The following is a 51,916-nucleotide window of genomic DNA, read 5'->3' as shown; positions in this document are numbered from 1 at the left end:
GGAACAATCTAAGTGTATTTAGACAATCTAGGTGAAATGTACAAATTCCTAGAAACACAGTACAACCTACACTGACTCAAACAGAAATAGAAAACTACAAGTCATCAAAACCTCCAAAGAGGGAAGCGGACTTGACCCAGTGGTTAGGGTGTCTGTCTACCACATGGGAGGTCTGCGGTTCAAACCCTGGGCTTCCTTGACCGGTGTGGAGCTGGCCCAAGCGCAGTGCTGATGCGCGCAGGGAATGCCCTGCCACGCAGGGATGTCCCCCACGTAGGGGAGCCCCATGCACAAGAAGTGAGCTCCGTAAGAGCCACCCATCGCGAAAGAAAGTGCAGCCTGCCCAAGAATGGCGCTGCACACACGGAGACCTGACACCACAAGATAATGCAACAAAAAGAAACACAGATTCCCATGCCACTGACAACAGAAGCGGACAAAGAAAAATACGCAGCAAATAGACACAGAGAACAGACAATTGGGCGGGGGGGGGGCGGTGATAAATAAATAAATACATCTTTAAAAAAAAAAACCCTCCAAAGAAAAAAAAGCTCAGGAGCAGATGGCTTCACAGATGAATTCTACCAATTATTCCAAGAAGAATCAATACCAACCCTGTCCAAACTCATCCAAAAAAATTAAAGGGGAGAGAACACTACCTACTCAATTCTATGAGACTAACATCACCTTAATATCAATACCAGATCAAGGTACTACAAATTGAAAATTACAGACAAATTTCTGTTATGAATATAGAGGCAAAAGTCCTCAGCAAAACGCTGGCAAATCGAGTCCAACAGTACACTAAAAGAATTATATACAGGGAAGTGGATCTGGCTCAATGGATAGAGCATCCACCTACCACATGGGAGGTCCAGGGTTCAAACCGAGGGCCTCTTGACCCATGTGGTGAGCTGGCCCACGGGCAGTGCTGGCGTACACAAGGAGTGCCGTGCCACACAAGGGAGCCCCACACGCAAGGAGTGCTCCCGGTAAGGAGAACCACCCAGCACGAAAAAAGTGCAGCCTGCCCAGGAGTGATGCCACAGACACAGAGAGCTGACGCAGCAAGATGACACAACAAAAAGAGACCCAGATTCTGTGTGCCGCTGACAAGAATACAAGTGGACACAGAAGAACACACAGCGAATGTATACAGAAAGCAGACAGCTGGGGGTGGGGGGATAAAAATAAATAAAAAATAAATCTTAAAAAAAAGGAATTATATACATAATCAGGTGGATTATATCTTAAGTAGGCAAAGGTAGTTCAACATAAGAAAATAAATTAATGCAATATACCATATTAATATTAGGTTGGTGCAAAAGGAATTGCAGTTTCAGACCGTGGATTTTAAATCATTGTAACTAGGCTCAAACATATCTCTATGAATCAAAATAGGAACCATTACATTTTTGCCAATGAGAAATAAGTTTGTTGATTCCTGTACCATAAAAATCCATGCCTCAGGATTTGATGAACTCTTGGAAAGCATTTTCCTCATCCTGTTGGTTGTGGAAATATTTTCCATGCACAAAGTTGTAGAGATGCTTGAAGAGGTGGTAGTCAGTTGGCAATAGGTCAGGCATATATGGCAGACGAGGCAAAATTCTGTAGCCCAATTTGTTCAACTTTTGAAGTGTTGGTTGGGAGACATGGAGTCAGGTATTGTTGTGGAGAAGAATTGGGCCCTTTCTGTTGACCAATGCCGGTTGCAGGCATTGCAGTTTTTGGTGCATCTCATTGATTTGCTGAGCATTCTCCTCAAATGTAATGGTTTCATTGGGATTCGGAAAGCTGTAGTGGATCAGACCAGCAGCAGACCACCAAACAGTGACCGTGACCTTTCTTGGGTGCAAGTTTGGCTTTGGGAAGTACTTTGGAGCTTCTTCTTGGTCCAACCACAGAGTTGGTCATCACCAGTTGTCATTTAAAGTCCACTTTTCATTGCACATCACAATCCAATCAAGGCTCATTGCTGTTGCATAGAATAAGAGGATGACACTTCAAAATGACAAATTTCAAAATTTTTGGTCAGCTCATGAGGCATCCACTTATCAAGCTTTTTCGCCTTTCCAATTTGCTTCAAATGCCGAATGACTGAAAACGGTCGACATTGAGTTCTTCGACTTCTCATGTGTTTAAGAGGATCAGCTTCAATGATAGCTCTCAACTGGTTACTGTCAACTTCCAATGGCCGACCACTGTGCTCCTCATTGTCAAGGTTCTTGTCTCCTTTGCAAAACATCTTGAACCACCACTGCACTGTACGTTCATTAGCAGTTCCTGGGACAAATGCTTTGTGGATGTTGTGAGTTGTCTCCACTGCTTTATGATCCACTTTGAACTCAAATAAGAAAGTCACTTGAATTTGTTTTTGTCTAACATCATTCTCATAGTCTAAAATAAATATAAAATAATCAGCAAGTAATGTCATTAGCAAAAAAAAAAACATAAAACAAGAAATGCACATTAAATGATGTATAACATAATCACATTTATTTAAGATGTATGCCAGTAACAAATGAGAAATTTCAGCAATGCAAAACTGCAATTACTTTTGCACCAACCTAAATAAAACAAAGGGGAAAAATCCATGATTATCTTGATTATTGCAGAAAAGGAATTTGAGAAAATCCAGCATCTTTTCTTGATTAAAAAAAAACACTTAGGAAGACAGGAACAGAAGGAAACTTTCTCAACGGGATAAAGTGCATGTATGAAAACCCACAGCTAACATTGTACTCAATGGTGAAAAACTGTAAGCTTTCCCTCTAAGACCTGGAACAAGACATCAATGCCCACTGTCACCACTGTTATCCAATACTGTACTTGAATGTTGTTAGTTAGGCACTAAACCCTAGCAATTAGGCTAGATAAAGAAGCAAAAGGAATCCAAATTGGAAAGGAAGAAGTAAAATTTCCCTGTTTGCAGACAGTATGGCCCTATATATATGGAAAGTTCTGAAAAATCTATAACAAAGCTACTAAAGCTAATAAACAAATTCAGCAAAGTGTCAGGATACAAGCCCAACCCACAAAAATCAGTAGGGTTTCTATACAGTAGTAATGAGCAATCTGCGGTTGAAATCAAGAAAAAATTACATTTACAATAGTAACAAAAGAATCAAATATCTAGGAATAATTTAACCAAGGATATAAAGGACTTATACACAGAAAACTACAAAACATTGCTGAAAGAAATAAAGAAGACCTAAATACATGGAAGGACATTCTGTGTTCATGGATTGGCAGACTAAATATTATTAAGATGTCACTTCTATCCAAAATGATTTACATATTCAATACAATTCCAATCAAAATTCCACCAGCCTACTTTGCAGAAATGGGAAAGCCAATGATCAGATTTACTCAAAAGGGTAAGAAGCCCCAAATAGCCAAACATATCTTGAAAAAGATGAACAAAGATGGAGGCCTCACACTTCCTAACTTTAAACCATATTACAAAGTATCAGTGGTCAAAATAGCATGGTACTGGCACAAGGATAGATATATTGACCAATGGAATAGAATTGAGAGTTCAGAAATAGACCCTCACAGTCTATTTAAAAATCAGGCCAACTGATTTTTAACAAGGCTGCCAAGTCCACTCAACTGGGAAAGAACAGGCTCTTCAACAAATGCTAGGAGAATTGGATATCCATAAGCAAAAGAATGAAAGAGCACCCCTATCTTACACCATATACAAAAATCAACTCGAAAATGGATCAAAGGCCTAAGAACCAGGACTATAAAACTCCTAGAAGAAATGTAGGGAAACATCTTCAGGGTTTTGTCTTAGGCAATGGTTTTCACCATAAGCACAAGCAATGAAAGAAAAATAGATAAATGAGACCCCCTCAAAATTAATAGCTTTTGTGCATCGAAGTACTTTGTCATGAAAGTGAAAAGACAACCTACTCAATAGGAGAAAATATTTGGAAACCACATATCTGATAAGGCTTTAGAATATATAAAGAAATCCTACAACTCAACAATAAAAAGACTGTAAACAAACTAATTTAAAAATGGGCAAAAGACTTGAATAGACATTTTCCTAAAAAGGATATACAACTGGCTAAAAAGCATGTGAAAAGATGCTCAACATCACTAGCTATTAGGGAAATGCAAATCAAAACCACAATGAGATATCATTTAACACCTACTAGAATAGATACTATTAAAAAAAAAAACAGAAAACTACAGATGTTGGAGAGTATTTGGATAAATATATATAGGAACACTCATTCATTGCTGGTGGGGATGTAAAATGGTGCAGCCACTGTGGAAGGCAGTTTAGTAGTTCCTCATTCAGCTAAGTAGTGAACTACCATACGACCCAGCAATCCTGCTATTAGATATAGTCGCAGAAGAATTGAAAGCAGGACTTGAACAGATATTTGCACACCGATGTTCATAGTGGAATTATTCACAATTGACAAAAGATGGAAGCAACCCAAATGTCCATCAACCAATGAATGTATAAACAAAATGTGGTATATATACAATGGAATATTATTCAGCCATGAAAAGGAATGAAATCCTAATGCACATGACAACATACATGTATCTTGAGGAAATTATGCTGAGTGAAATAAGCCAGACATAAAAGGACAAGTATTGTATGATTTCACTGATATGAACTAATTATAATAAGCAAACTCATAGAAGCAGAATATAGAATATAGGTTACTAGGGGAATGGATTGGGATCAAAGAATGGAGAGTTGGTGCTTAATTTGTATGGAATTTCTATTTATGCCGATGGTAATGGTTTGAAAATGGATGGTTGTGATGGTAGCACATTATCTTAAGTATGATTAACAGCACTGAATTATATAGGTTAATTTGGTTAAAAGGGGAAATAGGCTGTATGTTACTAGAATAAAAATTAAAAGATAAAACATAGGCCTATATAACACAGTGAACACTGTTGTAGAAAATGCACTGTAGTTAATAGTATAAGAATGTTCTTTCATGAATTACAATATATGTAAAATACTAATACAAAGTGTTAATAATAGGATAGCATATGGAGAAAAAATATACTTAATGTGAACTGCAGAACTTGGTTAATAGTACTATTTTAATAATCTTTCATCAATTGTAACGAAGGTAACTACTATTTTTTTTTAAAAAGCACAATTATTTCCCCCCAATGAAATGACTCCCTTGTCTGTTTGCTCATTGTCTGTCTTGTCTGTTTTGTTTTCTCTTTACAAGGCACCAGGAACTGAACCTAGGACTTACCATTGAGAGATGGGAACCCAACTGCTTGAGTCACATCTGCTCCCTGCTCATTTTTGGGTGTTTTTGCTTATTGTCTGCTCGTTGTTTTTGCTCTATGTCTGCTCATTGTTTGTCTTCTTTAGAAGGCACCAGTAACCGAACCTGGGACCTCCCATGTGAGAGGTGGGAGCTCAATTGCTTGAGTCACACCCACTCCCAATACAATTATTTTTTAAAAAGTGCTTTCATCAATTGTGATTGTAATGCATGTTCCATACCAGTGGAAGGTGTTGGTGGGGGAGTAGTGCATGGGAATCCTGTATTTTTTGCACGATTGTTCTGTAAACCCATAATTTCTCTAATAAAAAAAAATTTAAGTACATATGTGTTATAAAAAAATGCCAATATAGTAAGCAGTTTAAAGAGAAAAAGAGAATCATTTGCATTCCTATTTGTTTTCTACTAATTAACCCCTACTCTTACAGGTTTATAAAGAGCCTAGTTAATGTAAAGTCAATCGAAGTTATACAACCTTATGAAATTGATCATTCGTGAAGGTCTGTGAGACTATGTCCAGTAGTCCAATAACCTCCATTTGCCTAGTTTCAAGTTTTGAACAATTTTTCTTAACACACAACCAGTTCCACTTCTTCAGGAATACATCTTCCTCACTGTACTTCATAGAGAGACATGTACATAGTGTTTGTATACTTAATAATAGATTAAAAAGTGAAAGAAAATTTAGTTTAGTCCTGTGTAAACATGGGCATAAAACAGAACATATGTTATAGGAAATAATCACAAGCAATTGTTCATCTCAATGACTTATTTCAGATTTAGAATTTTTAGGACTTTAGAAGAGTATTAGGCTCCTTATACAATAGGTTTCCTATCTCTCCAGGAAACGTATGAATATTCATACCAAGTGAGATGGAGACAATAACTATCCTCACAAAGTTCAGGTCTAAGTGAGAAGAAAACTTTGGTTTCAGAGCCTTGAACTTTAAAGACAATGCCTTCTATTCCAGTATTTCATGGAGAACTAGGATACTAGATTAAGTGAAGAAGTAAGTTGTACTTAGAATGGTTTGATCCCTTTACTGGAATGTGCAGATAATAATTACTGGCAGAGATCAGGGGGAGTGAGGGTAGAGGTAGAAATACAAAATTATCAAGGCCTGCACTGAGGGAAAAGAGTTGTGGGAAGTTTTACAAAGGGCAACTGTAATGTGTGTGAGATTTTGAGAGAACTAGGAAAAGATGATGATTTTGGGAAGTTCTGTGATATATTATTAATATGAATGGCTACCCTTTGGTCTTTTCCAAGAGAATTCAGAAAAGGTTTAATTTTATTTTCAAAAAAAATTTTAATATTGACCTAATGTTTCTTGAATGCCTCACCAAGAAAACTTGGGCCAGAAGAGTAGCCTTTATGTGTATAACATGAGAACAAAATTAAAATAAAATTTTTGAAGGGCAAAGTTTTCATGAAACATTGCAGAATAAATGCTGATTATGAGCCAAGACACATAGGCACAATGGCAACGACAGAGTTGATAAATGAAAAATACTTGTCCCTTAAATCATGGCAGCATCAGTTATAAATACTACTACTACTACTACTACTACTACTACTACAACAAATACTAGTGTTGTTATAGTTCTTAAAACTTGCTACAAAGTTACCTCTGAGTCAGGTTGCTATTTGATCCCCAATATCCATATCATTCTTCTTCTTTGGTGGTTCAATCCCATTTAAAGTTGGCAAATAAAAACTGGAATTGAAAATCAAGAACCAAAACATTCCTAACCTGCCTTGCAGTTATATGTGGCCATTTGGCTTAGATGGGGTCAATGAAGTGTAAGCCTAAGTGTCATGTGCAACCTTTAGGAAATATCCTTAAAGGAAGTTGGTGTAGATTTCTGACCCTCCTCCTTCCTGTGGCTGGAATGCAGACAGGATTCCTGTCTTGAGTGGTGACATTGTACTAGGAGGTAGAACTCATCATGCTTTGAGGATGATGAGTTTATGTGAGAGAATCCCTGATGACTGTAGAGTCCCACAGACCGTTCCTAGACTGCTTCCCTCTAAACTTCCGTCGTGTACAAGCTGCTATGATTTTGGTTTGCTGACATCTCCAGATGAACCCAGCTCTATTTCAAAACACCAATAAATGCAAGAAAATCCGGGCCAAACAGAGTTCAAATGAAATGACCCAGTTGTTTAAATTCAGAAAAGAATGTTTAATAGACATGAAGGAGACATGACTGGAAAAGAAAAAAGAAAAAAGCTGTTCTCTGAAAGTAGGCTGCACACTTAATGAAAGGTATTAAACTTTGAGGAAAAGCCCCATTTGGAATGCTACTTCTCAAGGGTGTCTATGCCTCTGAAATTATTTCATTTAATTGCAAAGAGCGCCTCGCCTATAATATCTCACCTGATTTCTGCTGGTTAGGTGTTGCATGCAACCAAAAAGGGTATTTAAGTACATTTGGGAATTCACAAAGGAGATCCTGTTCTGCCTATAAAATGGTTGAAATAGTGCAGCTGACATTGACTTGAGAATAAAAGAAAAAAAAATTTTAATGTGCCTTCAAGTCAAGTTGTTGTTATTGTTTGTATTTTGTGTGCTTTTTTTTTACCAATATTAAAATTTATTGCAAAGCCACAGTAATCAAAAGAGCATGGTACTCGGGAAGTGGCTGTGGCTCAATCAGTTGGGCTCCCGTCTACCATATGGGAGGCCCTGGGTTCTTTTTCCGGGGCCTTCTTGTGAAGGCAGGCTCGCCCACGCAGTGCTGAAAGCCGCCTGGCCCGTAAGCACCACAGAGCGCTGCCCAGCCCACAGGCACCACGGAGCACTGCAGAGAGCTGACTAAGCAAGGTGACACAGCAAAAAAAGGAGACAAGCAAAAAACACACACACACACAGAAAAAGCACCAGCACATGGACAAAGAGAGCAGACGGCAAGCAAGCCACAAGGTGGGAGGAGAAATAAAAATAAATAATTTTAAAAAAAAAAAGAAGAGTATGGTACTGGCACAGGACAGATATATAGAAAAAATATGGAACAGAAAAAGAAGGTAATACTCTACATGGATATAGTACTATCATCTCATTAAAATCCATTCAAATTTTAAACATTTCACAGCACATAGTGAAAAAAAATCGAGCACTTTAGTATCTTATACAGTCTCCTCCTCTGCTTAAAGAAGTTAGTATCAGTGAGATGATACAATTTTTTTTCTTTTACATGTCACAGCAGGGGAGTGGAGAGAGGGTGGGTGGAGATGATTATCCAGCTTCTGGGTCAGGTCATGATCCCTCCAAAACTGTATGCAAAATGTATGTGTAGGTAACTTTTTCTGGGGAGAGAGTGTTTAGCATTTGCCAAATTCTCAAATGAGCTCAAGACAATGAATAGAGGTTGGCTAATGCAGACCAGTTGCAGAGGCCATAAAGCCTGGTTGACAGACTATTATCAGCTGCCACAAGAAGTACCAGTGGAGTTGTCACCAACAAAGGTCAGCTAGTGAGCATGAAGACTGACCCTCCTTACAGAGGGTCCCTAGTGAAGACCTCAAGAGGTTTAGACATAATATATAATTAAAGCTATAGAAGAAAAGCAAACAATGACTATTATCTAACACTGGAGCACTGGGGGTCTATCTCATTTTCTAATCCTGAAATCTTTGTTATGTTGTCAGAGGCATTTAAAAATAGTATGGTCCTCCCAGTTACAAATCTTACCATTTACTTTGCTCCGAAGTACTGGATTTGAAAATAACTGTCAGTATTGAGGTGTGTCATTTAGAATACTCAAGAAGGGTCTTATATCTGTTAAGCAGAGAGAATGATCCCAGACACGCCCAGCTTTCTACAAATGACGGCTTGAGGGCTGAATAACACTTGCAAAAGTGCTTTGAGATCTTCATTATTATTACGCTAGCTATATTGTTAAAGCTCAGTACACTTACCAGTACTTACACCACTCTCACTGAATTTCAGAGTTGGGAAATACATAAATCTGACCTTCATCCTATCAGAGACTTTGAACTTACAGAATCTGGAAATGTTCTATTGATGTTAACATTTCATTTTGTCCCAATTGCTATTGACCCTAAAGAGAATGCTCCAAATTTCTTTGTCATACACATTTATCTAATACTTATTTAATCCTGGCTTTGGTCAAGGTCATTCATGATGTAGAAGGCATCCACTGTAGGGAGGGAGGGGTGACAGACCTACTGTTAGTCTACTCCTTTCCAGTAATAAACTCTAGGAAGAGGGCAAGGATTCTGTTTTATTCATTGCCTGGCAACCAACAGGTGCTCGTAAATAATTGTTAAATAAATTAATAAAAACTCTAGAATGTGGTCAATGCATGGCAATAATGCTCCCAGTGATACTTCGAAATGCTAACCAAAACACCACTTATTGGAAATATATACACAATCTAATAATTTGAGCATCATTTTAAAGAAGCTAGTTTAAAATATGTTTTGGACAATGTTTTTTTAATATTTTATGTATGTAAAATGTACAAAATGTTATCTTCTTTCATGTGTGACTTTAAAAGTTAATTCCAATTTAATTTAAAAAATAACTTTTATTGCATTTTATTACAAAAGCAATACATATTATTTGCATTTTTGAGCACAATTTTATTATATCCAGGAGATAAACTTTTCTCCAGAGAAATGCATCTCTTATTTTATACTTATAATAAAAAATAAGGGAAAAAAGTATTCAAAAGAAATCCACTGTGCCTTGACATAGTTATTATCCTTTTATAGAAGACAGATATCTACATTCTAGAAATTTTTTTTTAGATTTCTTTTTTTTTTTTTTTTTTTATTTAATTCCCCTCCCCTCCACCGGTTGTCTGTTTTCTGTGTCTTTTTGCTGCGTCTTGTTTCTTTGTCCACTTCTGTTGTCATCAGCGGCACGGGAAGTGTGGGCGGCGCCATTCCTCGGCAGGCTGCTCCCTCCTTCGCGGCTGGGCGGCTCTCTCCATGGGTGCACTCCTTGCGCGTGGGGCTCCCCTACGCGGGGGACACCCCTGTGTGGCAGGGCACTCCTTGCGCGCATCAGCACTGCGCGTGGGCCAGCTCCACGCGGGTCAAGGAGGCCCGGGGCTTGAACTGCGGGCCTCCCATGTGGTAGACAGACGCCCTAACCACTGGGCCAAAGTCCGTTTCCCCATTCTAGAAATTTAAGTTAAGGTAATCCTATGGTGAACTTAAATGCTCAAAATGTCTAAATTTCCACCCCCAAATGACAACACAAATCACATTACATTGTAATTAAATACATACAAACATTAATATGGAACATTTAAAAAATGCTTTTCATGGGTGGAATAAATAGCTAAATAGAAATATTAACTGATAATCAAAAGACAGGGAGCGGATGTGGCTCAAGCCGTTGAGTGCCTGCTTCCCATATGGGAGGTCCCAGGTTCTGTCCCCAGTGCCTGCCAAAAAAACAAAAACAAACAACAAGCAAACAAGCTGAAAAACCAACCCAGGGGAACTGATATGGCTCAGAGGTTGAGTGCCAGTTTCCCACGTACAAGGTCCCAGATTTAATCCCCAGACCCTGGTACCTCAAAAAAAAAAAAAAAAAAAAATGAGTATATAGATGCAGAAAGAAACCTGCATCATGAGAAAAACAAAATCATTACAGTATAGCATGGTATAAGCCAGAGGAAAATCACCTGCTCCAGAGCAGAGTAAGGAGCCTTTCTGAAGGCTGCTTTTTATGTATAAAATAAGCCCCTAGTTACGGGTTGCTGAACTGCCTGCAGCCCAGTGCATCACATCTAAGGTTGACAGAGCCCTGTATCACCGATTCACTCTTGTGCCCAGTAAGTGGGCCTCTAAATGAAAAGGAAAATATTATTTTTAAGCCAAAAACTTACTATTCTTAAACAGATTTTTCTTATAAGATATCCTTCGGGGCTTGCACACCCTCCTTCAGAAGTGGTGACCTTAAAATCACATTAACAGAGACATACTTAAACATTTGACAGTCACTGATTTAGGGGATAGTTATCTGGCTTTGCTTTAGGAGAAACCAAATGACTAATACATTGAGGGTAACTGAGAGGCAGACATCAGAACGGCTGCTCTTGAAGTCACAGCCACTGCTTTCTTAGAGACTACATCACAGTGACAGAACTTACAGCTGTCCTGAAGCCAAAAGAAATCTCTTGCAGAGCTGATGCCCAAGGAACCTTCTTTACTTCTTCATGTGAACTAAATGGCACCCTACCTTTCTCTCTACCCCTCATTCCCAATCACCCAGGAAAACTACATTAGCATGCTGCAGTTGTGAGTGGCACACACCACCAGGTAGAAAACATAATAGCTGCAAAAGAGAACTCAGAAGATGGCTACCCATTTTGGGAATTCTTACAGTCACATCCTGCCCTCTAGGAGCCTGGAATAAGAAAACTCTAAATGAAAAGGTTGCTACTGCTACTGCTCTGCCATTGCCACTGAAGATATCCACCATTCACCGGGTGAATCCGTCTCTGGTTTCCAAAGTGGCAATACACATGTGTATTGGACTCTAGCCTGCTTGCCTAGAATGAATGCAGAATAGAGACCAGCTCTTACCCACTCAGAAAAGGCTTTCTGGGGTTTGGCCCTTTTACTTGGAAACCCATAAATGAGGTGTATTTAAACTCGAGGCAAAGAATAGTCATCTAGGGTAGTCTATCACAAGTGGCATAGTAAATGCCCAGACATAAAGTTGACCAGCAAAGAGATCATAAAAACTAATTGGTTCAGGCTGTTAAAGGTCTTGAGGCACAGGGAAGTTAAGTTTATTGGTGTCACTGATATTCCCATTAGGCATTTGGGGAAGAAATATGGTAACTTTTTCCAGGCCTCATTTTGGTAGCCGCAAAAGTCCAATCCCCCGCTTAGCTTCCTGTTCTAGCCCCTGCGGCGCTGATGTCCCAACTTTTCAGTAGGTCCCAGTCCCCCGGAGAGGTCTGGCCTCAGCCTCCACATCATCAGCAGCGCGGTGGGAGGGGCGCTGAGGCCGAGTGCCTCTGCATGGCCAGCCCAGCCTCTGCCTAGGAGCCAGAGAGGGAGAGAAAACAAAGCCATCACCACCGGCAAACGACGAACAGAGAAAAGTAGAGCAGAGTCCCCTCCCCGCAGCCTGCCACCCTACCCCAGGGCCCCATGCATGGACACACTTGTGTGCTTGTGCACACACATTTGCTGAGGACAGTTGACAAGCTCCCATGGCACAGCCATGGGCCGCTTTCCCTGAGAAGCCGACCTGGTGGCCCATGCTGGACCAGGTGCTTCTTTCAGACCTGGACCGCAGGCTATGTACCCAGGATAGGAAGCAGAAGCTGGAGGGATCTCTGTGGTAAGAGAAGAGAATGTAGGCTCTATCACCCAAAGGCCATGCCAAGAAAAGGCATTGCCGCCAGGTGCTCCTTGGCTTCTGAGGAAGGTCCCTATCATTAGTTATCCCAGCCCCTTCTGAAATCAGTCATCACAGCAGAAATCAACTTCTTCCTATAAACTGGGATTTAATGCTTTATCTTGCTAGAAATTCTTCCCCCTAGGACAGTGTTTCTCAAATGTTAAATGTGCATATGATTCACCCAGTGATTTGGTTAAAATAAGATTCTGTGTCAGTAAGTCAGGGATAGGGCCTGAGATTCTGCATTTTTAACATGCTCCTGGTGTTCTCATAAGTAAGGAGAATGATGAAATTCACCGGTAATTCCTGTCCCACAAGAAACAAAATGCCATTTTTTACCATGGTTATAATCTCTTTAGAAACAGGCAGATCATTTTGTTAGAAGAACATCCCACTAAATTCTAAGAGGTCTGCAAAGTTTTTCTTTGCAATAGATAATTTGAGTTACATGCTGATACCGGAAGTTGTGGCACGCTGTGGTCAAGTGCAGTTTTTCAGTTCACAAAATCCCCTACTGAAGTTGGCATGCCTTCCATCATGTCCTTCCCATCTTTCCCAGAAGGTGGTGGAAGAGAGCCATGCCTATACCAAGGACTTCAATCACTCTGGGACACTTGCTTTGGCTGTTCTGAGGATCAACCACTGTGTAGCATGAGACAACTTTTTTTTTTTGGTGGGGGGTTAGGGAGAGTAGGTGGGAAACAGTACAACCCAAAAAATACAAAACAAAAAACCCAGAAGCCTTCTCATAGGTTCAAATCACTCAACAATTTTATTTACCCATTCTACACACATAAAAAAAACATATTTCAAGTACATTTATACACACTTTATGTGGATCTGAATGGCATATCATGTGAATGTTACCAGTTTAAATCAGAATGCCGTTAATGAATTAACTTACATTCCTTCTTTCAACAGAGCTGTGCCTAGGAAATCTGCATTAGAATTTTTTTTCTTGGCTTCCTAACCCAGCTCATTCTCATTCAACCCCGTGGTTCTCAGCCCCACTCCTGCTCCCCTCCAAAGGGCACAGCTTGTGATGAGTCCTTTGCTTCTGCCACAGCAAAACCATCACTATATCAGAATAAGTTTATCTTGTTACTTTGACACAATAAAAAAGTACACAAGCAATTCAGATACAAAAACATTGAAGAGGTAAATATTGGTCACAGATCTCCAGTGAAAGGCGTACCAGAAAGAAAACTTTTTGTCCATTCTTAAAATCAAATTTTAATGCAAAATTTCCTTTGCATTTTTATTTATGAGATAGGTATAAAAGCCAAATGCATGGCAAACTAAAAACAGCAGTATTAGTTAATGGAACATGATCTGTAACAGAGAAAGCTGAGCACATAGAAGGTTTGGAAACAGATAGTGAACATAAAGCCCTGCCTAGAAACAGGGAGTTGCATGAGAGAATCTCAAGTAGAGGTAAGAATCTTGGGCTTTGAACCGGCATTTCCCCAGCTGAGCTCACAAACTACCATATAAGTGATGCACAATTTTCTTCTTTTTAAAAAATGATGAGAAGTTGGCCATTACTCTGAAAGAAATATCTATTAAAAATCTTAGTGTACATTATTTCCCCCTTTAAAAAAAAAAGTGGAGTGTTTGGTTCCTGTTTTTGTAGGACACATGCTATAGACAGAGTTACAATAACATGCACACCCTACCAATCAGTACAGCCACACTGTCAGCATATAGACGCCACCGGAGGCTTCTAGGCAGTCAGCATGCAGACCGTGCTAGAGTCTGTCACTCATTCAGTACGCAGATACTAGCAGAGACAGTCTTAGGAACACTATGAGTCTAAATGAAATTCCTAGACATATTTCTGATGTCTGCGTCACCCCTTGGGGAAATTAAAGCTCTACCTTGCCAATGTCGCAACCTGGCTCAATTGTTGTGTATTTTTAAAATGCAAGCAAGTCAAATTGCATCCTGGAGAATTCCATCCATCAGCCATGTGGGATCTAAACCCCTCTTGATTTAGAGGTGGAGTGGACATCACCATCCCAGGGTCCCTGGGATGGAGGAATAAAATATGGATTAAAGTGGACTTAACTGGTATTCTACTAAAGAATTATTGTGACTCTAGTAATGGAAGGAATTATATCATTGATGTGCAGACAGTGGCCATGGGAGTTGCTGAAGGTAGGGAGAGGGAAAAAGAGGTGTGATATAGGGGCATTTTTGGGACTTGGAGTTGCCCTCAATGATATTGCAGGGACAGATGCAGGACATTATATATCCTGCCATAACCCACTGAATGGACTGGGAGAGAGTACAAATTACAACATAAATTATAATCCATGCTGTGTACCAGTGCTCCAAAATGTACTCATCAAACACAATGAATGTACCCCACTAATGTCAATGTGGGAGGAGTAGGGGGTGTGGGCAGTGGTGTATATGGGAAACTCTTATATATATATATGTATTTTTTTTTACATAAACAATAAATGTGTAATAGTTGTGAACTTACAAAACAAACATATATAACATCAAACATATATAACACCTCACCCTACCACCAATAACTTGCATTGTTTTTAAACCTTTTTAACTGATTAAAGAGAATTGTCAAAATATTTTATATTTTTTTAATATAACATCTTGTGTGGTTTATGTATCTTTAAAAAAAAGATAAAAAAAAGAAAAAAATGCATCCTGGAAAAGTTGGGTAAATGTATCAAATTTCTCACATCACACAACACACCTTCTGAGCTTGGCAAAGCCAATGGAATGTGTATAAGACTTTATAACCCAGATATAATTGGAAATTTTTTCCTTGTCCTTTGGCTACCCCAAGCTCTAGTATGCTTCTCTAGAACTCAGATCTCCTGTTCACAGAAAAAAAAATGACAGATTTATTTCTAAACAGCTGTTTCATGTGAATCTTCAAAATGCCAGTGCTTCTGAAGATCAGGGTCTCAAAGAGAGATATCCAGAACTTCCCATGAAAAACTCATTTGGACAAGGAGTACAACTATATCGTATCCCTAACTCTAATTTCTTGCAAAAACAACAACTACAAAAAACAGAGACAATGACATAGTGCAGATCCTTTGCAGAAGGCAAGTCCTTAAAAGATTGTCTTATACTGCTTTCCAACTTATTGTAAAAACAAAACAAAACAAAAGACAGTAGAGTGACAAGTAGGAGTAAAATTACAATTTGAGGATTAAGAGATAGGAATAAAAGTAAGATCTCTAAATCTGCTTTCAAGTCTTTCACAGAATTCCTCACTCAGCTTTGAAGCGAAGAAAAGAAAAATAATAAAAAGTGACTTTTCTTTCTCTATTTTATACCAGTGAATTAAATGTCAGTCTTCATCTATTTTTCCCAAAACAAAACTTAAAGCTTCAGCAAAGGGTATTCTGTAGTCCATCCTTTCTTTGTATGGTTTGTGATTTAGACACAATCAAAGGAATATGTATATACTAGCAACTAGCTCAAGTAAGAGGAAAAGGACGCGAGGACAGGAAAGAAAAAATGGGAAATAGAACTTGTCTGGAACTTCAGGTAAGAGCTCTATTCCATTCTATATTCTCCTGTTTCTTCCTGCTGAATCTTCTCTCAAGGGATCTCACCCAAAAAACGGAAGGATATTGAAACTCTTGTGGCAAAAAAAAAAAAAAAAAGATGTGTCAAGTCCTATCTGAGGGTAATAAGATTACCTCAGGCTCTTCTTCTGGAGACTAAACACTGGAGGAGAGTGGAGAGTGAAGAAATAATCAGGCTGAGAGACAGAACTGATATCCCAGTAGACTTTCTCTAAGACAGGGGTTTATAACAGGACAGAACAATGTTATTACATCTGAGAATTCCCCTCTTGCTAAAAGAAGGTATAGACCTCATCCAAAATCCTTGGATCAACATGGTCCCTCTTCTCTTCAATGAGTTCTGAATTCCCCTCACCTCGCATCAAGAGACAAAACTAAATGCTCATTTTTGCTAAAGATGCCACCAGCCAGGCGAAACAACATGAAGCAACCTTAAATGAAACTGCCATACATATTTCCTATGCTACCTCTCATTCTCACCTGGGAGGGGGCCATTCCCATCTCCCAGCTCTTTTGGTCTCAAAGCCACAGGACTAGAGAAAAATCAGGAGAATCAATCTATACTCTTCCCCAAGTCAACACTGATAGACTCAGGTGTTATTCTTTTGCAAATGTTCATTTGTTTTCAATTATAAGCCTGTCTCCAAAATAGCCTTCAAGTCAAGGATCTTTTCCTTGATTCCTTTCTATCCTTCACCACTACAACTCCCACCCAGCCCAAAGCTCAGTGTAAAACAAAGACACCAAGCACACATTATATAATGGCTAAGGAATATCCTGTTTCTTTAAGTCTTGGACCCAATTTGGAGCCGAATCTACCCAATCAGTCTTTGGAAATGATCTGTGGTATCCTACCAAGAATAATGGACTCACGTCTAGGGACAAGTTGCCTATGTTGACAACATTTATCATCCTACAGGTTTTACCCCAGTAATTCTTTCCAGGGTGTTTAAATTCCCAACTATTATCCAAGGACATTTATTGAATTTAATACATCATTCTGCAACATAAAGGATTAAAGATGGGACTAGAACCTAGAAAGACTCTCTAAAACACAGGACACTGCCTTCTAAGAAGTTATTTCATTCAATAGTGTGATTTGCTCAAAGATCTAACTCCAGAGAATTGTCCTTTCAGACCCATGAGGAATTCAGAATTCCTAGTGACAGTTCTGCCAAAGTAACTACTATTCCAGTATTTTCAACATGGCTTCACATAAAGTGGAGTTCTTAACCTGGGATATGAATCATAATCATCAGGGAACCTAATGAAATGTCCACCTCTGACTTGCAGGGATTCTGAGTCAGTAAGCCTAAGGTGGACCCAGGCATGTGTATGTTTCAAAAATTCTATAGGGGATCCTAATGAATGTTCCTACATGAGAACCACAACAAACCATGTTCTATTACCAAAATAAACAAAAACACACTGGAGAAGAGCTGACTTGTTCTTACTGGTTACTTCTAAAATACTGGCTAGCTCATAACTTTAAAAGGGGGGAATCATCTATCTCTTAAAATTTCATGAGAACTCTAGACTTCAGAAAAATGTACATTTTGCATACAAAATGGGGGTGGGCGTGGTAGGCTGAGGCATCGTAATCACCCAGGGATTAAGAATTCCTGCTCTGAACATTTCCTATTTAATCCCACCAAAAAAAGAAAGAAATAAAGTGAAATGACAGAGGTGAATAGATAAGGACTAAAAAAGAAGGGATAAATACAGTCAAGGGCCAGACCCTGTAAGATCCCAAGGACAACATCATGGACTGCTTTGGACTGCTCTGAGTTATTTCTCCTTATGAACAAAAAAGGAATCAAATTCATGACCACGCTTTTCCATAGCTGGGGGGAAAAATTGTACCTGCAAATTTATTTTATTTTATTTTTCCTGAAGTAGAGTGTGCTGAAAATTACTAGAAAATAACAAGCAGCATTACTGAACTCTTCTTTGCTTTTGCCTGGAGCAATTCAAACGTCAGTGGTGACTCCTGAATCTAGCTCTGTCCTTTTCAACAGCACAGAGGTCACTGGATTTGGCAGGAAAATGGCTGTGGTTGGCAAAGAGCCTGGGAGCCACTGGAGAAAAGATCTCACTGCCCTACAAGCACCTTGCAAGAGCTATAGAATATCCTACCCTTCTAAACCTCATTCCACTGCAGCCAAAAGACCTTATACCAGGCTCTTCAAGTTAAAAAAAAAATAACCCAAGGTATTTCCCACATAGTCAGAGTCAGTTTCCCCCAGAACAAGGAAGACTTAGGATTGTTTCTCCAGTAGAAGGAAAGAACTCTCATGCTATGCCCACTTGCATGCCCAGTGCCTTTTGTGGCTCTTCTGTAGCCTGGGCTGACTCTTGTAGGACCTAGCTTGAGAGGAGGAGAAAGAAAAATGGAAGGCTATGCTGCCAGTCCAGACCCATTAATGCCCACTAGAGAGCAATAACAAAGTCTACATTTCTTTCTTACAATTTCTCCTTCCTTCTCAGACAGACACCACAATGCCATGCATTTCACTATAGAATTTAAAGGGGAGATGAAAGAAGAAGAAAGCAGGCTGGTAAGGACTGTTGGTAAAACACACATTAAAGAGAAAAAGGTGAAGGGCCTTGTGTGTGCCCCCTCTACCCCACCTCCCATTTCACCAACACAAGGACACTAGGGATTAGATACCAGGGAATAGAAAGAAGAACCAAGTATAAGTGTATGGGGCATGCACAGCCTCAGCTCCAGCTACACCAATCACCCCAAGGGAGTATTTCCCTTTTCCTCCTCCAAACCACCTCTAATCTGAAGACCTGTCCTAAAAGACCCAAGTTGCCCCTGGGTGGGGAAATGTTTCAAATGGAGAATAGCTAAAGTTGGTCTGGAAACACATGGCCCCACGTACTGCATGGTGGTGGTGGGGTGAGGGAGGTAGGTTAGAAGTGAAACGATTCTTTGGTGATTAGTGACAAGGGCAGGAGGCCAGGGTTGGAAGGAAACACACGGTCACACCACCGGAATGCTGACTTGGGTCTTCGGCTGGTCAGCCCCTTCTTGAATATCCAGGGCACGGAGAGGGCTGAGGGGCTTGAGGGGCCGGCTCCCAACACTGTAATTTCTTGGACGCCTTACTGTATCCGAACTGGACAGAGGCGTAAAGCTGTTCCTTCTCATCCTTACAGGGGTTTGGTTCTTGGGGAAGTTGTTCTGATTGGAAATGGAGGGACACCACACAATTGAAAGCCAAGCCAAAAGCTTACTCATAAAGGTCACATAATGCTCAGTTAACAAAAAGTGCTTCCCTCACTCATGTTCCTCTGCAGGCACGCTCTTTCATAAGACACGGGGCATGGCCTGATCTCTCAGTCCCAGGAAGCTAAAGGGATTGCAGAGGGAGCAGCTCACTAACATCAGCTCCAAAGCAGCAAACAAGCCCAGAGAAAGGAAGGAGCTTATTTAAGGTTATACAGATTACAAGGGACAGACCTAGGAATAACTGTAAACCTCTTGACTCCATCTTATATGCTTTCTAATGGGAGAGCTTCTATGTGGGGGTGGGAGGTGGCAATTGCATTTCACTTGTGTCAAACACTTTTGATATTTAATTGGAATTCCAGGAGCCAACTTTCAAGGTTAAGACTCATGAAAGAGGTACTAACTAAAAAAATAGTAATTCCAATAGCTCTTCCTTTTGAAAGTAAACAGACAACATAGGACATTAATTCTGGATCTGTTTTCCTTTTGTACATAAAGGAAGCCTCCGACTCTTGATGCCAAAGGTTCAGACTCAAGGTGACTGGGAACATGGCATGCTCATCTGTGGAAAATACTTACAGTTGGCTTGTCCCGATGAGTGTTCACAGCCTCCACATTGAGTTTAATTGTTTCTACTTTGCATCCTGAGAAAACAGAGGGAAGAGAAGAGGGCTTTAGGAAAAATTTCTTAGTTTTAATATGGAAAAACATACCATAAAACCTATCACCACTGTAAAAATGCATGGCACCAACTGAACTTCCCTGGCAAATAGGGGTGAAGTTGAACTTTAAGACAAATTTCAAAGAAAACTGAAATATCCTGACCTTCCTTAATTCCCACCTCCTGCCCAGCCCCTAAGCTCATAGTTACCGTAGGCCACAGGAGTAAGTTTGAAGATGGTATGGAGAGGGCACCTCAAGTATGGTAGCTCATCTGAAAGCAGAAAGACAGGGGGCAGGAAATTTCTTAGTATTACAGAGTAAGGTCAAGTTAGTGGGAAAGAGAATCTAAGGAGCTAATGATGAGTTTTCTTTAGGCTAACCACACCTAGAGTTGGTTAATTCCTCCCCCAACCCCAAACAATTATCAAGACAGCCACAAAAGAAATAACCCAATCTGCTGAGTGGCAAGGGAAGGAAATAAGTTCATTTTAGATCCTTCATGCAGGGAAAAGAGGAATAAGGGCTATAGCCAGGGTTCTATGGAAACCAATCTTGTGGCCCACCTGGGTACAAGAGGTCAATGGCAGGCTTCCCAGCAGCTCAGGTATATCAGGAAGAGAAGGGAAGTACCAGGGAAGGCAGCAGTGCTTCCTCACTTCTCCACCCAGAAACAACTGCCCTACTCTGAATCCAAAAGATGAAGACACTTCTGATTCCACTCTTCTAGTGGCCAAAGTAAAAAGTGTTTGTATCAGCAGAGCAAATTCGGCAACTGCTTGACTCAGAGGTTGCTGGGAGTCCCACACTGCTGCCTGAGAATGCACTCCAATTTGATTAGAAGAATGGAAAGTCTAGTTGCCAGGGATCCTGGTGCCACCCCAAATCCAGCCCTCTCCCCATGGCTGTGCCCCAGCCCCTTCCCTCAAATAGCACCTGCATTATTATCCAAGAAGTAGGCCAGAAGGCAGCGCATGACCGCCTGGTGGGAGATGACAAGGACATTGCCCTGGCGCTCCAGCTCCATGATGACAGGCTCTAGCCGTTGTACGAGGTCCTGGTACGACTGTGGGGGAAAGTGGGGCAGGCTGGTAGGAGGCCAGGCTCAAGCTGGCAGCTGAGTTGGTGGCTGGGTCCCAGAGTCAACAGGCACTCCCCTGCTTCCCCAGCTGGTTTTCGTCCCGCAGACTCAGGGACTTTGTGTCGCCTGCTAAGTGCCCCCAACCCTGGCATCTCTTAAGAATACTCAGACCTTTCAAAAGCAAGATTCAGACCAAGAAGACTACAATCAAGAAGAGGCAGTCTGAATTCAAACTGCTGTTTTTATTCTCCACAGATTAAGAGGCAGTGTGTAAGGCAGCAAGAGGACCCCAGGAGTCTCCCTGGACCTCTGCTGCTCTGTTTTCTTTACTTTGGCTTTGCATGTCCTTATAGGATGAAACTACTTAGACAAGGAAACAGCCTGAAACATCAAAGATGGTAGGAAAATAATTCATATTCCATATGTTTATGCAGTGACTCTACCTGCTTGGGCGGGGGTGGGATTGAGGGAGTGGGATGAAAAGAAGTGAAGATATATTGATTCTACAACATACTCAACACGGAGCAAGTTTTCATTGAAATTTGTCACTCCCTTTCCCTGGAGATGTTAACAAACTAATAAAGCACTTGACTACCGAAGTCAAATTAAACACAGTATGGCCCCAAACCAGAAGGTTAAACAAAATGGCCTCAGACCACCTCATCCCTTCCAGTCCCCCAGATCCTATTCTTTCTCCAAATTAAAGCTGACCCCTGAGCAATGGGCTGGGAGGTTATATGAGGGGAGTCTCACCTCCCCACCAGGATACCGATACAGATATTTCTCTTGATCTCGAAGGGCAAACTCTTCTGGGTACTGCTTCTCGATCTCTGCATAGGTCATCTCCTCACACACGCCCTGCAAGAAGCCACATTGGCTTGACGAGGTAGACTGACCAACCCCAGCCCCATCCCAAACAAGGAAGATGACCTTGAAAATAACTAGTTCTTAGCATGTGCCGGGCACGGTGCTGAGTTCTTTTCCATATTGTAACTGACTGGCCAGAGTGTCTGGGGTTTGTGGGATGAGGACACTGGAGAGAAGGGGGGCAGCTCCTCTAGCTGAAGCTACCATTTCTCCATCTACCGTGGGGAAACTTAAAGGTCACAAAAAGTAAATAGGATAAAAACAGAAAGGGGGAAGGGACTGGAGATTTCTTGCAGGAGAGAAAAAATGGGAGTGGGGTACAGAGGAAAGAAAGAAAAAGAAATGCCACTTTCGTGTTCGAGGCCAGAGAAAGTCAAGAAAATTTTTGGAAATAGTTCTCCAAGTGATCAAAGCAGAAATTAAAGAAGAGAGTACATAGCTAATTCTGTTTCCCAGGAAGAAAATGTATAAAGGAACAAAATGAGTCTTTGGTCATTCCATTCTACCCAAGAGCCAGAGTAGCATGTCAAAAATTGGTTTGGATTTCATCATTGGCACAAGTGCTAGAGGCAGACAGGAAGCCCCAGCTGGGAGTGCAATTATCCCCACTTCCTTCTCCTAACCCCTGAACTGGCCACAGATTAAGTTTCCTTCAGAGTTTCAACTTTATGGTTCTATTTTTCTAAATAAAATTCCCAAATCTTATACACCACGATCATGTGGGTTTTATCCCAGGTATGCAAGGGTGGTTCAACACAAGAAAATCAATTAGTATAATAAACCACATTGCTAAATTGAAGAAAAATCACACGATCCTCTCAAATGATGCAGGAAAGGCGTTTAACAAAATACAGCATTCTTTCTTGATAAAAACACTCCAAAACTTAGGAATAGATAAGAAGCTTTCTCTGATAAAATGCATGTATGAAAAACCTACAGCTAGCACTGTACTCAATGGTGAAAGACTGAAAGCTTTCCAGCTAAGATGAGGAACAAGACAGGATGTCCACTCTCACCACTATTATTCAATATTGTGCTAGAAGTTATAGTAGAGCAATTAGGCAAGGTAAAGAAATAAAATTCCCCAAAATAGGAAAGGAAGGAGCAAAAGTTTCACTATTTGCCGATAATATGATCATATATCGAGAAAACCCAGAAAAATCTATACAACAAAGCTACTAGAATAGACAAGTTCAACAAAGTGGTGGATACAAGCTTAATATGCAAAAATCATTAGTGTTTCTATACACTACTGATTAGCAATCTGTGGAGGAAATCAGAAAAAAAAATTCCAGTTATAATAGTGACTTTAAGAATCAAATATTTAGGGATAACTTAACCAAGGATATAAAAAACCTATATTTGGAAAACTATGAAACACTGATAAAATAAATTGAAGACGACTTTTAAAAATGGAAGGACATTCCATGTTCATGGACTGGAAGACAAAATATCATTAAGATGTCAAACCTACCCAAACTGATTTACAGATTCAATAGAATCCCAATAAAAATCCCAATACCCCTTTTTGCAGAAATGGAAAAAGTCAATTATAAAATTCATTTGGAAGAGTAAGGGGCCCCAAATAGCCAAAAAGATCTACAAAAAGAAGAACAAAGTTGGAGGACTCTCACTTCCTGACTTAAAAGCATATAGTGGTAAAAACAGCAGGGTACTGGCATAAAAATAGATTAATCAATAGAACCAAATCAAGCTCAGAAATAAACACTCATATCTACAATCAAGTGACCTTTTACAAGGCTGTCAAAGCCCATCTAGTTGGGCCAGTCTATTTTAAACAAATGGTGCTGTGAGAAGTGGATATCCATATCCAAAAGAAAGAGGACCTTTACCACAAACCTTATACAAAAATTAACTCAAAATGAATCAAGAACCTAAATATAAAAGCAACAACCATAAAATTCCTAGAAGAAAATGTAGGGAAATATCTTTAAGATCTTATGATAGGCAGTAGTTTCTTAAACCTTATACCCAAAGCATGCACAACAAAAGAAAAAATAGATAAATGAGACCTCATCAAAATTAAACATACTTTGCACCTCCAAGGACTTTGTCAAAAGGGTGAAAAAGCAGCCGACTCAATGGGAGAAATATTTGGAATCACATATCTGATAAGGCTTTAATATCCATGATATATAAAGAGATACGCAACTCAACAACAAAATGATAAAACCACCCAATTAAAAAATGGGCAAAAGAATTGAATAGATAATTGCCCAAAGAAGAAATACAAATGGTGAAATAACACATAAAAAATATTCAATACCACTAGCAATGAGGGAAATGCAAGTTATAACTACAATGAGATATCATGTCACACCTATTAGAATAGCCACTATTAAAAGGTTAGAAAACAAGTTTTGGAGAGGAACTGAAGTGATAGGAACACTTATTCACTGTTGGTGGGAATACAGAATGGTACAGCCACTGTGGAGGATTGTTTAACAGTTCCTAAAGAAGTTGAATATAGATTTGCCATGTGACCTGGCAATACCACTAGTAGGAATATACTCAGAAGAACTGAGAGCAGTGACACAAACAGACATCTGCACACCGATGTGCATAGCAGCATTACTCACAATTGCCAAAAGACAGAACTAACCTGGGTGTCCATTAACTAATGAATGGATAAGCAAACTGTGGTATATACACACAATGCCCTATTACGCAGGTATAAAAAGAAATGAAGTTGTAAAGCATATGACAACATGGATGAACCTGGAGGGCATTATGTTGAGTGAAGCAAGCCAGACACAAAAAGACAAATATTGTATAACTGCGCTATTATGAACTAAATATATTTTGTAAACTCATGGAATTAATAATTAGAATATAGGTCATCAAGAAATAGAATGAGGGTGGAGCACGGAAAGCTAAGAGTTAATCTGTGCAGAATTGGTAAAAAGGTTGTAAATTTTTGGAAATGAATAGAAATGGTGAAAGCACATCATAGTGTTTGTAACTAGCAGCGCTTTTACACGGGTATGACAGTAACTGAAAGGGAAAGTCTAAGGTCGTGTATTACTTGAGGGAAAACTAAAAAAATGTAACATGGGACTGTGTAACAGTGAAATCCCATCTGAAACATGAATATGGATAATACTGTACAAATAAAACTGTTTTTACAAAATATAAATACAAATAAACTAGAGAAACAGAATAGCAGCTATGTATGGTAGGGAAAGGATAGAGAGATTGAGAGGTGATGCGCTTTTGTTTGCTTTTTTATTATTATTAGAACAATCAAAATGCTCTAATAATGACTGAAGTGATAAGTATACAAATATGTAATTAAACCAAATACCATTGATGGTACACTTTGGATTTATGCTTTATTAATATGTATCAATAAAATTGACTTGTCAGAAAAAAAACAAAAACCCAAATTCTTTTAAATGTTCCTGCCTGAATTGGCTACTCCTATTAGATTTTTAGCCCTCAGAGCTTCCTACTCACAGCATCAATCTCATTCAGAATCTTCCACTGCTCGTAAGTCACCCCTAGGGACTCAGCAGTCTGGATAGTCCTCTTCAACTGGCTTGTCCACACTTTCAGGTCCACTATCTCTTGTTCCTCCAGAAACTTCCTTAGAGCTTGAGCAAACTAGGGTTTGAAAATAAAAATTTTAAAAAGAAAGAAAACACACACACACACACACAATGTGCATGGTCATGGTCAAAATCTGTAAAGTGTTATAGCTATTATAAACCTAAGAGAAAATTAACTTAACTGGAGAACCCTGTACTAGACTAAGAATACAAGAAGTAAATATCTGATGACTGAATGATCACAGCAGAAAGAGTTCCAAATTAACCAGACTTCAATAGAGTTCAAATCGGTGAGCAAGAAATCATTTTTATAGGACATGCTTAAAAATATGAAACCAGTCTAAGCCCAAAAGGGATTGAAGAAAACAGTAAGGGGATAAGAGATGACCTCCACCATGTCCTTTTAATTCTAAGCCAGGAAATCCAGCCTGCCTGCTGGCTAGTTACTCACCTGCTTTCCCTGCACTGAGAGTCCAGAGTCACCCCCAATCTTCCCCAAGATATTGAACTCGCTCTCTCCGTGCCGACAGAGGTAGATGGTGCGGGGCTGGACGTGGATATTCATGAGGTAGTAGACAATCTTGCTCTGGATATAGTCCTGGACTCTGTTTACTAAAAATCGCTGGCCCACATTTATCACCTTGATGAAAGAAAGATCCCTGGAAAAAAGCAGGGGGAAAAAATCCCCTAGATATGAAAATCTGAGGATAACAGCAGGAAAGGATTTCTATACTTACTTGCAGGCTCATAGAGCCTTTCCTCTCTCCTCGTCATATCCCACTCACATGTGGAATCAAATTATAAGAAAGGGACTACCCCTCAGAAGGGAGATCAAGTAAAATGACCTAACCTTCTACCTGTCAGTACCATTTCCTGAGTGTCCCTACAGTGCCATGCAATGTAGATGACTATGACAAACAGAATCCAGGTTTCCTATCAGGGACTATACAAGATGACCCAAGATTTTGCTAACCCAGAAATTTGGAGAAACACACCCCCACCCCAGGCTTTCAAGTCTGGGCTGAAGTATGGCACCATCAGTGATGTGGTAAGGGGAGGAGAGGGCAAAGCCACTCCAAGCACTCCCTGCATCTACCTCATCAAGCTTTTCTCAAAGGCATTTGCATAGATTGTTGACTTTGTGACCATCATGTAATTTCTCATTATAAAAGTAACAAGTGCTTATTACCAAAAAATTCAGAAAAAAAGGCAGACCCATATATATATGGGTCGTTTTTAGCTCTCTCTCTATATATTAACACTATATATTCTATATAAACACTATATATTCTAGAATGTTTTTTCTATGTAGGACTTTGAGCTAACTGAAGAATATACTATTATATTATACTGTATTTAGGACACTGGTTTCAACCTCTGTATTAAGAGAACATTTCCAAATACTAGAATTCTGGGCAACCCACTTGAAGGAACTAAAAGGCTCAAAACATGAAGCAAAGCACTGCAGCAGTTTAGCACTATACTGTGAACATTTGTCTTGTCATTTGCTTGTCTTGCAGGGCTGGATCCTTATTTGAACAGAGTTGTTAATGGCCTTGACCATGCTTTCACAAGGCTATATTCGCACAGATGTCCAAGTGCACATCATCTTTCTTTGGCAGGAGCTTGACATTTTGCCATGGCTCTAATACTTCACACACAACTGGTTAATCAGTATTCTATTTTACATTGCTGATAGACACTGCCATAGTAATGCGGGCTAGCATTTATTAAGCATTTCTCTTGAGTTAGGCATGTTCCTTGACATGTAGTATATATTCTGTGATCTCTAACATTATATATTACATGTTATATATAACAAGCATGTATTATACTACATATATATTAATACTTGCATGTGTGTTACACAATAAACTTTAAATATTGATCAAAACTGGCAACAATAGTTCCCTGATTCTAAGATGCACATTGTCTCGCCTTTCTGATGTGCCTGAAATTAGAATGCATTGTGTAATAGATGGATACCATATGCTTCCTGGTATATATAACATACTTTGCAATCGATGGCATCTTAGATTTGATAAAATACATTATTTGCTTTATGTATATATAGAACTTTCTCAGGAAGGATTTTGCAAGAAAATGGTAAAATAGATTGCTTATAGGGAGGGGAACTGGGTGTCTGGGAAGCAGATGTGACAGAATTTTTATTACACTCCCTTCTCATCTTGTGAAATTTGAACCATGTAACTGGGTTAACAAAGAAAACGTTTGAATAATGAATTCAAATAAAAAATGCAATTGGACATTATAAAAAACAAACAAACCTGGTGACATACCTCTGGGGGAGGGCATCCTGTAACACCCTAGTTTGGAACTACTTATCTAGAGCAGTGATTCTCAACGTAGGGTGGGAGATGGGTAATTTTGCCCCTCCCCACAGGGGACATTTGGCAATGTCTGGAGACATTTTGCTCATCACAACTGGAGGCTAAAATTGGCATCTGATGGGTAGAGGAGGGATGTTGCTAAACATCCTATAATGCACAGCACAGCCCCCCACAATGAAGAATTATCTAACCCCAAATGTCAACAGCACCGAGGTTGAGAAATCTTGCTCTAAGAACTAGAGAGGAAGAATTGATGATACAAAACACTTCAAGGTTCCAGAATAATGTCCAACCCCACATAAAAACCACATGAGCCATACCTTTTTCTCTTGAATGAGGTAAATATTACAGGTCTGAACTGTCAAAAGAGGTTGGGGACAGAGGGAGAAAGATTCTTTTCTCAAACAAAAACCCTTCCTCCTCCAATCTTTCAAACCCTACCCTTAGACCTTACTTGTCATAATTGTCTGGATCGAGGGGCTGGTAGGTGACTTTGTAGCACTCGATTCTCTTCAGGAAGTCCTCCATCACATTCTCCCTGTTCCTTTCAGGGTAGTCAGGGCTCGACACCTTTACCTCCTGAAATCACCGGAAGTGCAAGGGACAAGTCAGAGATCTGCCCTCAAAAGCCTCCCCCCAACATATAGCCGTTGCTAAAAAAAAAAAAAAAACAGAAGTACACAAGAGTGGCCTTTCACTGGCATGCTTGTCATTCCCTTTCACTGAGCACCCCCTCTCCCACCCCACGACTCTGGCAACCAAGAATGGAAAGACAACTGGGAAGTCATGTGCCTGCTCCTGGCTGAAGGACAGGAGTAGTCACACAGCTGAAGCTGCTCTGGGACTCAATCTCCTCATGAATCTTCCTGGGAAAACAGAACGAGATACAGTTTTCCCCCATTCCTGCTCTGAATACAGAGCTTGACCTGGTACGGGTCTGACTTGGGCCAAATTCCTCTTCCTTACATGATCTCAACTCCCAGGTTGCTGGGAAAGCACTACCACGATACAATGCACAGATGTCTCACAGCACAGCACACCAAACAGGGACTGTCTTATCCCATGACCCCACAGAGCATGAGGAACTCAATGCAGAGAATACTGAGCAGATGACCTTCCTATAAGGTGGTCCTTACAGAGAAGGAAGATTCTGACGTAGCCTAAGGACATACCTAGGTCTCACCACCCAGAGCTCCTACAGTCTAAGTCATGGCTCTGCTCACAGTTAATTCTTACTTCATTCCTCAAAGCTTCAGTTTCCCAGGAAGAGTGTAAAAGATCAAAGCCATGCCCTGGCAGAAGAGATCACTCTGTGATGTTAGACAAGCCTACTTCTTTCTTTGATTACCCAGTTGATCCCCTCCCACCACCACACACACACACAGAGAAAGCACAAATGATGAAGAGGAGGTGGGAAGAGGGGGGATGTCACCCACCAGGATGTTGGCAGCAATGACATCAGGATCATCACAGACAGATTCCACAAAGAATACCTGGTCAGGGGAGAGAAGGCAGTGACAAACAAGTCAAAATTGGCCAGACTGTCAATTAAGAACACATGCTCACACCTACCGTGCCCCAGCCACCATATCCCCTAGGATTTTCTTCATGGAAGTGGCCTCCATGACCTACTCACTTCAAAATAGATCTTACTATATCCCCAGGGCCTCAAACATATAGGCTAAGGGGTCTGAGAAAGGACCTGAAAGAAAACACTCAGGATTGGGGGTATGGCCCACGAGAACAGAATCAGATATCTGATCCTCTCCTCACCCACCAGAGTCAAATAGATCAATCCCCTCTCCCATTCTTACTCTCTATCTCCACTCATTGCTTTTCATTCAGCATGAGAGTCAGATCCTACCTTAAAGGAATTCTCCTTGGCAAAGTTCAAAATCATGTCCCTCCTCTCCCGAGTGGTATTGGTAGCATCAAATACCTGAGAAGACAGCATGCAAGGTAGACGATGGGGACAAGCTATGGAATTTCACCAAGGCAAACCCAAGGTGGGTCTGAGCCCCACGCTGGGCAGAAGGGGGGTGGGACCGAGAAGGGGAAAAGGCAAGTAAGGCTCACCGCAATCTGCCCATTCTCCTCCGTGAGATACGCCTTAACATCTTCCAGCGCCACCAGAGCACACTGTCTGCCATGGGAGCAAAAGAAGTCAGCAAGAGGAGTGGGGCAACACAGAGCTCAGTCGTAGTCAGAGACACAGACAGGAGGATTACTATACGGTCACATCCTGTCCCCCTTAGTTTTCCCACTGGTCATAATTTTTCCCTGACTCAACCTTTCAGCTTCCCCAGTAAGGTTTTTACATCATCGCACACACCTTGCCCCACCCCCCGCTGCCCTGATGCGCCTATCTCGTCCCTCTTTAGGCTTAGGCCACAAGCATACAAGCACCTCTCTGAGCCCCGTTCTTCTACCTGCCCACGCCCAAGGTGACCAGCGAATCACCTTAAAATCCCCACAAGATGGTTACTGAAAGAAAAACAAAGCCCTGCCACATCCAGTCTCATGACAGCAGAGAAAGAGCTGACCCAGAGGTGGCCTAAAGTAGACGACTCACTTGCGGATCTTCATGGCCTCCTCATTGTCATGCCGGAAGAAGTCATAGGACTTATAGGACTTGACCGCCTCTCGCCGATACACTCCAAGATTGAACACTGCAGAAGACACCTAAACTCTTCAGCAGCGGAACAATATGATGGCCCCCAAAAGAAAGCATCTCTTAGCCTAATGTCAAGGTGGCCAAGGGATTAGAAAAAAGCACCATGGTATGTTGGGGACAATACGAGATTAAGAGTTGAAGAATTGGGTTCCAGTCCCAACTTACAGGACCTTGAACTAGTCTTAAGCTGTCTGGCTTTCAATTTCCTCACCCACTATGTTTATTTCACTGAGTTACCACTAGGAACAGAAAAAATGATGCATATATGCAAGTGCTTTGAAAATGTGTAGTCCCATACTCATTTTATTCTTAATACTCCTCTCAGAGGCAACTAGGTCGACTGGCCCAGGCCAGGAGGAAACAAGTCTGGGACAAGATATAAACTCAGCAAATCAGGAAGCAACTACTCTTTCTGCCAATGTTGGCATAAGGGAAAATAAGTCTCCCAGAGACCCATGAGGCCCAGGAGCTGATCATTCCCCTTCCTAAGGAGTGACTTGTACCTACCTTTGGTGGGTACCCCAATCCAGTTGAGGTAGCGTGTGAGTTTCTTGGACACATAGGTTTTGCCCCGGGCTGGCAAGCCAATCATAACGATGAGAGTCGGGGAGTTGGTCATGTATGAGGCCCATGCTAGAAGGAAATGGAATCAAATAGAACTAAATTATTAGGAGGTCTTTTAAGGTTCATGAACTGAGCTAGGAACTTCATGGTCTTTATCTCATTTAAGTTTCACAAACCTGTGGGGGAAGGATCCAGGAAGACTGGGAAGGCAAACTGAAGAGATATCTGGGACCCTCCAGAAATCGAGTCAAAGGGACATGCAGACTCCCAGTAAGTCTATTTCCCATATGTCTAAGACCTTCACAGAGGTACCCAAGGTGGAAAGAGGGAAGAGAGTGGTAAGGATTAAAAAGAAACAAGGCACCTTCTTAACAAAAGAATGCCTAGTAACATAAGAATGATACCGCTATGAAGGAAGGTCTTGTGCCTGGAGATTCTACCAGTGCAGAACCAAGCTGACTTCTACAATAAGTTCAGCAGAGTTTCTATCCTGAGGATCCCATCCATTCCTTAATAGACAGGCAAGAATTAGTTTCCCTGCTGCAAAGAGAGCCTTGCCTCAAGTTGCTTTGGCCTTTGCACTCAGGCTACAAGTTCCTCCTTCAGTCCAAATTTCTAAAGCAAAGTGACATTCTGGCTATGGCAAAGCCTACTTGCTATAGGTTCTGAAAAGCCCTCAGGAAGCTGCATGGTAGAGTTTACTCACACAGGCATCATGGCCAATGGGTCTCAATGGCCCATATATAGGCAAGACAACACAATTTAGAAGCAGGAACAGTATTACACTATCCTTCCTCAGTAGACATATTTCAGGAATGTTCCTTTACAGAGATATACCTCAATGGATAGGTAGGTACACCAGATGCTCCAAGGTCAGGTGACTTGCTTAATGACAGAGCCAAGGATAGAACTAGGACTTGAATCCATATCTTGGACTTCCTCAGCAGCTTTTCTCCATAAAAATAGGCTATGACTCTCTGCTAGCTGCCTCCTTCCTGCCCATCCTGCCACGGGGTGGTGGTGGGAAAGGTGCCTGCACTGCTCCCAGCCACTTTCCTTGGGCCAAATCCCAGACTGAGATCATCTGGGAGGGGTCAGAATCTACCTGGCAACTAGGAAGAAAGATCCTGCACAGGGATGAGAAAAGGCAAGAAAGGCTTTCGCCTTCCACTTTGCAGCACTACTTGTTAGAGGCTGCCCTGCAAATTATCGCGCAACTCTGCCCTGGGACCAAGGGATCCTGTAAGACTAAGAGAAGCAATTCAGTAAAATTGGGGTATGAGGATGGAAAACTCATCTTTCATCTTTTGAGGAAGGAATGACTAAAGATCTCAATGGAGAAGTGGCCAGAAGGGCCTGGTAGAGAACAGACATTGGAGGGAAGAGTTTCCTAAGGGTTTGTGGAAAGAAGTACTACACAGCCAAAGTGAGGGAGTGGTGGATGCCCTGACTGGGGGGTCAGAGGGCCTGGTTTTTAGGCCCTACACACTGCACACACGGAAAATCCTGGGCCCAGGCAGGCGTACCCTTCAAGGTAAGTACTCGTGCAACACAGGTTAATCGTCATCCCTATCCAAACAGGGGGCCCAAGTGCAAAGCAAACACCACTCATCTCTGATCTCTGACCCCTTGAGGCAGATACATCTGCATGGAACTAGCAACCTCATTTCAGGTAGAAAAATCCCTGAGTCTTTACTTTTTCCAACTCAGTGCTCCACTCTTCTCTATCCCCCATAATTTGGCTCATTATGTGCACCACTTCTAGACCTGCTGTGCCTACACCTAGTCCATTAGATGTTTCTCCCCAAAGATCCAGTTACCCTCCCGAAAGCTTAAAATGGACTGAGGGAGGGAACCAGCTGCTCCCTGTTTACCAAACTGAACAGAGAGTGCTAAGAAAGCACCGCAACCAATAGCCACCAAGGACTCCCCACGCTGCCCTCCTGCAGTTTACCTTCCACCTCTGCCTTACTTCACCCCCACAAATGCAACCAGCACTTCTCTTTTTCTGGAGTACAAAGCAAAACCACACATCCTATCTCAAATTACTACATGGGCAAAACTAGGAACAGTCTGTGTTGCCTATTTGAAAAAAAACAAAAACAAAAACCCACCCCACCACCTTCCCTTGTATAGTAGATAGCTCACACTAAGTTCAGAAACAATGTAACACCCTCCTCAACATACAATGGAAAGCTGCTTCCATGACCAAGGCCTTCTTCCATTCTGTTTTCTAAATAGTCCCACATTTTGAAATATGCTGCCCATTAAAGGGCACTGCATTAGTAATTATCTTATTTTTATTCATGCCAGTTATCTCCTACCACTTGACTGATAGAGGCATAAAATAACCAAGTACATGACTACAACCAAGCACTCGAAGGCTGATGTTTCAGTTAAACAGTGCAGTTAAAGTTGATAAGGCCCAATTTTCATAAAGCATTTTGAAATATTAAAAACCGCTTACAATACAGAACTTTTGGGGAGAGCAAATTAGTAATACTGAGCAACATTTCAAATATATTTATATTTGTCCTGTTATTTCTGCAGGGAAAGTCGCCAGCACAAAAGTACAAAGATGTATGTGCAAGGATGCTCACTGCAACATTGCCTGCAATGGTGAAAAATTGGAAACAACTTAAACATCCATCAGTGGTAGGCTGGCATATCCAAACAATGCAATAATACACAAAATAAAGTAAATCTGGACTCATCAAATAGAAAAGATGCCTACGATAGAGTAAATTAGGAAAAAGATAAGAAAAAAGGAAATGGAACAGAACAGGTATACACTGTATGAACCTATTTTCATTAATAGGACACGCCAGAATAAGACGGCTGAAAGAAAAGAACTTAACAGAGATAGAAAAGATTATGAGAGATCTTTTTGTCAATTGATTTCTTTCCATATTGTTTGATTTTTTTTTAATTAACATGTATTGCTTTTGTAATTAGGGAAAAGTACACATAGGAACTTGTCTGCTCCAGACTTAATCAAAATAGCAGACAAAAAGAAAGAAATTTTCAAAAGAAAGAAAGGAGCAATTAAAGTAAATCATGATCCCCCCATTCCTGCATTTTCCTAGAACCCTGACACCACTCATCTGGGAACCTTAAACACGACTTAGTCACCCGCTGCTCCCCACTCTCCATCGCTGGAACAGCTGAAGTTCCAGTGATGCTCCTTTGGAAGTTTTCGTTCCCTGAAGTCATTTTATTTTTCAGACCTAAGTCCCAACACTTCCCGAGTTGAAGTTACCAACAGAAGGGTAATTAGCAGCAAGAGAATAACACCTGAGCTATTAAAAAAAGCAACTGTTGGTGTGAACACTCTGGAGCCAAGGGATCTGGCTCTGAGTTAAAGGTAAATAGCAAAGAACACAAACTAACACATAATCTTATAACTGGGTTTTCTCCCTTGACTACGGCTGCAACAGTCTCACAGTCCAACCCATGAGATGAGAAGAGAGTGGGTTAAGTGAATGATGGCTCCTTTAGGACAACCAGATGCCTCCAGCAGGGGAGAAAAAGCCAGTTGGAGAAGAGGTGGAGCTTGGAAAAGAGAAATTAGAGCCCAAGGCAGGAATTTTGAGCCTCAAGGACAGGAACTTCTAGTATTACAGCTTTCCTAAAAAAGGCAACTAATCAAAGTCTATAAGGAAGAAAAACCCAGGGAAGAGTTAGGAAGGAGTGGTAGGAGCGACTCCTGGTGCGGAGACTAAAGCAGAGCTGGGAAGATGGGCACTGTGCATTCTGTGGTCAAAGACCCAGCTCCCACCCCCACCCCTGCAATGATCACAATAATTGACACCAGCCTTTTCCCCCAGCTGTCTGCTCATTTGGAATCAGGTCGCCTAGTGGCTCTGGTGCACCCCCTTTTAAGAGGTGCAGCCCATACCCCAAAATCTGGATTACAATATTATCGAACAAGGAGAAAATGCTCTTTATTAAAAAAATTATTCATGGGCTCATTTAAATCATGAACACCCAGCATACCATTTAGAGTATAATTCAATATATATACAATGTATCAAGAATAAATACAGGGGGTGGATATGGCTCAAGTGGTTGAATGCCTGCTTCACAGGAGACAGGTCCCGGGTTCAGTTTCCCAAGCATCCCGAAAAATAAACAAGCAAACCCAACTCCCTGGGTTCAATCCCCAGCCCCCAGTACCTCAAAAAAATAAAAAATATAAATAAATATAGCATGCAGATAGAAGCACCTGTGAAAAATAACATATACGTAAGTCAGTTAAATAACATATGTTAACTATGTACCCAACGTCTTCTAAGGTTTTACTGTATTTACTCACTCACTTAATCCTCATAGATACTATTACTATCCCCAATTAATAAAGAAGCAAATTGAGGCATGGAGAGGATAAGCAACTTTTTCAAAGCTAAGAAGTAATAACGCCAGAGTTCAAATTGAGGATATCTAACTCCAGAGGCTGCACTCAAACATCATGCTATAAGAGTTATCTCCTATGGTATATTTTGTCCTCACTACCTGGCTTCCTACCTTGCCCAGAGAAAGAGTCCTCAATCACAGAGGTGTACCAACCCCAGTATCACATCCAAACCAGCTGCCTCTGCTGAGTACAAACTTGAGCAAGCCTCATTCCTCCTAGGTGAAGGCAGATTCCCAACATTAATAATGAGATTGACAAGGGTGTGACACCAAGGTTGAGACTCTGGGGAAGGCTACTATGAACACAAGACAATTTCCAGTCTCATGCTAGCCGGCTGTTTCCACTTGCTGATTTTATATATATAAAACCACGAAAGCAAGAAGAATAACAAGGTACCAAAGAGGGAGAGGGGCAATCTGGAAGCAGGGGCAAGAGTTAGAATTCCTTGTGGTTCTTCCCAGAAGCAACACTTAGGGACAAGCTGCGCAGGACCTTTTAGGTTGGGCTATGTAGCCTATAATGACGATTAGGACTGCAGATACAAGGAAATGGTACTTTATCTCCCTGCAAACCACCCCTCTGTCACTGTCTAAAAGACCAGTATGAAAATGTTCACCTGAAAACCATTCAGAGATGAACCTATAGGGAAAACAGTTTGCAAAGAACAAAAGCAAAATCTGTGAGAAAGTAAGGTACAAAGACACTTGAGAAAGTCAAATGTCAGGGCAGAATCAGAAAAAGGGCAGCCAAAAATTACTAGCTCCTAACTGCAATTTCTGCAGTGAGCCCCACACGTCCAAAATTTAACCCAACAGATAAAGAGAAATTTGAATCAAGTGCCCCTGCCTGCAACCTGCTTCTCTGCCTTCCTCGCTGTGGTTACAATGTGTTTGCCCTAACTTGCAACTTCCAGTGAATATACAGATGCCCCCGGGAGATGGTGATTCAGTTAAGAAAGCAGTAAGAAATTGCTGGGCTACGCCAACAGTCTAGAATCAAGGACAGACATTTCGCTGGGTCTGCTTGTTTCTGATTGGAAATTCTCCCAGAGAGACTAAGTTTTCTTATCAAAAAATTCTCTTTCTCACTCCCACCAAGAAACAGAGTCTACGATTATAACTATTTTCCCAAGACAAAATCTAGGGAAAGAGCAGCCCCCCTCCTCTCTTTCCCAGAACTCACAACATTTCTTCTCTGAAGTTCGAAGATTTGGGGTTTTGATTTCATGACTATTGTTGTTCTGTTCTGAGGAAGAAGACATAGCAGCTCTTCAGGAGATGTCTGGAAGGAACATAAGGGAGGGAAAGAAGAGGACATCCTTCTAAACACTCAGTGAAAAGGAGCAGTGTAGTAAAAGTGAAAGTACACTGAAACCAAGAGTCTTCAAGACCATTCCTCTTTCTTCTTGTAGCAGTTAGGAGTCCTTGGATGAGTCATGAACGTCCCCAGCCTTCTGTTTCCTCCCCTATAAAGTGAATTGCCATACAATCTTGCATTTATATGCTGACGTAGGACTTGACATTCACAAAAGCTATTTCCTTCAATCCTTCCATCATTCGATCTTGTAATAAGGCAGATTTTGCTATCATTACTACTTCTACCCATTTTAAAGACGGAAAAGCTGAAGTTGATCGACATTAAGTGCTTTCTCAAAGTTCCTTGACCTTACATTTTAAAGTACCTAAATAATCTGAGCGAGTAGTGGGAGGGGGAGGGGAATGGTTCAAATTCTTTAGCAAGAACTAGCCCAAAAGTAGGATGCATTCTAGCATTCTAACGTTCTAGCCCAATAGTAGGATACAGCCCAGAAAAAAGAAAGAAAGAAAGAAAGAAATGCGGAACTCTCAAACTAGCTCCCTGCAGGGAAAACTATAACTGGACCATGAGACAGCCCTAGCCCATCACCTTTTCTCTTCTGGTGTTTTCATTCTCAAATCCTGCTCTGCACCCTCTCCTCGTATATCCTTTGAGACACTATTAATAGAAGGAATGGTGGGGCATGGAGAGGTGGTACATGACTTCTCCAAGGTCACCTGCAGAGTAAGGGCTAAGTACTGCTGGAACAGGGGAGAGGGACACGTGCCGGTGCATGCACGCCTCCAGCTCACTCCCCAAACCCAGGCAGGGGCTCGGGAGGATAGAAAGTCCTGTTGCTTCACTGACGCTGCACTGTTCCTCCACTGCCAATACCCACCCTTCACCCCAAACACCAGCTGCGGTTCCTGCACCAGGAATGAGCGCACTCCCGGCAAGGACCCGGGTACTGGGACTTCCCGAAACAGCAAGGCATCGCCGCCCGGCACGTCGCCCAGGTACACGGAGAACCCCTCATCCCACCCGCCCAGGCCCCCTTCCAGACGCCGCGCAGCTGCTGCTCACCCTACGATCCCTCCTAGATTCCTCCTGGCAGCGGCCCCGGCGCTTCCCCGGGAACGTGGCAGACCATAGCGGACGCGGCAGGGCACCAACCACGTCCCCCAGCCCGCCTCCGCCCACCGCGCGGGTCCTCACCTGGAGAGGATCATCCACCAATCGGGCGCCCGCAGGCTCTAGGGGCGGGGCACAAGTTGCAACCGAAGACGCCCGCCCCGGGAGGGTGGAGCCCTGGGGAAGGAGCGCCAGTTCCCAGGTGTCTCAGCTCTGTAGTTGCACCGTTGCCTGGCAACCGACCTACCGGGCTGGGGGCGGAGTTAACTAAAAGCATTATTTCAGGCTCTCGCGAGATAGGACTGTTACGTAGACTTCTGGACACCCCGGGATCTTTTGGTGACCCTGGAAGACTGTGAGATTTAACGCTTTCATGGCCGAATTCCAACGCGACCTCGTCAGATCCATAATTGGAAGGTGAGAGAAACAGACAGAATATGTATCCCTTGGAAAACAGAGATCAGGGATGTCTCACTCCATCTTCACCTGGCAATTAAATTCATCCTTCAAGCAGCTCAAATAGTTCCTCCTCTTGGAAGCTTTTTACAAACCCCTGTAGGTTTGGGTTACCTTTTCTGTGCCTATACAACTCTGACTTTATCCAGTAAGTATTTATCGAGCACTTTTTAGTTGCTAGGCACAGACCTACGGAAACAGGGTTGGAAATGGTCGCATAATCTACCAGTTATTCTGGTCGCATTACCAGTTGTTCTGAAATTCAGTGGTTATGTACTCCTTCCATCCCATCCTTTCCCCCTCTCCCCAACCCCCGCCCCCTCAGACTACTAGAGTTGCCCAAACCGCGGGCTTGCTGTCCCTCCCGCAGTCCAAGGAATATAGTGACACTGATGCATCAGAGAAAGAAAGGGCTTTAATGCAAAGCACTGGAGACGGAGCACCTAGGCTCACATAGGTCTCCTTAAGTCTAAAGAGTTGAGGGTTTTAATGGATTCAACCAAGGGTCGGTGGAGTTGTTACCATGACAATAACAAGTATAAACAACGATATTATGTAAAGGGGTGGAGCTAAGCTAAAGTAACCATTACAATGAAAAGTATAAACATTGTAGTCTTTGGTTACGTAAGTACTTGTTATCCTAAAGGCCTGAACGGAGTCTTCATGTTGATATGCCCGGGGCCTAAACTGAAGCCTGGATGACACATTTGTCCCTATCCTTCATTCCTCCTCCTTATACTGCCAGGAACTGGATGTAGCAATTACGCTGGGCCCAGGTGTCGACTCCATCCTTTGCTTTTTGAAGTGAATATCAACCAAGTTACTGTCCCACTGGCGTGGGTAGGCCAGTCCTCCAGGCCCCTTAGCCTTAATGAGTCAATGTTTGCTGCAGCGACGAGTCCAGTCACGAGTATCTGCCTGTTTTTGACAGGTCCTTTGACTCACTGATCGTTCTTGACATTCCTTTGAGTTCTGAATTATGATTCTGTTTCTCCCAGTACAGTTTGGGTGTAGTTTGGAAGCCTGGGTTTAATCATTTCCGACCTCACTAGGTGCATGGTTACATTCCAACCTATTTGATTCAGAAACTCCTTCCCCGCCCTCTTCCCTGGAACATATATGCTGCCGACGCGGAAGGCACCTCACTCGCTCTGGGGGTAGCAAGACCACTAGTTCTTCAGCGTTACAGACAAATCATCCTTTGGCTCCTGAGAGCGGCAGTGGGGCAGGGGAATTGCCACTTTAAGAAAGTTCGAGTTTACTAAAGCGCGAAGGCAGAAGGCGTACCAAAGTGTCGCGAGAACTGTAACCACCGGCAACTTCTCGCGATGTTTGGGCCGGCAAAGGGTGGCCATTTTGGGTTCCCCCCGGTGGCTGGTTGCCCCGGCGGCATCTCCCAACCTGCTGCCGGGACCAAAGCTGGCCCGGCGGGTGTCTGGCCTGTGGGCAGCCGGACCGACACGATGTGGCGGCTCCGCTGCAAGGCCAAGGACGGCACCCATGTTTTGCAGGGGTTGTCCAACCGAACCCGGGTGCGGGAACTCCAGGGCCAAATTGCCGCCATCACCGGTATCGCCCCCAGCGGTCAGCGAATCCTCGTCGGATTCCCGCCCGAGTGCCTGGACCTCAGCAACGGGGATACCATTCTGGAAGACTTGCCCATCCAGTCAGGTAAGGGGATCGGGTCTGTACCAAGGAAAGCCTTGTGAGGATGAAGAGGGGCGTGAGAACTGAAAAGGAACCAGTCACGGCAAGTTGGCTCTGGGTCAGCTGTGGGCTTTGAGGGCAAGGGTGAAGGTAGATTAAAGTACATATAACTCATGGAGGCAGGACAAGTGTCTAGCAACTCCTAGTCTTTACAAATGGTTGAAAGAGACAGGGAGGGTTCATCCAAAGCCTTGGAGTCCTTCCTTGTTCTCCTTTCTGGTCTGTCTGAAAAATGTCTCAAAAACAGTTTGATTTTACGCAACATCTACAAAGTGTAAAAAAAAAAAAAAAAGTAGGACCTGTATTTTCAGTTCCTGACTATAACGATGGTTATTTTTCCCTTTATCACTCATTAGCAGGCCTGAAGGATAAAGGATACTTCTCTTTTTTCTTTTGCTGGTTTTTGCAGTCACTTTCATATATATTTATTTTCACAGTTAGGCATACTGATTTTAGAGTTAGCTTTTAAATATCGATGAAAGACTCTGTCAAGTTTAACCAACAGTAGTTATTTCTGTGAGTATTCAAACTTGAAGAGCAACTTGGGTAATTAATAGCTCTCCTCTCTTAATCAAGGACCGTGTCAACAAACAGGATAGTTGTGTTTAAATTTCAGATGGAGAACCCCCTAGTGGCCTAATCTATGGTGAACACTTTTTGGAAGATTTGTGCTTTTAAAATGTGGGTAAGGAAACTTTGTTTTTTAAATGTATTTTTTTCAAGTAAGTATAAAGGTGTATAACCCAGACCCATTTACTAAATTGGGAAGCACAATGAAGCTTTAGCGTTACTAGTAAATTATTTGCAAAGCTCTCTTCTCCTTAGTAACTCCAGTTTATACTTTCTTTCTGTTTGTAATTTACAGACTTGGCTAATAAAAACAATTCCATCTATATTTTCTCTGCAGTTCTGGATTTGTTTTATTTTTTTAACAGGCGACATGCTGATTGTTGAAGAAGATCAAACCAGGCACAGAACTTCACCTTCGTTTACAAAACATGGTGCTCCTAGTTCCTTCAGGGAAACTGTGCCAGTACTTGCCAGAACAGCAGTCCCAGCAGACAACTCTTGCCTCTTTACCAGTGTGTACTATGTTGTTGAAGGGGGAGTCTTGAATCCAGCTTGTGCCCCTGAGATGCGACGCCTCATAGCACAAATTGTAGCAAGTGATCCGGACTTCTATAGCGAGGCAATACTGGGAAAAACAAATCAAGAGTACTGTGAATGGATCAAAAGAGATGATACTTGGGGAGGAGCTATTGAGATATCAATTTTGTGTAAGTTTTATCAATGTGAAATATGTGTAGTGGATACACAGACAGTAAGAATTGATCGTTTTGGGGAAGATGCAGGGTATACCAAAAGGGTCCTGCTTATTTATGATGGCATTCATTATGATCCACTTCAGCGTATCTTCCCTGACCCAGATACCCCTCCTCTGACCATTTTCTCCTCTAATGATGATATTGTTCTTGTACAAGCACTGGAATTAGCAGATGAAGCTAGAAGAAAGAGACAGTTTACTGATGTAAACCGCTTCACCCTGAGATGCATGGTGTGCCACAAGGGATTGACTGGACAAGCAGAAGCGAGGGACCATGCCAAGGAGACAGGCCATACCAGCTTTGGAGAAGTGTGATCTATGCATGATAGGGTTGAAGCCTACTACCTCACAGATCCAGAAGGCTCTGGGTTTTCCAATAAGCCAAGTGTATTCCTAAAGAACAAAGGGACACAATGCTTGAGCCACCCTTTAACTTGAAACCACTAAGACACTGAAATTCTTTGTTAAGATTAAAATTAGTGTGCAAGTTTACAGATATGTGTCTACAGTGGTGATACATGCTCTCTTCCTGCTGGGGTTACAGAATAGGTGGTGCTTGCCACCTGCTGACACTAACCCGAAGACTGAGTTTCAGTATTATAAACTAGCATCTAGCAGCATTAACCTGTCGAAGATGATGACATCACATTTTGGGTAATCCGGAAAGCCTCAGGCGAGGCTACGGGACATATACCACCGTCTCCAGTAATTAAGTCCTTTTAATAACTCAGTGAGTTAATAGTTTCTAAAATTATGAATTGATTCCTCAAATGGAAGATAATCAGAATTGTCAAAACAGATTATATTGCAATTTGGTAAAGTTTATAAATGTGTACTTAACTGATTAAAAGTACAAATCAAGCAGTTACTACAGGGATGGGTCTGTTACTTGAGAATGTTACCTAAAAGCGTGAACTGATAGTGCCCTATTTAAGATTTCTAGTGTATAAAAGTAGAATGTATGAGGGGAAGATGCCTGAAGCAGCTGACTGAAATTTTAAAAGACAATTGGCCTCATGTTTTAATGTGATGCATATGGTCTTTGGCACATTGGATAAATTTTTAAAATTAAGCAGTGTAGGTTCTTTTAATTGCAATTCCTTGAAATTTGCTTAATTTTTGCTTTTTACCTAACAATTTGTTGGAATTTAATTTCCTCAGCTTTTTGTTAAGAGAACATCCTCCAACTTATCTAAAGTGATAATGCTGTAATTTGGTTTGGTTTATGCAAGGTCTTTTGCTTAAGGAGTATTTTCATGCTAACCTTATCCTTGTTTTTTCCTAATATTAGATATGTAGCCATTTTCTTGATAGGCTAATCTGCAAGGCACACCCTCTAAAATTTAGCTTTGCTATGAGATCATCCAGCTAAAGTTTTCTACCTCTCTTCTTGATTCTTAAGATCAGGGATGCTAAATTTAAAATTGTTATGTATTATCTCACATAATGTGAAGAAGCTTAACGTTGTGAAATTTTGTAATCTGGGTCTTATTTTTGATTAAGTATCTTACTGAGAAAACTAATGTTATATTTAAAAGCACTTACATATCTTTCAGCATCTCTTGGCAGATGTTTTAAAGTTGAGATTTGCTTTCAGCACTTTCACTTCATGAAGGTGGACATGTAAAATTAAGGAACATGTAAGCAAGTTTAAAAGTACCTTTAAAGAACAATTCACAAAGTATGCTTGAAATCATTAGATGACATTTCTAGAGTACCTTTTGTGTGTATAGCTGCTTTAGCCATTCATTATAAGTTATGATCCATACAACTTAGAAGTGTTAAATTTTCTATTTTACTGAGCCTTAAGACAGCACGTGTAAGCTTATGATACTTAGTGTTTGGCAATCATAATAGATATAGATGAATATGATTGAAAATCTCTTCATACCTGTCATCTAGTCTAAGTGGCTTTTTCTGTCTTATTTTTCCCTAGAAAATACTACATTTAAAACTAATTTAAGATATAGCACTGGGGAGCATCCCTCAAATTGAGCTTTATGCATCATTATTCATAAAACTTGCCTTCCTTTCTTAGTACTACAGGAGCCAATCAACATTTGCTTATGAAATTTTAGATCTAGACGTTCATTCATGCAGCAAATATGTATTTTTTTTTTGCTCCAAGCATGAATTGGTGTTTCCTAATGTAAATTTCTGTCGCTTTAAAATTGCGACTATATTTTTAGTGGATTAACTTAACAAATGGAAAGAAATATGATGCCGATTGTTTACAAATTAAATTCTTGATTTTAAGTATTTTTGTTTATATATTTAAGCTTATACTTTTATAGCAAGTGTCATATATTTATTCAGGGGATCTTATTCTGTTTTACCTGTTACTATCCATTCACAAATTTAGCATTAATACTTTGAACATAGCGTTCTGATCAAAATTCAAGATGAAGCACTATTTGTAGACCACTCGATGTAGCTATTGAGGCTTTAAAAACCTGAAATACTCATTCTAAACTCAAGCTTGTAAGCCTCAGAGACTTAAAAGATTTTTTTTTTTACTGTGCATTACTGAGCTTGAGAACTATGAAAATCTAAGTATTTAGTATTTTTTGTGGGATTAAAGGAAATTATCTTAAGTTTGCATTTGAACAGAGTCCTTTTTCCTACTCATTCACTTTTAGAGTGCCGTACAAGAGTATTCTTTTAAATGAGGACCATTTATGTTAGTGGCAGAATGAATGAAGACTGGTTTCCAACACCCTCCTTTCCCCTACTCTTTGAGTTTTAAGATTAGGTATATGCCTAGATAGAGTGATTTTAGAAGTTAACACTTAATATTCTTGGGAATTTTGTAACATGGCAGTCATGAAGACATCATCAGTTTATTACATCTTCTGTTGATGGTTACTGGTTGATTTATTGAATCCCATAAATGAGAAATGGGCATAGTCAAATGGCAGCCTTGAAAGTGTGGCTGCTGGTCAACTTGACCCTGTTAGTAAGAACTAATGTAGTCATGCCACTTGATTATTATGTTAAGTTAAAAGTTCCAGCAAAATTATAATCAAGAATGAATAACACTGCATTGTCCCTCCGTACATGTCCCTGAGGACCCATGCCTAACTTGTTTAGTCCTTCTATCTTTGTTGGGATTAAAACATAGGTTGTCCTAGCTAAATATAGTTTATTATGTCTTTGAAAAATTTACTATGGGGAGTATGCAAGATTAAGCAATAGAGTGATTGTTTTTCTTTATAATTCAGGTGGCCTTTCTAAACTTGCATATATTAAGAATCATGTTCTTTCATGTGTTGACATAATGTTTGTTATTATTTGCAGCACTTTAAAAAATATGAAATAAAAGTTTACATGTTTCCATGTTATCCCTCTCCAGGGATCTTACACTACAACATGGATGAACCTTAAAGACATCATGTTGAGTGAAATGAGCCAGACACAAAAGAACAAATATTGTATAGTTTCTCTTATATGAAATAATATGCAAAATTATAGAGACAGAAAGCAGAATGGTGGTTTCCAGGGTGGGGGCAAAGGGGGAATGGGGAGTCATTGCTAAAAGAGCATGAGTTTTTGTTTGGAATGATAAAGTAGTCGACATAGATAGTGGTGAAAGTTAGATAGTATTGCCAGTGTACTTAAATGTCAAAAAGTTGTCCACTTAAAATTATTTTTATGATGTATTTACCATGATTAAAGTTAAATAAATTTTTAAAATGCTATTTGGGAAAAAAATGAAGGCTACCTGTTGGAGACCAAATATATATATGAAAATTTTGTTAAAATTAAAAAAAAAAAAATCTTGAGCTGCTACCAGTCTACTCTTAATCAGCTATTGCCATCAGTTTATAAAATATTCAGTTATACAACATAGTGGTATTTTGAAAATAGTAGAACTCAATAGGAGCATGCTCTGTGGCCTAGCATTCAAAATGTTATTTATAACTTTGTACAGTACAGTATTTCAATTTTGTTCTTGTAGAACAAAGGCTACTGTAACAACTTATAAAAAACTGGATTTTTAAAACTTCAATTTCTTTCTAAGCAAACTTCTATTAAGGGAGCTGATTTTTGAGTCTTGCCTTCAAAGTTTCATACAGATGACATCAAGTCTAAAGTGAAACACTTGATTTGAATAAGCTAGTTATTAACTGAAGATATTTTCTTACTAAGTTATATTTCAGTGCATTTCATCCAATTTAGAATATAAGGGTTTTCTTATTCTTCCTCTTCCCAAAATTAGCTGGCAGTTTGTTTACAGTGCTTTCAACATTTGCTTTAGAAAAATTATGACACTGACATTGAACATTTCAAGTGCTGGTTTAAGTCTTGATTCACACGGATATAAAAGAGGTTGCTATTTTAGGGGTGAAAGGAAGGAGAAGCAGGAGGCTGCCACTAAGCAATTAGAAGAGATTCTCAAATGGATGCATATCTTAATATAAATTATGCTTTTCGGAAAATGTCGCAAGCAATGTCTTTGTGTCACTTCAAACCTTCTCCCCTGTTTCTTGGCGTAGAACATAGTCATAAGTAAAATAGCTTGTCATTTAAGTATAAAACCATGAATATGAGTATTTTGCTATGATACCTTTTTAATGTTTTTAAAACTGCAGACTTAGACCTAGGCGTTTGGGGATAGTGAAGATAGAATTTAAGTTGTAGGATGAATAGACAAAGTTCATTTTAAAAGATTTAGAATTTCTACTAAGATTACATGAGCCTGATTTTGTAACTTGTATAGGATATGAAGTTAGTTACACCCATTCACTACTTAAAAGGACCAGAGGACCTAATTCTTGTCAGTTGTACAGTTTTCACCTTGGTACCATTCAGGACTCAAGCTGTTTACAGAAAATAAATAATAAAAGTAGATTGTTTCCTTTTAAAAATGTTGAATTCAGCTTAAAATACAGAATTTAACATGTAACTTGTCAAAAGGATAGTGATACAGTCCTATAGTTCCTGTATTAGGCAATAGAAGTGGAGTCTAAAGAAAACCACAAAGACTCACAATTTAGAGTTCTAGAACATGACATGAAAATGTAGTAGGGAAGAACAAAACAATTAAGTTCTTGGTATGAGAAAATATTTTTCTTGATGATGGACAGTGTTTTCTTGTTTTAAAAATGTTCTTTTATCTATTTACCAGCGTTTTTTCTAAGTTAATACACTGCTACTGCCTGAGAGATGCCTAATTTCATTTTGTACAACTCATGTGATTTTGCCATTGTCATTAAGATGCAGTGATTGTATTTATGAGGTGTATGGTTTTAAATATCTAAATGCTGTATGAGGTGACTTGTTTTGAAGGAATAAATGAAGTGAAAACATTGTTGTTTGAGCATATTTTGGGGTGAGGGCAGAGGGCTGGTGAACAGTCACTGTACTCAAGTTACATATTTGTCATCAAGCTAATAGACCATAGCTTTGACTTATGTACCTACCAAAGCCTGCCAAATCTCACTAGGCGTATTCTTAATGACTTTGACAGGGAACACAAAAGTGCTTCACCCTTTTAACACCAGAGGACATTTGAAATTTCCCTTCATTGACCACATTTTCTGACATGCAATCAGCTCCTTCTGTCTGTTGCTGGCAAATTGCCAAAGTGGAAAGGCTGTTCCTTTTAGTTTATAATAGATATCTTTGTGAAGTTGACTACATTTAAAAACTACGGTATCTGGGAGAATTTATTTCATCTTTGACCATGTCAACATTTGAAACATTTTTTTAAATCACATTGAGGTTATTAGAATTGACCAGTTTCTAACTGAAAGCTTAAATACTGTAAAAATGGAATCATGATGGGAGATAATAAGTTTGTGCACTGTGACAAATAACATCTCTGGGAGCCAGCATTGAATCCAACATAAAAAGTTAAACCAAACCTCATATTAAAAGATTTTTAAGGGGCCTTAATATTTCCCCGTAATTCTAATGCACATTTAAGTTTGAGAAGCACTGCTTTAAATTTGTTTAAATGAGTCACTGTCAACTTAGGCCGTGGATGGTTTATATCAGTCCTATGTGTTTGACCTCCAGCAGCTCACTTTAAATTTACAGATAATGTAAATCCGAAAAAGACTGATAGTACAATGAATGTCAATTTAAAAAATCTCAACAGGCTGAAAGAAAACAAAATTTAAGATTGAATACTCCTAAGTGTGAAGTTTGCCTGTTTAGTTCTAAAACAATCCATTTTGAGTCCAGCGTGGGGGAAACCTGGCTTTATAGTTCATTTGAGTAAAAGAGCAAAAGTATGTAATCGTAATTCTGATTCCAACAGGGTGGTAGTACTTGGGCTGCAGAAAGAGTTGCATTTTAATAGTTAAAAGATCCAGAAAAAAGCAATAGTGTTAATGTCCTCTGATTTAGTCATATTGCATTAGGGATTTGCATGCAGGTTTTACCCAAAACTTGAAAAATTGAGATCTGACAAATGTCATGTGATGACTGGAGGAACTGGAGATATTTTGCTGGAGAACAGAAAGGGATCTCAGATTGATGTAATGGCTAACCATATTTCTGGAAGTGTGTGAAAGATTAATTTGTTTTTTTCCTGTGAGGCTCTAGAGGGAAGAGATCAATAAGTGGTAAATATTGCAAAATAAAACTTACCTTAAAAACCTAACAAAAATGGAAAAAGATACCTTGATATAAGAAAGAGTATCATGATGTAGAGCCCAGCATTGTGAGATACTGGGCTAGAAGTGATTAGGCCTTTGCCATTTTGAAAATTCTGTTTCAAATGCTAGTTACAAAGTGACTCGATAAATTACAGAAAGAACCATGTCCCTAAAAAAAAGTTTGGTTATTTTTTTCTCCTGTTTACTGTTCCATCTATGTTGGAAAGGGAGTGGCTTGTATTCTTTAGCTGTGTGGTAGAGGCTGCAAAGCAGGACTTCCCTTTTGGCAGAAGTTTGCTTACTCATTGGGTAAAGGTCTATGCTAATCTTTATCTCTAAATCAAAAATTAAAGATTAAAGAATATAAAAGGAGGCACCTTAAGTAATTTTCTATTTTAAAAATTTCTCTCTCAGATCATTTTTGTCTCTCTTGTTTCAGATGAAATCAAGTGCCAGGATATCACAAATGTATTTTCCTAAGCTCATTAAAACTTTTTTTTTAAAGATTTATTTTTATTTCTCTCCCCTTCCCCACCCCCCACCCCTCACCCCACCAGTTGTCTGCTCTCCATGTCCATTTGCTGTGTGTTCTGTGTCCACTTGTATTCTTGAAAGCAGCACCGGGAATCTGTGTCTCTTTTTGTTGCGTCATCTTGCTGCATCAGCTCTCCAAGTGTGCAGCGCCACTCCTGGGCAGGCTGGACTTTCTTTCACACGGGGCGACTCTCTTTATGGGGCGCACTCCTTGCACATGGGGCTCTCCAACGCGGGGGACACCCCTGCATGGCACAGCACTCCTTCGCACGCATCAGCACTGCACGTGGGCCAGCTCACCACAGGGGTCAGGAGGCCTGGGGTTTGAACCTCGGACCTCCCATGTGGTAGGCCAACGCTCTATCCATTGAGCCAAGTCTGCTTCCCAGCTCATTAAAACTTTAACGATTTTCCCACATGTGAGTTTAAAATAAAAGTTTATGAGGAGCTAGCTCTCAGAACATGAAGAGCCTTCTCTCTGCTTTAGTAGCTGCCCCTCTCATTTGCTTCTCTGCTTTCTGTCTTTCTAACATTCCTTCTGTGCACACCAAGAAGAATTTTCTGATCATACTCCCACAGTGTCTCACTGTGTTCAATTGGAGGGCTTCATTAGTGAATATTAAGATTTTTGAGTAGGTATCACAGTGACTTGGCCATCTTTTAAAACCCTAAAGATGGTCCTCAAATAATTTCAGTAGGCTGAAAGTTATTATTTTGGAATTGCAGCTTACTTAGGATACACGTTCTAAATTAGTGCTGAAGTCAAATACAAAATACAGTCAAAATTATTCCCGATCAACCCTTAACTGGCTCATAAAGTGTAGTATATACAATACACACACACACATAGTATATAGGCATACCATCTCTTCATATGTCCAACACAGCTATTCCCCAGTGATGAAAAGTTCACCCTTTCTCCTGGGGTACAGCCCTTTGAGGTCCCAATCTAAAGGAAGGGTGGTTCACTAGGGCCCAGCCATCAGTGGGGCCTGGGCTGCAATTTCTGTTGCCCTAGTTCTGTGAAGTTATTCAAAGTACTGCTCAGCCTCCACATCTCAGCCACTCCTGGAACAGACAGCAGTCTCCAGAGGGAAAATGGCTCCAAATGTTGGACACACCATACCAGTCTTTATCTCCATCCTGATCAGGCCTGATAATTCTTCAAATTCTTCACTCTCTTTTAGGCTCTCCAGTGCTTCAACAGAAAGGTTTGTCTGAATTACCTAGTCCAACATTACTGGAAATGGAAGTCCTCTATACAATCTTCCTTATAATAATTAAGAAATAACTATTATAACATTTGTAATTATATATTTAATTTTGGAAATAGAATATCAGGTATGAGGCAAATGACTTAGAAACTTAATGTTTGTGTCAATAATGTGGAAAATGTGGAGTTAGTAAGAATTTGTCTGTGTTCTCTGTTTAGAAATGTCCAAAAAGAAAAGACACTGTCAATTAATTAGGAATAATTCTAGCAGTTCATTTCAATTCTCTAGGGATATTTGTATTGAGTTAAATAAAAATTTGTACTTTTATCATGAAATAGGAATAATTTCTTTGACTATTTTGTAGGATATATCCCAAAATTATCCATCCAAATTGTGAACAGAACTTTATAGCAATTAGAATGACAAACTTCTTTCTACTATGGCTTTATTTGGTATTTGGGTTGATAAATCTTTCTCTAATGAATTTTATTGGATTGATTACTTCTCCCAAAGCTTAAATATTATGGAGTAAATTTATCAAATCAAGACTTTGAACCTACAAAACTAAGAACTTTGAATTATATTGAGCTTCTGCAAAAGTGACCCTTCCCATTAGATTCATCCTTTAACAACCAGCCTTAATTTCTTTCTCAAACTATAATGATGAGGACTGAGAAAATGACTTAGCTAGGAGAATGCAAGATCATAATTTATCTCAAAGAAACTATTAAAGTAATCATTTTTCTCAGATAAATTTTTACACATTTCTCATTTAACCTTTATTGAACTACTTTTTGCAAGATATGTCAAATACCTCAAGATTTACAAATATGTTAATTCACTCAATAAGCATTTTTGAATGCTAGTGTTGTACCAGGAAATGCCCTAGGTGTTGGCCAGGGGGTGGGGACGATGCTATAATGGACTAAAAATTTTAAAAAGAAATAACAGGTGCTATGAAGAGAATAGTGGGGAGAAGAGTGTTGGCAGAACCTATTTAAAATTGATAGATCTGGGAAGACTTTTGAGAAAGTGACATTTAAGTTGAGACACGAGCATGAATAGGAATTAGTTCATTGAAAAGTAAGGAAAAAGAGCTTTTCAAAAAGAGGTTATGACATTTACAAATACAATGTTGCAGGAGGAAATGAAATTATTTCCTGGCCAGTATGGCCAGAGTATAGTAAACAGGGTAAGAGGGAAATGAGATAAAGTTTTACGAACAGGGAAGAATCCAGATTTGTAGCATCCATAAGCTATATTTAGCACTTGCCCCAATTCATATTTACCATACTTTGCTTGTTTACTTTATAATAATGTCTCTGACTAGTTTTGAAATTCAGGAGAATAGGAATCAATTTTTTCTTCTACTATCATTGTATTCTCAGCACCCTAATAGAGTGCTTACTGGACACATAGTAGACATTCGATATATATTTGAATGAATGAACATGAAAGAATGAAGTCAATGTGTGAATGAATAAGTTTATTCTAAGGTCATTGAGAGGACATGAAAGCATTTTAAGGCAGGCATCTGAATTATGTTTCTTATTCTGCTCTGTGCAGAATGTTTTAAAGGGAGCAACAGTGAAAGTGGGTGATCAGTTAGGAAGAGGCTATTGCTGTAGCCTATGTAACTGATGATGATGATAATTATAACAGCATTTGTTGAGTGCTTACTAAGCTTTTTTCATATATTATTTAATCTTCACAATAACTTTATGGGAACAGTGTTATTATTATCTTCTCTAGTTTATAGATACCATTGTTGAGCCTTAGAGAGGTCAAGTAATTTCCCCAAGGGCAAGTGGATGAAGGCTTGGACTAGGTAAATGTGAGAGGATAAATTCAATATGTATTTTAGAGATAGGGTTTCTAGGACATGGTGATGTGGAGAGTAATAGAGAGGGAAGAGTCTAGGATCCCTCTCAGATTTATTACTCAAACAACTGGTAGATGAAAGTGCCATCTACTGAGAAG

The 51,916-nt window shown here is 40.3% G+C and overlaps 2 protein-coding genes across 8 annotated transcripts; one reads left to right on the top strand and one right to left on the bottom strand.

Annotated features, from left to right (window-relative positions):
- Positions 1 to 12,031: 12,031 nt before the first annotated feature.
- On the bottom strand, positions 12,032 to 38,349 carry PFKFB2 (6-phosphofructo-2-kinase/fructose-2,6-biphosphatase 2). Of its 7 annotated transcripts, none has more exons than XM_058275125.2 (15): positions 38,181 to 38,341; positions 36,852 to 36,950; positions 31,199 to 31,324; positions 30,590 to 30,686; positions 30,094 to 30,160; positions 29,882 to 29,956; positions 29,454 to 29,510; positions 28,472 to 28,596; positions 26,118 to 26,325; positions 25,575 to 25,721; positions 21,984 to 22,088; positions 21,086 to 21,215; positions 20,361 to 20,423; positions 20,069 to 20,133; positions 12,032 to 12,317 (listed from the first exon to the last, which is right to left on the bottom strand). In XM_058275125.2, the coding sequence occupies exons 2-15, from the start codon at positions 36,928 to 36,930 to the stop codon at positions 12,255 to 12,257; spliced, it is 1,407 nt and encodes a 468-aa protein (XP_058131108.1). In that variant the 5' UTR covers positions 36,931 to 36,950; positions 38,181 to 38,341; the 3' UTR covers positions 12,032 to 12,254. The 7 variants fall into 7 exon arrangements, with proteins under 7 accessions (XP_058131108.1, XP_004470118.1, XP_012385097.1 ...); XM_004470061.4 differs by lacking the exon at positions 38,181 to 38,341 and adding an exon at positions 38,049 to 38,176; XM_012529643.4 differs by lacking the exon at positions 12,032 to 12,317 and adding an exon at positions 13,432 to 19,441 and having other exon boundaries at positions 38,181 to 38,349.
- Positions 38,350 to 39,854: 1,505 nt separating this feature from the next.
- Positions 39,855 to 46,894, top strand: YOD1 (YOD1 deubiquitinase). The gene is made up of 2 exons (XM_004470059.5): positions 39,855 to 40,223; positions 41,195 to 46,894. Exons 1-2 carry the CDS (start codon positions 39,881 to 39,883, stop codon positions 41,896 to 41,898), a joined length of 1,047 nt encoding a protein of 348 aa, XP_004470116.2. The 5' UTR covers positions 39,855 to 39,880; the 3' UTR covers positions 41,899 to 46,894.
- The last annotated feature ends 5,022 nt before the right edge of the window (positions 46,895 to 51,916 follow it).

Source organism: Dasypus novemcinctus, chromosome 13 (genome assembly GCF_030445035.2).
Source record: "Dasypus novemcinctus isolate mDasNov1 chromosome 13, mDasNov1.1.hap2, whole genome shotgun sequence".
Taxonomy (NCBI): domain Eukaryota; kingdom Metazoa; phylum Chordata; class Mammalia; order Cingulata; family Dasypodidae; genus Dasypus; species Dasypus novemcinctus.
The sequence above is the reverse complement of the archived record's forward strand: the minus strand, read 5'-3'. Positions and strand labels throughout refer to the sequence as shown.

Coding starts and splice junctions, on each gene's coding strand:
- PFKFB2 (XM_012529643.4), bottom strand. CDS start 36,930: ATGTCTTCTTCCTCAGAACAGAACAACAATAGTCATGAAATCAAAACC. Junction 30,687..31,198: donor GATTGGGGTACCCACCAAAG/GTAGGTACAAGT, acceptor TGTCTTCTGCAG/TGTTCAATCTTGGAGTGTAT. Junction 20,134..20,360: donor ACTTACTCCTGTGGCCTACG/GTAACTATGAGC, acceptor CTGTTTTCTCAG/GATGCAAAGTAGAAACAATT.
- YOD1 (XM_004470059.5), top strand. CDS start 39,881: ATGTTTGGGCCGGCAAAGGGTGGCCATTTTGGGTTCCCCCCGGTGGCT. Junction 40,224..41,194: donor AGACTTGCCCATCCAGTCAG/GTAAGGGGATCG, acceptor TTTTTTTAACAG/GCGACATGCTGATTGTTGAA.